We start from the raw sequence: 72089 nt of genomic DNA on the forward strand, positions 1-72089 counted from the left end.
GGCCAAGGCCAAAGAATGCTTCTGAGGTTAGAAGTTTCCTTGGGTTGGCAGGTTATTACAGGCAGTTCATGGAAGGGTTCTCGAAGATTGCTAGTGCTTTGACTGAGCTGACACGGAAGAGCTAGAAGTTTGTGTGGTCAGATAAGTGTGAGAATAGCTTCCAGGAATTGAAACAGAGGTTGATTACAGCTCCGGTTCTGAGTCTTTTGACAGATCAGGAGAAGTTTGTGATTTACTGCGATGCTTCTCATCAGGGTTTGGGCTGTGTTCTGATGCAATTAGAGAAGGTTATAGATTATGCTTCTCGTCAGTTGAAGGAGTACGAGAAGAGGTATCCTACTCATGACTTAGAGTTGGCAGCGGTGGTTTTTGCTTTGAAGATATGGAGGCATTATCTCTATGGAGAGAAGTGTGAGATCTATACAGACCACAAGAGCCTGAAGTACTTCTTTACCCAGAAAGACTTGAATATGAGGCAAAGGCGTTTACTGGAGTTAGTAAAAGATTATGATTGTGAAATTTTGTATCACCCAGGGAAAGCCAACATGGTAGCTGATGCTTTGAGCCGGAAGGGTCCAAGACAGATTCATGGTATGAGGCTGATAGCCAGAGAGTTAGCAGATGATATGACCAGAGCTGGTATAGAGTTGCTGGTGGGCCAGTTGGCTAACATTATGCTACAGTCTACATTGTTGGAGAGAATCAAAGAGGGTCAGTTGAGTGATCCACAGCTGATCAAGATCAGGGAGGATGTTCTGGCTGGAACATCCAGGGATTATACAGTGTCTGAGGTAGGCTTGCTGAGATACAAGGGACGGATATGTGTTCCGTTAGGCACTGCATTGAGGCAAGAGATTCTGGATGAATCTCATACTACACCTTACTCTTTGCATCCAGGCACCACGAAGATGTACCAGGATGTGAGATCATTGTATTGGTGGCCAGGGATGAAGAGAGATGTAGTAGAGTATGTGGCTAAGTGCTTGGCATGTCAGCAGGTCAAGGCTGAGCATCAGAGGCCGGCAGGGTCACTACAGCCTCTGGATATCCCAGAGTGGAAGTGGGAACACATCACAATGGATTTTGTGGTGGGCTTACCCAGGACTACTGGACAGCATGATTCCATTTGGGTGATAGTGGATCGCTACACCAAGTCAGCTCACTTTCTGCCAGTGAGGACTACATATACAGTTGATCAGTATGCAGATCTCTATGTGAGAGAGATCGTGCGGCTCCATGGTGCACCTAGGTCGATTGTGTCAGATCGGGACACCACTTTTACTTCCAAGTTCTGGGGGAGTTTGCAGAAAGCCATGGGGACACAGTTGAAATTCAGTACAACTTATCATCCTCAGACAGATGGGAAATCTGAGAGGACGATCCAGATTTTGGAAGACATGCTGAAAGCGTGTGTGCTGGATTTCGGTGGATCTTGGAGTAAGTATCTGCCTTTGATAGAATTATCCTACAACAACAGTTACCAATCTACCATTGGAGTAGCACCTTATGAGATGCTGTATGGTAGGAAGTGCAGATCTCCCATCCACTGGGATGAGACGGGAGAAAGGAGATACTTAGGTCCTGATGCAGTTCAGAGGACCAGTGAGGCTATAGAGAAGATTAGAGCTAGAATGCTTGCTTCTCAGAGTAGACAGAAGAGCTGTAACGCCCTACTTCCTTAGAGCCGTTACCAAGTGAGTTTTAAAAGAAAACTTTGTGCAACTAACTCGCTAACCGAGGTTTTTAAAACAAAAGTGTGACTAAGCAAAAGTTAAGGCTGTAATCTTTTGAAAATGGTTTACTTTATTGAAAACTTCAAGTATCTATTATTTGGGATCCCAAAATAAGGTTTGCAAAATGTTTTACAACTTAAAATAAATTTACAGTTGATTAACTATCAAATTACAGGTTAATACAGCCATTTAGAAAATGCCCCCAACCAAAGTAGTCGGGCAGGCCAAACATGTACGCGCCGCTTCATGCTCTCCATACTCATGGCTGGTAGAAGTTAACTTTGCCCTTACCTGCAACACAGAGCACCCGTGAGCCGAAGCCCAGCAAGAAAACTCAAACAACACATATCATATGCATATTATATGATCAACCTATCAGATAATCCACAGATAACCAAGTAGTCCATTAAACTAAACAAACACTTCATGTGCTAAGTGTTACTTCCGGCCCCGCTGCCGTTCTCGGCTCCTTTGCTGTTCTCGGCTCATTTGCCGTTCTCGGCTCCCTTGTCGTTCTCGGCTCATTTTCCATTCTCGGCACCTTTGCCGTCCTCGGCCCATTTGCCGTTCTCGGCACCTTTGCCGTTCTCGGCTCATTTGCCGTTCTCTCTACTATAATCACATATAGTATAATTCAAATAACATTCAAACATATAACAATTCAATCAAAACTATACCATAACATGTAATACAATTTAGGGTCGTGCCCTGCATTAACACTATGGGTCCATGCCCTGTCCTACGTGTGCTACAGTTTTCTTACCTGCATCCTGAGCTTCACAATGCACCAAAGTCATGAGCACGGTCCTCTATCTCGAGCCTCTCCAAAAACCTAGTCACAACACATATAAAACACCCTTTAATACTAACCAAACCAAAACCACTTCCCGGGACCATTCCCGCACTCTCAGGACCTCTAATTCCTTAAAACAATACATTGGAACCATCCCCCGGGTCCCCGGGCAAAAGCCCTAAAAACACAATTTTTGGCTATCAAAAATGGCCTAGGGCCGCGACACTCCCTTCAAGGGCCGCGGCGCCCAGCGGCTTGCCCTCCTCCTGATGCAACCTCGCGCCGCGGCGCCCAAGAACAGGGCTGCGACGCTCCTTCACAAACCCAGAAATCTGGGTTTTTCCCTTGCATTTCCTCAAGCCAAAACACTCCCAAATCATCCCAAACTCACACCTAAGCCCCAAAACCAATTCAAAACCCCAAATAGACCATTCAACAACCTATAAACATCATAACCCAGCTCAATTACACAATCACACTCAAAAATCCACCCTTTGAATTCAAACTTCAGAAACTTAAACCCATAAGCCAAAAACACTAACCCAAGCTTGAAAAACCTAAACCATGCCTCAAAATCTTAAACCACAACAGATATGAAAACCCAAGGATGTTTAAAACTCTTACCTCAATCAAGAATTCAACCTTGAGCCCTCTCCAAATCCAGCTTCAAGCCAAAACCTCTTGATTACCAAGCTAAATTCCCATACAAAACCAGCCACGATTCTCTTTCACTTTAATGCTTAATCTCTAAAAATCAAACTTGAAACTTAAGCAAAACAGGGGGTGAACTCTTACCTCTGAAAAATCTTGACCTATACTTGATTTAAGTTGCCCCAAGCCTCTTGATTCTCCTCCTAAATTGCCCAACTTCAGCTCCTTTCTTCCTCTCCTTCTCTTCTAGCTTTTTGTTTAATTTCTATCAAGAGCTATAATATGACTTAGTGCCAAACGTATACCCCTTTTTCCCCAGCTGAAACTTATCTAATCCCCCTGCCAAATGACCATTTTACCCCTTCATCAAAACCCTTTGCTAACTAAACTTCAAGGGCACTCTAGTCCTTTCTCCTATATTGCAATTCTACCATTTCTTTCACCTAAACTTGTTACTCTCAGCAGTAACTAATGGTTACTCAGGTTACTCAATCACCAATAACCATTAACCGCTAATTCTCTACTTAACCACAAAATTCCCAAAGTACCCTTAGGCTCCTCCCGAGCCGGGTATAAAATCCCGTTGTGACTTTTAAATTAACTTGCTCTCTAGGACCGTCTCGGCACGTGCATCACAATAATATCACCACACTCACGTGGTACAAATCACATAACACAATTATCACATATATGCCCTCAGCGGGCTAAAATTACCAATTTACCCCTATCATACAAACGGGGTTCACATGCATATTTATTTCACCTAATCATGCATTATAACCACATATTCATTAAATTCACATAAATTAATGCAGTATAACAATTATTGCCCTCCAGGCACACTAATCAAGGCTCCAAGCCTTACTAGCAAATTTAGGTCGTTACAACTATCCCCTCCTCATAAAAATTTCGTCCTCGAAATTTACCCAAACACATCAGTCAGTAAACCTGCATCTCTGACCATAAATTTCCAAGGTCCACCACCTTTACTTTATTTCTCGACAACACTCTTACAAGAGTAACAATCTTATCCCACGAGATCTTGTCTAATAGCCTTACTTTCGTTAGCTCCTTACTTGCACCGTAACCCTGCTGAAGCTTCAGGGTCTGCTTTGATTACCATAATCACCTCAATGTCATATTCCTGATTCCATAGATTCCCATAAGTCATCATCCCTACTAAGGTGAGATCAATTTATAGGCCCCTGGCTTAACCCTTGGTATAACTTAAGAATTTATGTTGAGTCAGGAGTCAGAACTCCTCTTTCTTTCTCTAAACAAAATACTAATCCTCGTCTGCTATTACTTAGAGAGATACAAATCTCTCAACCTGGAACTTTATTTTCCCAAAATTTAACAGTTTACAAGTTCTTTTATTCTTCCAGGTAAGCAGACACTCCTGCCTTAAGAATTCCAACAACCTCTTTGGCTTTCTCTCTGAACCAATGCCAAACTGTAGTATCCACTATCTTTCACCTCTTACCATGTCCCATGTCGTGTTACCTTAACAAGACGCCAGAATAGTCACCATCACTAACTCATCAAGGATTGCACATCTTTAAATATCTCAGGTACTCACATACTCAACGCTTAACTCCTTAAGATATCTGATAAGCTTTCAGACTGCTATTCCACTTGCAATCAACTGATAATTCCAGATTCCCACTCTGTTCTCTTTATTCTCAAGTTCCTCTCTAAAATTTAGAATACTATAGGGTCTCAGTTCAGTACCATCGACATTCTACCCTGACACCAGTTCACCTGAACCAACTACATTAACTCAATCAGCTGAGTTAAAACTTTTCATGTCCAAACACCTTGCTTAAAGTATGATGTGGTCTATTCCTACGATAGACCACCACATCACTTAACCCCTCAGTGTCCAAAAGAAAACACTAAGTTCTGTTACCCGCTCAACCCTCCCGGTACAACGTACCCTAGGAGGTAGAATGTATCCATTCAGAATTCTCATTCATATGCCAAATTCTAATTGGATCCTTCATTCGATCCTGGTATCCTAACTTGTACCACCTTGACAGGGTTCTTCCCTGTTTCAACCCAAGCCAACATTTTGAATTCCATAGATCAGTGATACTCACCAGTTTATCATTACATATTAACGCTATGCCAATCTCAGTCATTGCCTTGTCCACTCCATTACCATTTATGGCGTTATTCCTTGACTGACACACGCCTCCTAGTTAGGAGTTCCGCCTCCAATTAAATTTCCCCTCGTATAATCGAGGATTTCAAACACCGATCACCCATCTGGTACTTTTCACTAAATCTGGGTCTCAACGTTATCTTTCTTCCTAATACCCAACACTCAAGTACCTTATGCCATGCATAACTGTCAACCTAACGTTCCAAGTATATCAACCATGTTCCATTCTTTCACCTCCCACATGGTTCGATCCATCCTCGCGTCAATTTGAGCCTGGGCGTGCCCAACCTGTGATGCACCCCCATAGTTCCATATCCTCATCATGGATTAGGTCCTTTAGGCTATCCCTCTATACTTAACTATAACACACCCATATATCTGCATCACCAGGTACCAATCAACTCTTACCTTATCTTCTGAACTCCGATTTAACACCATTCATTCCGTCTTACTTCAAGTTTTACTGTTCTTCCCGTCTCTGATGTAGTTTTCTGTGGAGATACTTATGTGATAGATGACACGCTCGCCAGTCCTGTTATGCTTTCTATTCCTCAGACATTCTTCATTAGCTTCTTTGTGGCTTCAGATCAAATCTTCTCATACCTGTCCTTTCTTCTTGTAGCTCTACTTTGAGTACTCCTAACGAAACCCAAACTGACACTTCGTAGAACCTTACCTGCGACCCTGCCTCCTGGGTGCTAACGTCTTCAGCATAATAATCATTTGCTCTCCATTTCCATCTAGGAGAAATCCACATATACTGCTCATGAACTTGAAGGGGACTTGCCTATACCATTCTTGTATTCTCCAAGAACTTACCTGTGCTGCTGTAGCTTGAACCCATCTAGAACCTTTGTTACCAACTCCTCACACCTTACTTAGTACAAAATAAAAATTCCTGAAATGTCTCTTTTCTTGATTTCCAGATGTTAATAACCAGGCCATAGATCAACTCCTGGAGACATTGTCCCATTTTGTACCCAACATCAAACTTTATATTCTTAATCGACGATGTTAACAATCCCCGCAGTATAATGCTCTGGCTACTCCAAGGTCAAATTTCTTCGATTGCTTCAGTAATTCTTTCTGTCAACCAATACCATCTTTCTCAACATTCCTCATACCAATCCTATCTGTAGTCCGACCTTGAAGTACCCCCCAATCTTTCCTTATATACCCATATAATTTTCCCACTGGTCAACTCAGTTTCCACTCAGTCTCATTAACATACTCCAGATGATATTCTCTACAATCCATGATTATCTCTTAACTGATAAACTCTCTCACTATGACTCATGTTGAGGCTTCCTTAAGATGAACTCTGTTGTTATCACTATGAACTTATTCATTACTTGTGTCCTAATTCATCTGCCAGAAGTTTCTAATTCCTCCTCAATAAATATTACTATCTTCAGCCTCTCGCATAGCACCCTTGAGGGAAACTCTCTATGTCTAACTCCCTCTCGGAACATTCTCAACACCGAGTTCTTCCAGTTCGTTACATGACCAACGCATAAACCATTCAGTTAAATACTCATCCTCAAGGAATCAGCCTCGAACTTCGAATGTAGCGAGGCATTCTAGTTCTTCGTTCCCTCACCATGGGAAATCCATCCTAACATATCGAATCATTTCATATAGAAGCCGTGTCCTCACCCAACATCCTCTCAGGTGGCATCCTCTCCCTCTTGTGCATACCAAATAACCTCCCTGGTTCCTGTCACCATCTTGATAACTACCTTTTCAATCAGGCTTCTTTCCAATCACAAATTAGGTGCCCTAGCACTGTCTGGGGTCCTTCTACCTCAAAAATTGAGAATCTGTCCTTACTGAATTCTATCAATAGAAGCACTATCTTTCACATCCCTTGCTCCGCAACATTCATGCTCTTTACATCATTCATCATTCTTCGAACCACATGGCCCTCTCCGCTGTCCCCATACAGATGATGAGTACACTCATCGGAGTGGCACAAATACTTTAGACCATTCCAGAGTTTAAATCCTTAAATGGGTCATCATCATTTCCAACTGCATCCGTCCGTATCAATTTCCCGAAATGAATTACCCAATTTCCAAAGCCCATAAATTTACACTGTTGCTACTTTATCATTCCAAACCAAGCTTATAAGACCCCCATTCTCCACAGTTCAGATCATGTCTTTATAACCTCTTCTATCAATTCATCATCTGAGTTCTTTCCAGCCCATCATGCCAATGCCTCGACCCGAGTGCCATTTCTAGGCATTCCTCAAGCACAATACCTAACACAACCCATTAGTCATAGTCTCTCATCCTCTTATAACTAAGGGTGGAATTAACTTTGCCCATCCACTGATAAATTCTTTGTCAACCCGAACTTTCCTCAAAACCAGAGGATAACACCCTTTAAACCTTTCATATAATACCCTTATCTGTCCATACCCTCACAATAAACCGACACTGGTAACCTTACTGTTAAAGCACACAAAGACTCTATTTTCCCAGAGAAGTCTGCTGCTCTTCTGTTCCATCTCAACTATTAAACTCCACAGCTTACTCACACACTAGTGACCAACTGCTGCTGCTTTTCAGGGATAAATAGAGATCTCCAACTCCAACTATTATCTAGAATCCCCATTTCAACACAATGCCAAGATCACTTAACCAAACTAGGAACAACCAATTTGAGTTCACCAGTCACGACTGACCAAATTCCACAGCCCTGTGGTTCACACTCTGAACCAATCCACAACTAGATCCAAATAACCACAGTTATCATGCACAAAAAAAGCATATTAGGCCAAATCCACAATGCCATACATTTAGCTACCAAATTTTTATCACAACTAAGTATACTCACATTTCATCATGCTTCTTACAAGCCAATAAACAGATATTACATATGGATTCAATTTAGACAATTAACCACATACATTCAATATGCAAATCATTATCCCAATATTCACCCACATGCAATAATAATGTTATTCAGCACGCTTTAATCTCAACATGCAATAGTCAAGGGCCAAGCCCTAACAGTATCTCATGCATATGTCAACTCATTCATCATACTCCATATAAATAAGCAGGCATACAGGGCATTCAAACATATGTTCAAGCATATCAATCATTCATACCAACCAACCCTGAGTCGAGCTTGACACTGACAGCGAGCGTACATGTTCGGTCGATCTCCAGAACCAATAAACCTTGGCTCGCTCTGATACCAAGTTGTAACGCCCTACTTCCTTAGAGCCATTACCAAGTGAGTTTTAAAAGAAAACTTTGTGCAACTAACTCGCTAACCGAGGTTTTTAAAACAAAAGTGTGACTAAGCAAAAGTTAAGGCTGTAATCTTTTGAAAATGGTTTACTTTATTGAAAACTTCAAGTATCTATTATTTGGGATCCCAAAATAAGGTTTGCAAAATGTTTTACAACTTAAAATAAATTTACAGTTGATTGACTATCAAATTACAGGTTAATACAGCCATTTAGAAAATGCCCTCAACCAAAGTAGTCGGGCAGGCCAAACATGTACGCGCCGCTTCATGCTCTCCATACTCATGGCTGGTAGAAGTTAACTTTGCCCTTACCTGCAACACAGAGCACCCGTGAGCCAAAGCCCAGCAAGAAAACTCAAACAACACATATCATATGCATATTATATGATCAACCTATCAGATAATCCACAGATAACCAAGTAGTCCATTAACCTAAACAAACACTTCATGTGCTAAGTGTTACTTCCGGCCCCACTGCCGTTCTCGGCTTATTTGCCGTTCTTGGCTCTCTTGCCGTTCTCGGCTCATTTGCCATTCTCATCACCTTTGCCGTCCTCGGCCCATTTGCCGTTCTCGGCACCTTTGCCGTTCTCGGCTCATTTTCCGTTCTCTCTACTATAATCACATATAGTATAATTCAAATAACATTCAAACATATAACAATTCAATCAAAACTATACCATAACATGTAATACAATTTAGGGTCGTGCCCTGCATTAACACTATGGGTCCATGCCCTATCCTACGGGTGCTACAGTTTTCTTACCTGCATCCCGAGCTTCACAATGCACCAAAGTCACAAGCACGGTCCTCTATCTCGAGCCTCTCCAAAAACCTAGTCACAACACATATAAAACACCCTTTAATGCTAACCAAACCAAAACCATTTCCCGGGACCATTCCCGCACTCTCGGGACCTCTAATTCCTTAAAACAATACATTGGAACCATCCCTCGGGTCCCCGGGTAAAATCCCTAAAAACACAATTTTTGGCTGTCAAAAATGGCCTAGGGCCGCGGCACTCCCTTCAAGGGCCGCAGCGCCCAGCGGCTTGCCCTCCTCCTGATGCAACCTCGCGCCACGGCGCCCAAGAACAGGGCCGCGACACTCCTTCGCGAACCCAGAAATCTGGGTTTTTCCCTTGCATTTCCTCGAGCCAAAACACTCCCAAATCATCTCAAACTCACACCTACGCCCCAAAACCAATTCAAAACCCCAAATAGACCATTCAACAACCTATAAACATCATAACCCAGCTCAATTACACAATCACACCCAAAAATCCACCCTTTGAATTCAAAATTCAGAAACTTAAACCCATAAGCCAAAAACACTAACCCAAGCTTGAAAAACCTAAACCATGCCTCAAAATCTTAAACCACAACAGATATGAAAACCCAAGGATGTTTAAAACTCTTACCTCAATCAAGAATTCAACCTTGAGCCCTTTCCAAATCCAGCCTCAAGCCAAAACCTCTTGATTACCAAGCTAAATTCCCATACATGGTACAAATCACATAACACAATTATCACATATATGCCCTCAGCGGGCTAAAATTACCAATTTACCCCTATCATACAAACGGGGTTCATATGCATATTTATTTCACCTAATCATGCATTATAACCACATATTCATTAAATTCACATAAATTAATGCAGTATAACAATTATTGCCCTCCAGGCACACTAATCAAGGCTCCAAGCCTTACTAGCAAATTTAGGTCGTTACAAGAGCTATGCAGATCCCAAGCGCAGAAACGTGGAGTTCCAGGTAGGGGAGTATGTTTTCCTCAGAGTCTCACCGTGGAAAGGGGTGAGAAGGTTTGGGAAGAAAGGCAAGCTGAGTCCTAGATTTGTAGGTCCATTTGAGATCCTGGAGAGGATTGGTCAGTTGGCTTACAGATTGGCTTTGCCTCTGGCGTTGTCTGCCGTGCATAATGTATTTCATGTATCAGCTCTTCGGAGGTATGTATCTGATGTGGGCCATATTCTGAGTTATGAAGATCTGGAACTTGAGCCGGAACTCTCCTTTGAGGAGCAACCAGTTCAGATACTTGATAGAAAGGACAAGGTCCTCAGAAATAAGACAATACCTTTGGTTAAGGTATTGTGGAGGAACAGCAAGGTCGAGGAGGCGACCTGGGAGCTGGAGTCAGATATGTAGAGTCAGTATTCCGAGCTGTTCAGGTAAATTTCGAGGACGAAATTTCAGTAAGGAGGGGATAGTTGTAATGCCCCGAATTCTCTGTTGTGTTTAACAGTGTGAATAGTAGGTCGGGAGGGCCATACTTGCTTGATTATGTTATTAATTGATAAATGCATGTATATGTTGATTATATTATGATATGATGTGAAATTCATGCATGTGAGTCCATATTTCTAATTACAGGGGTGTGATGGTAATTTGGCCCGTTGAGGGTAAATTGTTTATTTGTTCACATGTTGTGATATATCTTGAGACCACATTATGATGTGGGTTTGTTCGAGCCATTCAGCATGAGACGATCATGGTATGTTTAATATCGGTTTGGTCATAACAGGCTTAGGCTCGAGGCTCGGGGTGAGTCTCGAGGTGCTTTTAATGATTAGAGTGTTGCCGGGCATTAAAGGGTAACGGGATGTGAATTATTGGAGTTTGAGAATATTGAGATTAGCAGGAATTGGGAAGCGTTAATTATGATTAACGGTGTAAGTGAAAAGTACCAATTTTACCCTTGAAATGGTTTTAGAGGCTTTTAGTGACCAAAGGGTATTTTGGTCATTTGGGTGGATTTGTATGACCTTTAAGTTGGCTTAGGATGGCTGTAAAAACCGTACAGAATAGAGCAAAAATAGAGTGAGAACTTTCTCCTTCCCGTGTGTCACGGGCTGACATTTTAACAACGGAAATGCCCGTGCGGCACCTTGACTCCTCTGAGCCAAGGTCAGCCTTCCAACCATTCGAATAACAATGGGCACATTTTTCGCGCGACCGTGTGCCTCTGCACACTTCCGTCTCTCGAACAACTCTCGCTGAGTCATGCTCTCAAGCATCTATGAGTGCAACCATGCATCAAGGCTATCTAGCCAAGACACTCACACTGTCCATAGGTTCTCACTATGGCAAGGCAAATCCCAACACCGATGCTCACCCAGACATTTGCAAGTCAAGGTAGCATATGTGGCTAAGAGCCAACACCAAGCTGACGTGCCAACACCTCCCATCATGTCCCATTCGATACTATCCGATTAGCTCGTGTCACAGACCAAGGACTCCCATACGTCCATGGTCCAATACTCAAGGCACCATACCATCGTGCATGTTGGCAGGCCCTTGAGACTGGCTGCCAGACTAGTAGCACACACTGGACCCCTGTCCTGCTCAAGCATAGTGCACCCTCTAATGCTTGCATGCTAACAAGTCCCACGAATGACTTCCCGTGCCATCTCGTGTAGAGATTCATGGCCATGGCGCGCCACGACATCTCTCAAAGGTTTGGGCCACGTTCCATGCAAGCGGCATCCCGGCAAGACAAGGGAACCGTACCCTTAAACCTCTGGCAGCACACTTCGACGCATTACCGGGGCGGCCCGGTAATGTCCATGAGTACTCCTACTCATGGAGACATATGAGTCCCCTCGTGGTCATCATATGCCCGCCCTACTAGTCCTCCTAACTAGTAGTAGCTCACTTGACGCACCTGCGCCAGGGGTGGTGAAGAGCTGACACCAGGTGCTCCCCCTACAAAGAGCCTTCTGAGCTTTTAGCCTTCTACCAGGAACATATATGATTTTCGCTTGGGAGACATATTTGGATTCCAGCTCGCCAATTCTCCGAATCTCCCAAATCCGATCATACCATTGCGTTCATTGACCCTTCAATATGGAACTTACCAAGTCCCGTCAATTTCCGGGCAATATTGAAGATATTTACGAAAATGCCACTGCCGTACAAACTAGGCATCAGCATGCTCACCAGCCTGCACCCTCGCGTGGGCATCTGACCGAGCGCCATCCTAGCTTGTAACATGCCATCAAGGCCGGCATGTTACACTCTCCCACACTTCAATTGTCGATGCCGTCATCGACAGACCGCTGGCTAATCTTCCTGCCTCGACTCCTAAGCTCACTCCATGCTTCTTCCGAATCTTGAGTCTGCACTAGTCCCTCTACCACTGTAGAACCACCAACTTGGTGATGATCTCCCACGTCCACCCTTGGACTCGATCAAGGACCCCATGCCACCGTCGCTATTCAGAATCCTCCCATGAAGTAGTGCCGCTGCACTCGAATACTCCTTGCATACATGAACTCCTCCGAGTCCATCACGATGTCCCTCCAGTCAACCAAGTAGCTCTTGTAACACTGACCCCAAAGCAAACACATCATTTGATTGAAGCTTCTCCGCCAACTGTCCAATGCATACTCTTATTGACGAGGACGAAATTAAGGTGCACCCCTCAGGGTGAGGTTCGCAAACCAACCGTTCCCAACGGCACCTACGAAACATCCTTCCATTGAAGGCATGTCTCTCTTCAACGTGGCACTCCTGCCAACTATATCCTTATGCAGTATCTAGTGCATCCTTGCACACAGACTTCGCGAAGTAGTCTCCGAGACTTTTGGCCCTCCGGCCTTACTGCATACCCAAGGCTTGATGTGAAATGGCCACTCCTGACCATAAGCATCACTGCTCCTCTGAGCTTCTACAATGTGGTCAATGATCTGACATCATTCGAAACCACTACACTGCCTTCTGGCTCGTGCTCATGCTGACTCTCAGCATCGTGCCTCAAGTTCTACCCCCAAATCAACCTTGCCTAACTCTAGACGGCATGTTGAATCTTGACCAACTTGACTGCACTCTACCTCACCCTTGAGGTCTGAAGTTGTCCCAATCCGCTATCTCCCTTTGGCATATGTTCTCTGAACCATTCGGCTTGTGTTCCCATAAACACGTGTCCCCATAAAACACTAAGCATGCCCCATAACATGCTGCAAAACCTGCCCAATCTTGGTCTCAGCCTATGCCCATGCATACTGTCTATCTACAGTTTCAATTGGTCACCTGACCTACTCGCATCAGTCATGCATGTCTTCGCACTGTACAACCCATCTGTTGTTGTGTTTCTCTCCAGATTCACATACCAAAACTGAACAAGTACCCTGACCCTTCGAACATATGAATTAGTGGGCTCCCCCACTTCAACTTGGGAATAACTTCTCTTCTCGAGGTGTACCTCTCAAGGTATAGCTCGCAAGCTAACCGCTTTCTCTCGTGCGGTCCCTCGTTCCATTTATCACTTTTGAAGATGATGTTGAACTAATGTCTCGGCCATTCTGACTCTTCGCTTATCGACATCTCTACGTTGCCTTAGTACCTGAGTCCTGTTGACTTTCACCTTAGGCAAACGTTGCACTGATGTTACCTTAGTACCTGAGTCCTGACGACTTTCACCCTAGGTAACTGGCTCTGTCTTTGTCTCTGAGTCTCCTTGACTTTACATTCTGAACAACTAACGATCTTCGTGATAACTCATCTCGATGCATTCGTAATGGAACATTGGTCTGCTATTTGTATGTTTGAACCGTGAAGGTCTCTCCCCCACTTCAACTGTTGGCGTCCTTGACAACTTGCCCACACGCAAGAACGTCTGACCGCCCCAAGTTTTCATGCACACAACAAATCTAGAAGTGCCCCCCGTAGGATGTGACTCTCGAGTCAACTACTTCGTGTAGCACCACTGTCGATTCCCCTATGCATGCACCGTCCACATAGCTATCCATCTGCTCTATACTAGCATCTCGCCCCTCCGGGCAGCTTCTCTCGGCTTCTATGGTCACTAAGTCCCAATAGCAAGGCCCTCCGGCCCACATTTAAACTCAAGCACCATCTCTGCCTCCTTAAGCCTTCTTGTAGTACTAAGTTTTCTTGACGCGGCCCTCCAGCGCTCTCGGAACTCTAGTACTATTCTGACCACTATGTGCGGTCTACTCGACCCTGCTGGCCTTTGATGCATATATTCCACAACATAGCATATCTTACAATGCCTTAGTGTTGCTCACACAAGCTAACATCTCTGTGAGCCAACACGTCCCACTCAATTGTCTCGGCGCCTCCCTTCTTGGGCAAAACAAGATTACATGTAGACACCTCCAAGTACGACTGCTCTCTGACGATCGCAGCCACGGCCACCTTGGTCTCCATGTGATGCCGTTTGGCACACAAGTAGCAACTGAAGCATTCCATGTTCATCTTTATCTAGTTCCCCAAAGCTATCCACTCTCGACTTCTGTCGTGACTGACAAGAGTCTGACAGCCACTATTATGCTCACCCACTCTTGCGTACAAGTTTCCTTTTCAACAACAGCGCTCCACGTGACTTACACTGTCACTCGGGCAAACCTGAACTAGTGAACCAATCATAAAACCTTGACCTCTCGATCAAATCTTGTCTCGTGTCAATGAGCTCCAACTCTTTTGTAGCACCTCTCCACAATTGTACGTGGTTGTTGTCTTTTCAAGCATCTCTGAACTTTGATTCGAAGCAACCATAACTTGTCCCCTCTTTAGGATGTCCAGTATTCCCACGAAGAAGAGCAACCAAGTCTCATCCCATCTCAGCCTACTGATCCTTTCTAGGTGACTAAAAGGCTCAACGACATCTGTCCAAGCATCCAGACCCTTATGGTCCTTCAACACCCCTACATCCTTTCTAGGATGGGCCAACCAGGTTCACCCCAACTTGAGATGAACCTGGCTTTGATACCAACTGTCACGGGCTGACATTTTGACAGCGGAAATGCCCGTGCAGCACCTTGACTCCTCTGAGCCAAGGTCAGCCTTCCAACCATTCGAATAACAATGGGCACATTTTTCGCGCGACCGTGTGCCTCTGCACACTTCCGTCTCTCGAACAACTCTCCCTGAGTCATGCTCTCAAGCATCTATGAGTGTAACCATGCATCAAGGCTATCTAGCCAAGACACTCATACTGTCCATAGGTTCTCACTATGGCAAGGAAAATCTCAACACCGATGCTCACCCAGACATTTGTAAGTCAAGGTAGCATATGTGGCTAAGAGCCAACACCAAGCTGACGTGCCAACACCTCCCATCATGTCCCATTTGATACTATCCGATTAGCTCGCGTCATAGACCAAGGACTCCCATACGTCCATGGTCCAATCCTCAAGGCACCATACCATCGTGCATGTTGGCAGGCCCTCGAGACTGGCTACCAGACTAGTAGCACACACTGGACCTCTGTCCTGCTCAAGCATAGTGCACCCTCCAATGCTTGCATGCTAACAAGTCCCACGAATGACTTCCCGTGCCTTCTCGTGTAGAGATTCATGGCCATGGCGCGCCACGACATCTCTCGAAGGTTTGGGCCACGTTCCATGCAAGCGGCATCCCGGCAAGCCAAGGGAACCGTACCCTTAAACCTCTGGCAGCACACTTCGACGCATTACTGGGGCGGCCCGGTAATGTCCATGAGTACTCCTACTCATGGAGACATATGAGTCCCCTCGTGGTCCTCATATGCCCGCCCTACTAGTCCTCCTAACTAGTAGTAGCTCACTTGACGCACCTGCGCCAGGGGTGGCGGAGAGCTGACACCAGGTGCTCCCCCTACAAAGAGCCTTCTGAGCTTTTAGCCTTGTACCAGGAACATATATGATTTTCGCTTGGGAGACATATTTGGCTTCCAGCTCGCCAATTCTCCGAATCTCCCAAATCCGATCATACCATTGCGTTCATTGACCCTTCAATATGGAACTTACCAAGTCCCGTCCATTTCCGGGCAATATTGAAGATATTTACGAAAATGCCACTGACGTACAAACTAGGCATCAGCATGCTCACCAGCCTGCACCCTCGCGTGCGCATCTGACCGAGCGCCATCCTAGCTTGTAACATGCCATCAAGGCCGGCATGTTACACCGTGCATCCATTTCTCTCTTTCCTTCTTTGGAGTTTTGAGCTCAAAGGGTGGAATCAAGCTAGGAGATCAAGGGGCTGAGGTTTTAGGCTTGGTTCAGCTATTGGAGAGGATTTAATTCCAGGTTTGAGGTAATCGCTAAAGGACCAAAAGGTTGATCGTTCTTAGGGTTGTTCTTTTATTCATTCTAGCTCGAACCAGAGGTAAGAAAACTGCACCCCAAGTGTGACATGCATGGGTATTCATGAGGCATGCTGGTTGTGTAAATATGGACTTGGATTGAATATAGAATGCTTAGCATATGTTGCTCACTTGTGCATGGTACTGACTCATTAGTCATATTTGGCAAAGGTGCTAGTATCAACTGTGAAGCTGTGACTTATTAGTCAGGTTCGGCAGTGGTACTGGGCACTGGTCACATTGAGCTGACTCATTAGTCAGGACGGCCTTAGCATGTTAACGCAAGCCAACAAGATTAGATCTAATCGAGTATCAGCATTGAATGACTCAAAGAGCATTAATGCCAGACCGACCCCGAGGGTCGATGAATGAAATAAGCGCTTGGAGGCTAGTGGCTTACCTAGCAGCCACTCTCCCACTTGAAACAGTGACATGCTTGACAGTCACTCAGTATGGTTTACCAGAACCTGTTGAAGGCTAGTGGCTTACCTAACAGCCACTCTTCCATTTGATTTAGTGACATGCTAGTCAGTCACTCAGTATGGTTTATCAGGACCTCATGTGGTGCTTACTCATTTGCTTGAAAGCTTTATGCTCAGTGTGATTATAATGATAATCATTTGATGATGTTTATGAACAGTGTTATGTTTCTTGCTGGGCTTTGGCTCATGGGTGCTATGTGGTGCAGGTAAAGGGAAAGAAAAGCTCACCTAGCCTTGAGTGGAGAGCTGAAGTGGTGATGTGTACATATGCGGCCACTTGACCACCACGGCCAAGGAGTTCTCAGAGGAACTAGGGGGTTTACCCTATATTTTGCCGCTTAGGTCGGCGGGAATGTAAATTTAAAACCGTAGTGATCATTTTGTACTGAGAACAGCTTTTAAATGTTTTGATTAGCTCTGCAGAGCAGTTTGTAATAAAAATCTCCATTTCCTTTTTATTGGTTTTATACCTTAACCTGTTAAGTACAATTAGAGCACGTTTTCGACGAAAGGACTCGGGTAGCGAGTCAAATTTCCGGGCCACTGTTCTCTGTAACTGTTCTGGGGCAGCCAGGGCGTTACATCTGAGGTTGGTTTTCTTCGGTATCAAGGGTGGATTTGTGTTCCGAATGATGAGGGGATCAAACGAGAGATACTGGATGAGTCTCATACGACGCCGTACTCACTTCATCCAAGTACCACGAAGATGTACCAGGATCTACGGACGTTATATTGGTGGCCCGGGATGAAGAAGGATGTGGTGGAGTACGTAGCCAGATGTTTAACCTGTCAGCAGGTGAAAGCTGAACATCAGCGACCAACAAGGTTGCTTCAGCCCTTGGGTATTCCCGAATGGAAATGGGAGGATATTACGATAGATTTTGTGGGAGGTTTACCCAGAACTTTAGGGCTTCATGACTCGGTGTGGGTGATAGTGGACAGATACACCAAGTCAGCCCATTTTCTTCCAGTGAAGTCGACATATACTGTGGATCAGTATATTGAGTTGTACGTGAGGGAGATCGTACGTCTCCATGGGGTTCCTAAGTCTATAGTGTCAAACTGAGATCCTATCTTTACTTCCAAGTTTTGGGGTGGTTTGCAGAAGGCTATGGGGACTCAGTTGTAGTTTAGCACAACCTTTCATCCTTAGACTGATGGACAGTCTGAGAGGACGATTCAGGTATTGGAAGATATGCTCAGAGCATGTGTGATCGACTTTGAGGGATCATGGAGTAAGTATCTCCCGTTGATTGAATTTTCATATAACAATAGTTACCAATCAACGATTGGAGTGGCTCCCTATGATATGTTATATGGGAGGAAGTGTAGATCACCCATTCATTGGGATGACATGGGTGAGAGGAAGTATTTGGGGTCGGATATGGTTCAGAGGACAAATGAATCTATGAGAAGATCCGAGCTAGGATGCTCGTCTCACAAAGCAGACAGAAAAGCTACGCTGATCCCAAGCGTAGGGAGGTAGAGTTCCAGGTTGGGGACCACGTGTTTCTCCGAGTTTCACCATTGCGAGGGGTGAGAAGATTTGGTAAGAAGGGAAAGCTAAGCCCTAGGTTCATCAGACCTTTTGAGGTCCTAGAAAGGATCTGTCTGGTGGCTTACAGGTTAGCCTTGCCACCATCATTGTCAGAAGTCCATAATGTATTCCATGTCTCTATGCTCCGAAAGTATGTCTCAGATGCGAAACATATGATGAGGTATGAAGACTAGGAATTGCAGACAGATTTAGCCTATGAGGAGCAACCGGTTCAGATCTTGGATCGGAAGGACAAGGTACTAAGGAATAAAACGACTCCTCTTGTTAAAGTGTTGTGGAGGAATAGTAGGGTCAAAGAGGCTACCTGGGAGCTTGAGACAGCGATGCGGGATCAGTATCCCGTGTTGTTCAGGTAAATTTTGAGGACGAAATTCTCATTAGGAGGGGATAGTTGTAACGACCCAAATTTGCTAATAAGGCTTAAGGGCCTTGATTAGTGCGTCGGGAGGACATAATTGGATTATATGTGACTTAATGATAAAAGCATGTTATATGATTATTTGAATATCCGTGATGCATGACTATGTGCATTACTATGCATGTAGGCCCTAACTAGGTTAGAAGGGCATATTCGTAATTTTGGCCCATTGAGGGCATAACTGTATATATTTGTGATAAATTGTTGAGACCACATTATTATGTGGATATATTCATGATCTGTGACTTGAGGCGATCCTAGTGAGCGGTTTAGTGAAAAATTCACGGCAGGGATTTATACCTGGCTCGGGGCGAGCCTGGGGGTATTTCTGGGAATTTAGAGAATATATTGGAGTCTATTTGAATATTGGGGAATATAATTGGTGATTAGTTAGGTGTCAGGAAGTAAGCGGTAAATATTAGAGACATTCGAGGAATTAGCGGGAATTGGGAAGAAAAGAAAAGAAAGAGCAAAGAAGGAAGGGAAAAGCAGGGGTTTTCTCTCAACGGTTTAGGCTTCTCATCGCCAATTCTTGAGGTTTCTTGGAGCTAAAACTCAGAGAGAGTTTTGGCAAGAGCTTGAGGCTAGGATCCTTGGTTTGGGCATGAGGAATTGGCAGGGGATACTCATCATTTGAGGTAAGGTCTTGAGGTTGTAACTCAGTTTCTAGTTCTTGGTATTGTTATGGATTTTGAGCTGAGTTTTGATGGGGAATTCTAGGGAGTTGAGGCTGAAGCTTTGAGGTGGTGAAGGCTAAGCTAGTGTGGAGGATAACCTATGTTGAGCTCATCCATCGAAGGTAAGAAACTCTCGTTTAAGTTCTGTGATTTCAGTTTATTTTTGTGGAGTTTTGAGCTCTAGGTTCAGCCATGGTGAATTTTGTGTTTTAGGGTGCATGTGATTGAATTTCTTGTGGTTGGGTCATTTGGGGTGAGTTGGAGATGTTGGTAGGCTTGGTTTTATGTTTTGTTGAAGTTTGGAAGAGTTTTGGTAAGGTTTGGCTCAGGGAAAATCGATGGAAGAAAACGCAGGGTTTGCTGTGCTGTGACTAGCGCTGTAGCGCTAGCCTTTGGGACTCTACAGCGGTAGGCTTTGTGGTCTGGGGCATTTTTGGCTCTGGTTGTAGCGCTGTAGCGCCCACTTTAGGGCGTTGTAGCGCTACCCTGTTCCCAAAAAAGGGTTTTAAGGTAATTTCTTAGGGTTTTTGCCCAGGGTCTTGGGGTTTGATTCCACCACCCCATTTGGTGGAATTAGGGCTTCCCGAGGGCTCGGGATTGGTCCCGAGGCTAGGTTTTGGAGTTGATTTTAATTCGTGGCTGTGCTAGGGATACGCTAGGTCTCAGACGGAATTGTGCTTGAGGATTGAATTGATCAAAGCTAGTGAATCTAAAGGTAAGAAAACTGCACCCGGTTATGTGTTTGTGATGGGACTAAGAGCTCCCTATATCTGTATAATGTAATAGATGGTATTATGCCATGGGACATGTGATAAACAACCTAAGGGTTCTGTAAATAATACTTGCGCATAGGGCGCGGCTCGGCCACTGGTAGCTGAGGACTGCTTAATATTCACTGAGCTCGGTTTAAGCGGGCCGGAGTCAGTGGGATGAATAGAGGGTGCGGCCTAAGGGCGTTAACCCTAGTTATTATATGTGAATTGAATATTGATATGAAGTGATGTACTTAGTATGCTGAATACTTGAATATCATGAATGTTTGGTCTGTTGAGTACATGTCTATATTGTATGAGTTATCTGGTTATTTGCTTGATGATTATGCTCTGTTATTGTGTTTTCTTGCTGGGCCTTGGCTCACGGGTGCTACGTGGTGCAGGTAAAGGCAAGGGCAAGTTGGACCAGTCCTGAGATGGAGAGCTTCGGGGCTGAATGTACATAGTCAGCTAATCGGCTGCCACGGCCGAGGAGTGGTACAGGACAAGAAAAGCTTAATTGTCTGTTTTGCCTTAGAGTGGCTAACAACTGTATTTCAATCTTAAATTTTTGCAGATTATCTTTTAATTTTACCACTTTTGGGATCCCATGTAAATAAATGTTTGTTTATAAGAAATGAAGCTTTTGAGACCAAAATCATTTAACCCTAGTTCAACTGTAGTTTCAGTAACACATTTCTAATTAAATGACTTGATTAGCAAGTCTTGCACCTTTATAAACACACAATGTAATGGTCTTGGCTATCTAGGGCGTTACAACTACGGCGCAACTGAAAGAATTGAAGATACAATTACAGGAGCTTCTTGATTTGGGGTTTATCAGGCCTAGCTACTCACCATGGGGTGCTCCGGTTTTGTTTGTGAAGAAAAAGGACAGGACTCTGAGGATGTTTATAGACTACAGGGAGTTGAACAAGTTGACCATCAAGAATAAGTATCCCTTACCAAGGATCGATGACTTGTTTGATCAGCTGCAGGGGAAGACGGTGTTCTTTAAGATTAAACTTCGATTGGGTTATCATGAGCTGAGGATCAAGGATGAGGATATACTGAAGACGGCTTTCCGAACGAGGTATGGGCATTATGAGGTTCTGGTCATGTCGTTTGGTTTTACCAAAGCCCCAGCATCAATCTTGGACCTAATGAATTGGGTGTTAAAGGACTTCTTGGATCAGTTTATGATTGTCTTCATTGACGATATCCTAGTATTCTCGAGTTCAGAGGCAGAGCTTGAACAACATCTCCGACAGGTCTTGCAGAGGTTGAGAGAGCATCAGTTGTATGCCAAATTTAAGAAGTGTGAGTTTTGGCTACCAGAAGTGACATTCCTTTGACATATTGTCAGTGAAGATGGGATTAAGGTGGAGGCAGTGAGAGATTGGCCAAGGCTAAGGAACACCTCAGAGGTTAGGAGCTTCCTCGGGTTAGCAGGCTATTACAAGCAATTTGTGGAAGGGTTCTCGAAGATTGCTACACCGATGACAAAATTGACACGGAAGAATAAGTTTTTCTGGTCAGACAAGAGTGAGAATAGCTTCAAGGAATTAAAGTGACGACTGATTACAGCACCTGTGTTGAGTCTTCCTTCAGAGGGAGGAAAGTTTGTAGAATATTGTGACACATCGAGGTTTGGTTTGGGATGCGTGTTGATGCAGAATGAGAAGGTTATAGTTTATGCATCATAGCAGCTAAAGGAGTATGTCAGCGGTACCCTACCCATGATCTGGAGTTGGCAACGGTGGTATTCGCACTGAAAGTGTGGCGACATTATATTTATGGAGAGAAGTGTGAGATATACAGTGATCACAAGAGTTTGAAGTATTTCTTCACCAAGAAGGATCTGAACATGAGGCAGAGGCACTGGATAGAGTTGGTGAAGGACTATGATTGTGATATCCTTTACCACCAAGGGAAAGCCAATGTAGTGGCAGATGTGTTAAGTGGGAGGGGCCCGAGACAGTTGCTTAGCTCTGCACAGATATCGAGAGAATTAACTAAAGAGATGTCTAGGTTAAGGATAGATTTAGTTGTGGAGCGGTTAGCCAACATTACTTTCCAATCCACTCTACTAGACTGGATTAAGGAGGGTCAAATGGTTGATTCACAGTTGCAGGAAGTTATAGGGAAGGTCTTAGCTGGAGTAGCTAAGGAATATTCTATTTCAGAGACTGGGTTGTTATGGTATAAGGGTTGGATCTGTGTCCCGACTGATATAGGGATAGGCGAGAGATACTCGATGAATCTGATACTACACCATACTCACTCCATCCAGGCACCACTAAGATGTATCAGAATCTACGGACGTTGTGTTGGTGACTTGGGATGAAGAAGAATGTAGTGGAGTACGTGGCCAAGTGTTTAACCTGTCAACAGGTGAAGGCTAAGCATCAGCGGCCAGCGGGATTGCTACATCCTTTGGGTATTCTTGAGTGGAAATGGGAGGACATTACAATGGACTTTGTGGAAGGTTTACCCAGGACAGTGGGGCTGCAAGACTCGGTGTGGGTGATAGTGGACAGATACACCAAGTCAGCTTACTTTCTGCCAGTGAAGTTGACTTATACTATGGATCAGTATGCGGAGCTTTATGTGAGGGAGATTGTACATCTCCATGGGGTTCCCAAGTCTACAATATCAGACAGGATCCTATCTTTACCTCCAAGTTTTGGGGTAGGTTACAAAAGGCTATGGGGACTCAGTTGAAGTTCAGTACAGCCGTTCATCCTCAGACTGATGGACAGTCTGAGAGGATGATTCTGGTGCTGGAGGACATGCTCAGAGCATGTGTGATAGACTTCGAGGGGTCTTGGAGTAAGTATTTTTTGTTGATTGAGTTTCTGTATAACAATAGTTATCAATCAACGATTGGACTAGCCCCATACGAGATGTTATATGGGAGAAGGTGTAGATCGCCCATCAATTGGGATGAGATGGGTGAAAGGAAGTATTTGGGATCGGATATGGTTTAGAAGACTAATGTAGCCATCGAGAAGATCCGAGCTCGAATGCTCGCTTCATAGAGCAGACAGAAAAGCTACGCTGATCCTAAGCGTAGGGACGTGGAGTTCCAGGTAGGGGACCACTTGTTTCTGCGAGTCTCATCACTTCGAGGGGTGAGAAGTTTTGAGAAGAAAGGAAAGCTGAGCCCTAGATTCATTGGACCTTTCGAGATTCTGGAGAGGGTCGGGAAGGTGGCCTACAGATTGTCTTTGCCATAATCGTTGCCAGGAGTTCATGACGTATTCCATATTTCTATGCTTCGGAAATACGTCTCAGATACATCTCATGTGTTGAAGTATGAGGACTTGGAACTATAAACAAATTTGTCTTATGAGGAGCAGTTCAGGTCTTAGATAGAAAAGACAAGGTTCTACGGAACAAAATGATGCCTCTAGTCAAAGTGTTATGGAGGAATAGCAGGGTCGAGGAAATGACCTAGGAGCTTGAGTCAGCGATGCGGGATTAGTATCTCAAATTATTCAGGTAAATTTTGAGAATGAAATTCTCAGTAGGAGGGGATAGTTGTAACAACCCAAAAATTGCTAATAAGTCTTAAGGGCCTTGATTAGAATGCCAGGAGGGCATAATTGGTATATATGTGATTAAATGATTCAATGCATGATTTTGTGGCATCCATGATTATATGATTATATGGATATGTGAAATGCATGTTTTTGAGTATTAAATATGCATGTGGGCTCTGTTTAACTGATAAGGGCATATTTGTAATTTTGGCCCATTGAGGGCATAAATATGATAAATTATTCAGACCACATTATTATGTGGATATATTTACTGCATATGGCTAGAGACGGTCCTAGTGAGCGGATTAGTGAAATAGTCACAGTGGGGATCAATACCTGGCTCGGGTGAAGCCTAGACGTATGTTTGGAGTTTAGAGGATATTTTGGGATTTATTAGATGTTGGAGAAATAATTGGTAGGTAATTGGATGATGAGATTAATTGGTAAATGTTAGGAACACTCGAAGAATTAGTGGGAACTGGGAGCAAAATGACTAAATTACCCTTTTAGTACCCTTGAAAAATTGATAAGTTTGCAGGGGCAAATGAGTCTTTTGGCTATTATAGATAAACATAGAAAAACACTTAAGTCTAAGGCAAAAAGAAGTAGAAGCCTTCAGTCTTTCCATTCTCTCCATCTCACAATTCTTCTCTCTCAAGGATCCTAGGGAGGATTTTTGACGTTCAAAGGAAACCTTGAGGAAATTGAAGTATTAGCCCAGGGATTTAGCTAGGGAGCTTGAAGGTTCAAGTTGAGATCAGTCAAAGTTTTTGCTTGGAAATTAGACTGCAATTGGAGGTAAAAGTTATAACTGAGTTCTTTGTTTCTGCTGAGTTTAGGTAAGGAGTTTGAGGTTTGCATGAGTGTGGAATTAGACTAGATATTGGGTAGTAAATAACTGATGATTTGGGTAGAAATTTCAGTATGTATTGCAGTGATTCTTGTGTCTGAATTTGGAGTGTTGATTCTTGTATGATTGTTGAGATTTATATGATGAAAATATGTGAATAAGGGTCCAAACTTGTAGCTAGCTTGGTGTTGAATTAAGGAGGTTTGTTAGGGAAATTCTGGGTTAAAATCTTGATGTTCTTGGCTAGGAAGAAGGAGGAGAAAACCCAGATTTTTCGGGTTCGAAGGGGGCGCGCTGCTACCCAGCCCTGGGGCATCGCAACTCGTGTGGCCATTTTGGCCTGGGTAGCTCTCTAACTTGGGGGCGCGCCGCGACACACTAAGCCAAGTTGCAACCCGCCTCCCCTTTGGCTTGTGACCTTGCTCTTAGATTTGGGGGCAAGTCGCAATCAACTAAGCCAAGTCGCGACCCGCCTCCCCTTTGGCTTGGGACCTTGCTATCGGACTTGGGGGAAGTCTCAACCCACTAAGACAAGTCACGACCCGCCTAAGGATTTTAGGCTTCGAATTATTTCTAGAACTGGTAAGGCTCGGGGGTTAAAACCTAGGCACTCAGGACAATTTCTACTACCTGGTTTAGTAGAAAATGAGGTCCCGGAGGCTGCTTTCTGTCTCGTAATTATTTATATATATTGGAAGTTAATAATTACCCATTGGACATTGTGAATAGGTTTATTGCCAAGGCTCAGGGCTGAGGATCGTACTCGGAACCATTTCTTTTTCTCTATTCAGAATTAAAGGAAAGAAAACTGCACCCTTATGTGGCTGTGTTGGGACTGAGTTTCCCTATATTTGAATACATATGTAGTATGATTTTGATATTCCATGTGAGCATGAAATAAACGTCCTAAGAGAGTTGTGGCTGATAATTTGCGCACAGGACGCGGCTTAGCCACTGAGAACTGGGGTCAGCTAGATAAACACAGGACTCGGCCTAAGCAAGCCGGAGTCAGTGGGTTAAACAGAGGGTGCGGCCTAACGGCGTCAACCCTGAGTATTATATGATGATTGTGATAAACTGTTGAATATAAATATGTTTTCTGTTCTTAATCTGATGCCTATAATTAGTTGAATATTTGCATCATTGACTATCCTCATTGATTATGTGTCTGCTATGCTGTTATGGTTTTCTTGTTGGGCCTTGGCTCACGGGTGCTACGTGGTGTAGGTAAAGGCAAGGGTAAAATGGATCAGCCATGAGTTGGAAAGCTCTGGGGGCGGGGTGTACATTGCCAGCTGCTCGTCCGCCACAGTCGAAGGACTGTAAAGGGACAAAATACCTAAAATGTGTATCTTGCCATTAGAGTGGCCTTTGATTGTATATGAATTTTGGAAGTTTGTAAATTTTTCTTTTAAACCCTGTTTTTGGGATTCCATGTACTAAACATTTATTTTAATGAAAATTGTCCGTTTATGACTAAAATCTTTTAACCCTCACTTGATTATGACTTTAGGATCACATATTTTTCAAATAACTTGATTAGCAATTCTTGCCTTAATTTAAACACAATGTAACAGTCTTGGTTATCAAGGGCGTTATAGCTTAAGTGTATTAAATGCTCTTGTAGGCCCGATTCTATTAAAAAAGAGCATTTTCATAATTTTGACCTGTTGAGGGTGTAACTGTAATTATATGTGCTAAATGCTTGAGTCCACATTGTATGTGGATTTACTTGAGCCATTCGCTAGGAGTCAATCCTTTTGAGCAATTTCGCAGAAAAGACACAACTGGAATAAATACACAACACATGGTGCACGTAGGGGAATTTTGGTAAATTAACGGGGTTTATTGGTATGAAAATTAATTTGGTGCATAGTTATGGTAAGTGGACTTGATTAGGAATATGTGGTGTAATTTGAAGTTAATGGGGGATTAGATTAAAATGACTATTTTACCCTAGGGATGCTTTGGAAATGAATTATAAGGTGAGTGCAAAATTGTCTTTTGTCCATTAAGTGGAAAATTAACCAAAGTTGAGAAAATTCTGGGGCATTCTCATTCATTCTCTCTTTCTCCTTCTTCCAAACTAGCCTAGCTAAGTAAAAAAACTCAAGGTGATTCAAGGTGAAGTTTCAATCCTTTCTTGACAAATTTGGTGGAAATTAAGCTTAAGAAGAAAGGATTGTAGCTACTAAGAGATCTTAGACACCATAGAGGATTCAAGAACTCAAAGAAAAGGTATGGTTTTTCCTTCCTTGCTCCTCTTTTTCCTTGTGATGTTCTTGACTGAATTTTTGAGTTATGATCTTCTAAAGTGCTTGTGTGAGTTTGTGGGTAATATAAACTGTTTAAGCTAATGATTTAAAGCTTGTATTAGGTCTGGGTTCTGGGTTTGGGCTGATGAATTAATGAATTGGAGAAAAGCTTGAGTTTTAAGAACTCAAAGCGTGATTCTTGGCATTTCTGGTTTTCTTAGTGTTTTGAGGTAGTTTGTGGGTTCTTTGGCTGTTAGGTAACTGTTTTGGTAGGAATATATGGCTTTGCTCCTTGCAAATAAACAATGAATAATGATAATAATGCAATATTTCAAACACTAGATGTTAATCAAGATTCAAATTAAGTATCAATGCAATTCTTAATAATCAAGTAAACAGGTTCATGATACGAATGTTAATCTTGAATATGAGAAACTAAATGATTAAATGCTGATAAGATAAACTTAGGTGCATTTAATCATCAATACCAACAATGAAAAACATAATAGTATTACAAAATACAAGATTAGGGTTAGAGAGATACAACCTATGTATTGAGCAACTTGAATCTTCAAACTTGTGGAACTTCTAAGGCTTATACACAATAATAATATTTTTGTCCAAAATCTCTATTCCAGGCCTTCTCAATTACTTGAAGCTTCAAATAAGTATAATGAGATTTGGGATTGAATAAGCCTTGAAACTCATGCAAGTCAAACAAAGCTTGATGAGTTTCTTGGAAAAAAATTTGATCTTTGGAAGCTAGAGAGAGAATGAGGTTAGAGAGAGATTTGGAAAGTGTGATCAAGGATTTTTAACTCTAATAACCCATATGTATAGTGTAGGCAATTAAACATAAACGTGTAATTCAAGACTAAGTCAAGGTCAAGTATTAAAAGATTTGCTCAACAAAATGATTATTTTTCATTAGAATATTGAGTTGGTACACAGGATCCCCAAAATGAGTTTACAAACTTGTAAAAGACAAATAGAATACAATTTAGCCGTCCTAAGTGGAAAATCAGGGTTTGACCCTAGTTCCTCCCACGCTATCCCGATCATTGCAATCGAGCAGGCCGCATATGTACACGCCACCCCTGAAGCTCTCCAACTCATGGCTGGTCCCGCTATCTCTTAACCTTACCTGCACCACGTAGCACCCATGAGCCAAGGCTCAGCAAGAAAACTTAAACCAGCATGCATAACTAGGGTTTTATATATTCCCAAATACAGGTATATTCATATTCATAACATATTCATATAAGGGTTTTAAGCCTCAATCACAACTCGGGTGCAGTTTTCTTACCTCAGGTCCCGAGCAGCTAGCATTTGACATCCCCAAGCATGATCCCTAATCTTGAGCCCTTGTGGTATAACCTAGTCACAATGCGATAGTGGATAACCATTAAAATCCTAAACCACTTAAAATCTTTAGATTCAAATACTAGCTTCCTGGACCTCGAATTCTACTAAATCGGGTAGTAGAATTCATCCCGGATGCTTAGTTTTATGTCCCTAAGGCTAATAACAAACTAGGATATGGTTGCCTAGGCAGGTCGCGACCTGGGCTCCACCTCATGCTTCAAGGGGGAGGTGGGCTGCGACTTGCCCCCCCCCCCCCCCCTAAAGGTCGCGGCGCGCCCTCAACTCAGCAAGCCCGCATGGCCTTCTGGGGCACGCGGGCCGCAGCGCCCATGAACTGGGTCGTGGCACACCCCCGTGAATCAAGAAACCCCTGGGTTTCATTGCATTTCTACCCAATCTAACTCATTAAAAATCCAACCCAACACACACAGAACAAAAATTCAACCACCATATCACAATAGCCCACTTAATTCACCATAATCTCCTTAAATTCTAACCCATAATCCTTCTCAAAACCCAGAATTCCTTAAAATCCCTTTGGAACTTAAAAGCTTACAAACTCCCACAAAAACAACATAATTTCAGCAGTTTGCATCTAGAATCTTACCTCAGTTGATAGCCTAATCTCCTCAGCAATCCTTTGACAAGTCGTTGCTTTAATTCTCCAAACCTTTCCAACCAAATTCCTAGCTTAAACCAAGCTTCTCTTCAAAGTTTTCCTTCAGTCTCAAAACATATGAGAGGGAGAGAGAGAGAACACGAGGGCAAGAGGGAGAGTGTAACGTCCCGAATTTCCTAATAAGGCTTAGAGCCTTGATTAGGGGCCCGGATGGAAAATAATGGAATTATGTGATTATATGATATTCATGTGCATTATTATGTGATTATGTGGTTGTATTATAATATGACTTGATATGCATGTTTAGGTGTATTCAAAATGCATGTGGGCCCATTTCTGTTTAGTTGGCCAATTTTAATAATTTGGCCCTGTTTTGGGTATATTTGGCATATATGTGATGTATATGTCGGACCACATTATTGGTTGAGTATGTTTGGGTTACTCGACACAAGACGATCCTAGGAAGAAAGCTAGTGGGAAAGTCACAACGGGATCCATACTTGACACGGAGTGAGTCAAGGTGTATTTTGGGTATGTAGCTCATTACTGGGATATTGGGTAATGGGAATAAATATATGATGATAAATTGGGTGTTAGTGAGATCATGAGGAAATTCTAGGAATTTTGGCTATTTTACCCCGAGGGGCGTTATTGGGACCCCGAGCATTAGAGTTTGCTTGAGGTTACTTAAGCTTGAAGTAACTTATTAAAATTATAAAAGAACGTTCAAAACGTTCTCTCTCTCTTCCATTCCCTTTTCGACACCCATTCGCATTTTCGAAGGAAACTCGGGTTTTAGGACTCGAATTCAAGCAAAGATCAGGAAATAGCGATTCTAGGGAAGATTAGAAGCTTATTAGCCAAAGGATTTAGTTGGGAAATGACTCAATCGGAGGTAATCCAAATTTTAAGTTTTCAAGTTTTAAAGCTTTGATTTAATTTTATGTTTTGATGAGTTTTTGGGTGGTTTGAGGCTTGTTTTTTTTAATGTTTTTGGATAATTGGGATATTTTGGGAACTTTGATTTTGGGATTTGGATATGTTTGGATAGGTTTTTGGAAGGTATTAAGTGGGAGAAAACGTAGGAAATGGCTAATTTCGTGGTCAAGTCGCGACCTGGTTCTAGCAAGTCGCGACTTGGATGAAGCCAGAACTAGGAGGAGGCTACCTGGGGGTCACGCCATGACTCAAGGGGGGCCAAGTCGTGGCCCTCACCCTAAAGCCCAGGCAGAGGCTCTCTATCAAGGGGGCAAGTCGCGACCCTTAGGGCCAAGTCGTGACTCGCCTGTGTAGTTTTGCAAAGATTTCATTTTTAGTCATGGGAACTTAACTCTAAAGGCTCCAGATCGATCCAACTCCCTAGCTGCATAGGATTTGACGTCCTAGAGGCTAATATTTAGTCCGGAATTATTTATTTACTCAATTTTGATGGAAATTTATATTATGGTTGTAACTAGGTTGTCGGTAGGGTCTTAGAATAGGATCATGCTTGAAGGTCGTTTATTGGTAACCTGTGCTTGGACCAAAGGTAATAAAACTGCACCAGTAAGGGATGCATGTGATGCATTCGATACATGTGATTATGTCATAGCATGAATGTAAAATATGGAATTGATTAGAGCTTGAGTCTCTTAAATGTGATGGATTATGATTACGTTTGTGATCATTGAGTAAGCATGTTGAATGCCTTATATTTGGATATTTGACATATGATATATGCCTAGTTGCATTGCTTACTTGTGAGTGGCACTAACTTATCAGTCAGAAACGGCAATGGTGTTTAGTACTGGTCGTGAAGCTCTGACTTATCAGTCATGATCGGCAATAGTAGTGAGCGTTGGGAAAATGGAATTTACTTATGAGTCAAGAGCGGCATTAGCGTATTAAACGCAGAGCCGAAAGGATTAGATCTAATCAACATGAGCATTAAATGCTTGACCGACCCATTGGTCAAAGAAAACTAAAGCGCTTGGCTAGTCTAAGGCTAGTTATTCAAAGTCAGGGCTAAAAGGCTCAGGTGACTGGAAAGTCACATGGCTTAGGGCGCAGGTCCCTAGAGATAAACATTAGTCATCTATTCAGGGCACAGGTCCCTAGAGATAGACTCATTAATCATCTATTCAGGGTGAAGGTCCCCAAAGATAGACTCATTAGTCATATATTTAGGGCACAAGTCCCCAGAGATAGACTCATTAGTCATCTATTCAGGGCACAGGTCCCCATAATCATTTATTTGAACTTGCCTACATGCACGAATAGGGTTATTACTGCTAGGCATGCTTATTATGATTTGGTGACATGTTATTGTCTGCTTATGAGCATATTTGAGTTTTCTTGCTGAGCCTTGGCTCACGGGTGCTATGTGGTGCAGATAAAGGTAAAAGAAAGCTAGACCATCCTTGAGTTGGAGAGCTTAGGTGACGATGTGTACATATGCGACTGCTCGACCACCACGACTGAGGGTTTAAAGAGGAACTAGGGTTAAACCCTATTTTGCCACTTAGGTCGAATGGTTGTAAATCTTTTATTGTAATTAACCTTTAAAATGTATTTTGGGATCCCAATGTATACAGTAACAGTTTTAGTGAAACGTTGTATCTTTGACCAAAACTTTTAACCCTAAACCATTAATCACATTTACTTACATGATTATGGCCAAATGACTCGTTTAGCGAGTTTAGTACTGTTTAAAATGCACAAAGTAACGATCCCTGGGAAGTAGGGCGTTACAGAGAAAGAGTTTGAGAGTATTCTAATATGTTCCACTAAATTCTAATATTTTCTAACTATATATCTTTAGTCAGAATGATCAAAATTCCCCTTATACTAACCCAGCTTCCTATTTTCCCTTAGGCGGAAAATGGTCATTAACCCCGACTCCCCCTAATTCCTCTAGTCATCCTACATATCCCCAACTACTTCAGTCGTGTCCAACAAAATACCCAATACTTACCCATTACTCGATAAATCTCAAATATATAATAAACTTCCCAAAATACCCCTAAGCTCACCCCGAGCCAGGTATTATACCTCTAATCTGTTCACTAAGATCGCCTCAAGCCGTATACTACAAATATATCCACATAATAATCTGGTTTCAATCAATTAACACATATAATCACATTTATGCCTTTAACGGCCAAAATTATAGATATGCCCTTATAAACAAGAACAGGCCCACAAGCATATTTAATACTCATAAACATGCATATAAATATATTCATGTCATCATATATATCATGCATGCCACATAGTCACGCATTTAATCAATTAATCACACGCATATCCAATTATGCCCTCTCGGCATGCTAATCAAGATGCTAAACCATATTAGCATTTTTGGCTCGTCACATCATCATTAGTCTAACTAGTAGGATTAGAGCATTTAAAACACATCATTTGGAGCATTTTAGGTAAATTGTACGACCCTAAAAGACCGCGCAGGTGATATGCCTAGATGCAGGCGATGCATCACCTCCTAGGGATTTTGAAGCCCTTCGCATTTTGGCGATGCTAAGCCACTTAGGGGGTGACGTAGCGCCACCCTCTGTAATGCCCCGACTAATTCTAAGACCTCTAACCATTAAAACTACTAATACATAGCTAATATTTTGGAATACAAGCATCAAATAATTAAACTTTATTACAAAAATCCAAAATAATAGCTATATCTTAGTAGTTTTAATGGTCTGAGGTCTTAGAATTAGTCAAGGCATTACAGTTGGTATCATAGCTAGGTTTCTGTAACTCTTCCAACTTAACGCATCTGCAACTACATTCGCTTTTCCTGGGTGGTATAGGATTTCACAATCATAATCCTTTACTTGTTCTAACCACCTACGTTGCCTCATGTTGAGCTCCTTTTGCGTAAATAAATATGTTAAGCTCTTGTGGTCCGCATAAATCTCACACCGTTCTCCATAAAGACAGTGGTGCCAGATTTTCAATGCGAAGACCACCGCTGCCAATTCCATATCATGTGTTGGATAGCGTTGCTCATATTCCTTCAGCTGCCTTGAGGCATAGGCTATCACCTTGTCATTTTGCATTCGTACACAACCCAAACCTTGCTTCGATGCATCACAATATACTACAAACTTGTCGTTGGGTGTCAGTACACAAAGTACTGGTGCTGAGCATAATTTTTCCTTGAGCAACTGTAAGCTTTCTTTACATCTATCTGTCCAGTTGAACCTTTGTTGTTTTTGGGTCAGGTTAGTAAGTGGTGTAGCTATCTTAGAAAAGTCTTCTACAAATCTCTGATAATAGCCTGCTAGCCCAAGAAAACTGCTAACTTCTGACGCATTCTTAGGTCTTGGCCAATCCTTCACAACCTCTACTTTAGTTGGGTCTACTGTGACTCCATTCTTGGATACTATATGGCCAAGGAACGCTACTTGCGATAGCCAAAATTCACATTTCTTGAACATGGCATAAAGTTGATGCTCCTTTAGTCACAGCATGGTCAGTCTTAAATGGTCCTCGTGCTCGACTTCGTCCTTGGATTACACCAAAATATCATCAATGAACACTACGATGAATTTGTCCAAGTAATCCTTGAAGAGCTAATTCATTAAGTCTATAAATGCGGCTGGAGCATTGGTAAGACTAAAAGACATTACTAGAAACTCGTAATGTCCATATCGTGTTCTAAAAGTTGTCTTTGGAATATCCTCTTCCTGTACCTTGAGCTGGTGATGACCAGACCATAGATCAATCTTTGAAAATACAGTCGCTCCTTGGAGTTGATCAAATAAATCGTCGATCAGGGGTAGTGGTTACTTGTTCTTATTTGTCACCTTGTTTAACTCGCAATAATTGATACACATCTGCATGCTTCCATCCTTCTTCTTCTTCAAAAATAGAACCGGTGCTCCCCATGGCGAATGGCTTGGTATGATGAAACCCAATTCTAAGAGTTCTTGGAGCTTCATTTTCAACAACTTGAGTTTTGTAGGTTCCATCCGGTATGGTGCCTTTGAGATAGGCTCAGTTCTTGGTACTAGTTTGATTATGAAGTCAATTTCCCGAGTAGGCAGTAACCCTGGTAAGTCATCAGGAAATTCCTTTATAATGCGGACGTCTCCAACCTTCAATGGTGTTTCCTGTTCCACATCTGTGATGCTTGCTAAGAATGTGTGACATCCTTTCTCTACCATCCTCTGAGATTTGAGAGATGAGATAAGCGGTGTCCGTAGTCCTGAAACCTTTCCCATAAAACATTGTTTTTGACTGTCAATAGTTTCGAATGTTACTTGCTAACGTCTATAGTCGATGGTTGCCCCATGCCTTGCTAGCCAATCCATGCCCAGTATTACATTAAAGTCCTTGATCTCTAGCTCTATCAGGTCTCCTTCTAGCTCCATGCCCTTGACTTTGATTAGTACTCCTCGTACTATTGGTGATGATAGAACTACTTCGCTCGAAGGAAGTTTCGTAAGAAACCTAGTTCTAAATCTTTCACAAGGTTTGTCTAATTTTTCTATCATTCCTAACGAGATATACAAGTGTGTTGCTCCCGGATCAAACAATATTGAACATGTATTATTGAGGATAGGAAGCTGACTTGTGACCACTTTGTTACTAGCTTCGACTTCTCCCTGGGTCAAGACAAAGACACTGGTTGGAACCATCTTATTGTCCTTCTTTTCTTCTGTTTTGAGATGCGAACACTCCTTTTTTCGATGACCTTCCTGGCCACAATTGAAACAACCCTTGGTGTTTTCAAGACACTCCCCGGGATATCTTTTTTGGCATTTAGAGCACTGAGGGTATTCCACATAACCCGACCTATTATTTCTGTTGTTTTCCCGTTCTCTTTTGTCACCCTCGACTTGCTTATTATCAGGATGCCTTCTTTTCTGCCCATTATTGTTGTGCTGGTGGTTGTTGTTGTTTCTACCATTTATAGTCTGATTCTTCTACTTGGTTTCAAACTTGCTTGCCACCTCCTTACTAACATTTGCTTGGAGCCTTTCCACCTCTGTAGTCGTTTCTAGAGCATCGGCATATGAAGTGGTTCAAGGGTTTGCCAGCTTGACTCAGAGCTCAATCTTAGGTCTGAGTCCCCTGGTGAACTTGGTAACCCTTAAGAAAATAGATCGACTAACTCTAGGGCAAACTTGGCTAGACGATCAAATTTTCTAGCGTACTTGACTACCGTCAAATTTCCCTGCTTTAGACTGGCAAACTCTTCCACCCTCATAGCAATAACATCTGAGTTGCGATACTTTTTGTGAAACAGCTCCACAAATTTTGTCCAAGTCATGGTGGCGAGATCATGAGTTTATAGTACTAAATCCCACTAGATTCTAGCATCCTTTTTTAGAAGAGAAGAAACACAGGATATACGATCCGCGTTGCCGAGGTTTATGTGTGCTAAAATAGGCTCTACATTCCTGAGCCATTCTTCCGCCTCAAAGGGGTCAGTTGTCCCTTCAAAGTTGCAGCATGCTGCTTACAGAAATGCTCATATATTGGCTCTACGTACTGAGTTGGATAAGGCGCATAGTTTGGGCCATTCCCCATACTGATATCGTAGTTGGTTGGGTGCTTGAGTCACTGGCTAAGGCTGCTGCTGAGGTTGCGGTTGAGGCAGGGGCTGAGGCTGCGGCTGTGGCTGTTGTCATTGTTGCTGCAGTAGTTCTTCCACTTTTTGTCGTAACCAGATAATCTTAGTCGTGTTGTCAACTAGTGGTGGTGTGTTTCTATTGGCAACAACAGTAGTAGCACGCGTTCCCCATCTTTGGACTAGAGAGGCTTTGTTAGTCTCGTTGGCGGTATTGGAGGCATTGTCATTTGTGCGTGTAGACCTTTGTTGCAACATCTTCGGCAAAGTTCTAACAGTCGAGAAAAACATGTTAGAACTTACCTAAGTAGGTTCTAAGGCAAAACTTATTCTAAGCTAACATAACTCGGACCTATCGGATATGATTTGTTATGAAAAATTATGTAAGCCTTCCTTTATAAATTAGGGTGTGTTTCTATACTTAGAAAATTACGCCTCCTTTATTATTTTCTAAGTTTGTTTCTAACCACCCTATATAACTTAATTCTCAGGCTCGAAACTCATCGATGTTCCCACTACTATGGCCCCCTAAACTCTCAATACAGAACCCGGTTCATTGATTTGTATATACCCTCACCGAACTCAGTCATTATTTATTGAATTTATTCTAAATTTATTATGATTGTAAAAACAATCAAACTCATACATGTCATTCAAAAATAACAACTTTATTCATTTGGAAAAAAAAATTCACTAATTACAATCACAAACTCAAAATAAATATAGAAACTATACTAATAATAATCTAGGGTCAAACTTCTAAAATTAGGATCTTCTACATCTCACCCTTCATCTAACATATCATCATTTATTTCCTCATAATCATCATTACTATGAGCCTCGAAACTACCTTGGGAAATATTCATTAAGATATTATGCTTTTGTTCATTAGTGAATTGAAATTCAAACTTAGAGGTAAACCTAAGTATAAGAAAATAATATCGCATGGCTACTGGTAAATCATCTTCATCATCCATAGTCTCCCATAATTCTTCTAATATTGAAACTACATAAGAAATATCCTTAAAAAGCCTAAGTACTAGGACATATTGTTCCATGGCTCTCATCATAATTTGCTTAGTGGTTTGAAGGTGAACTATCTACTTGTGAAATATGTAACGACCCAAATTCGCTAATAAGGCTTAAGGGCCTTGATTAGTGTGCCAGGAGGGCAGGTTGGGATTTATGTGTGATTTTATGAATTAAATGCATGATTATGATTTAAAGCATGTTATTTGGCTATTTGTTTAAACTGAGATGCATGGCTATGTTTACTAGTATGCATATAGGCCCGGATCGTGTTAGAAGGGCAAACTTGTAATTCTGGCCATGATGGGCATAACTGTATTGATATGTGATAATTGTATTCTGTGAATTGTACCGCGTGTGTGTGGTTTTATTATTGTGATGCACGTGCCGAGACGGTCCTAGAGAGCTAGTTAACTTAGATGTCACAACGGGATTTTGTACCCGGCTCGGGAGGAGCCTAGGGGTATCTCGGGAATTTTATGGCTAAGTTGAGATTTAGCGGGTAATGGTTATTGGAGATTTAGTAACCTGGGTAACCATTAGTTACTGCTGTGGGTAACAAGTTTTAAGGTAAAAAGTGGTAGAAATGAAATAGAAATGAAAAGACTTAAGTGTCCTTTGAGGTTTAGCTAAGGAGGATTAGTAGGAAAGGGTAAAATGGTCATTTGGCAAGGGTTATAGGCAATTCTCAGCTGGGTTTTTAGTGGGTCACGGTTTGGGCATTTGGGATATATGTTGGCTTTGCTAAAATGAAGAGGAGGAGAGTTAGGGCAAGGAAGAGAAGAAGAAGAAGAGGAAAATGGGCTGAAGTGGGAGCTTAGGAGGTGAATCAAGGGAGCTTGTTGGGTGGATTCTCCACTTGAGGTATGGATTTTATGAGCATTTAAGTTTGATTTCTGTTTTGAATTGTGAAATCTAGAGCTTGAGTTAGTGTGTTTGAGTTTTTGGTTTGAGATGCTGAAATTAGGAATCAAGGGGTGGATTCTTGAGTGTGTTGATGTTTTGATCTTGTATCTAGTGCCTATAGGTTGTTAAGTTGTTCATATGAAGCTTGGAATTGGTTTTAGGGGTTTGGGTATTGGTTTTGTATGATTTGGGATGGTTTAAGCTCGGAGAAAACGCAGGAGAAAACCCAGAATTCTGGGTCTGCGAAGGCGTGCCGCGACACAGGTTTTTCGTGCCGCGGCAAGGGAGCCTCTGTCTGATGGGTGCCGCGGCACAAGGATGTGGTGCCGCGGCACAAGGCAAATTTCAGGGCATCATTTTTAGGCAATTTTAGGCCTTTGCTCCGGGGGTTCGGGGGATGTCTCCGGGGTGTTGTTTTAAGGTTTTAGAGGCCCCGGGAGTGTGGGATTGGTCCCGGGAAGTGGTTTTGGGTTGATTAGTAATGAGGGATGTTTCTTGTGTGTTGTGACTAGGTCCTTTGTGAGGCTCGTGCTGGAGGACCGTGCTCGCAGCTTTAGTGCATCAGGAGGCTCGGAATACAGGTAAGAAAACTATAACACCCGAGGTTAGGGCATGGCCCCAGATTGTATTATGTGCAAATGTTTAACCTTAAATGAATCATGATGTGTGTGAATGGTTATTTCAAATGTACTATATGTGTGATTATGATGAAATGAGCGGCAAGGGCCGAGTACGGCGTAAGCCGGGGCGGCCGTGGGCCGAGTACGGCGTAAGCCGGGGCGGCCGTGGGCCGAAAGTAACACCTAGCACATGGGATGCTATAATCAGGGCGGGGCCCGGTGGATACATGTGTTATGATATATATTCAGGGTGGGACCCAAGGGATACATGAGTTATCCTCGCGGTGAGAACCGATACCCCAGGTCTTTGGTAAGGGTCCTGGGGCGGCATGGCCGTGTTTGCTTAGTCTAATGATTGACTTGTTTATTTGTGGATTATCTGTTATGATAAACTGTATACATTGCATATGTTATGTTCTGCATGAGTTTTCTGGCTGGGCTTCGGCTCACGGGTGCTCTGTGTTGCAGGTAAGGGCAATGACTGAATCAACCAACCATGAGTACGGAGAGCGTGAAGCGGCGCGTACATGTTTGGCCTGCCCGACTGCTTTGGTTGGGGGTTTATTTGAAAATGGCTGTAATAATCTACGATTTTATGATTTATCAACTGTGAACTTATTTCAAGATGTAAATAGTTTTCAAACCTTATTTTGGGATCCCAAATGTTTAATAATAGAAGTTTTAATGAAATGACGCATTTTCAAAGATTACAGCCTTAACTTTTAATTAGTCACACTTTTGTTTCAAAACCTCGGTTAGAGAGTCCATTGCACACTGTTTTGTCTTAAAAACTCACTTAGTAACGGCTCTAAGGAAGTAGGGCGTTACAAAATAGGATCAATCTTTGAGTGATTCTTTCTAGCACTCTATTGTATCCCTTGGTTCTCTAATCCTTTTCAATGCCTTAATGGCTCGGATATCATGATAGGTCAAAGCTCCATTCATTTTCAACTGAAAATATAATGACTAAAACGTTAGCTATTAATATAAACAAACTACCACATTGCCTTGTAAAACTCAGAGCCAAAGCCATCAGGCCCTGGACTCTTATTACCCGGAATGCTGAACAAAGCCTTTTTAACATCAGATTTTCTAAATTTCCTGATAAGCTTCAGCTGCATCTCAATATCCAAACAAGGACCAAAATCAATGCACTGAGAATTAATAGTACTTATTGCTGAACTGGTGCTTCCCATATAACCTCAGAAATGGTCCAGGAAATGGTGAACAACTTCATTGTAATCATCAATAACAACCCCCTGCTTATTCTGAAATGAAACAATTCTATTCTCCTCACTTCGTTTTTTAATGCAAGCATGAAAGTATAAGTTGTTGTCATCACCCTTCTGCAGCCAAGTGATTTTACTTCGTTGAATCAAAAAGCTTCTGTACAATGCATGGTGATATTGATATCTGGTTGCTGCAACTTTTTCAGCTTCCTGAACTGAGATATCCATTGGGGATGCTTGAGCTCTGTTTAGTGCCAATTGATATTCACCTTTAGCTTGATGATATCCCTTCTCTACATCTCCAATTTCGTCCCTGTTGAATGCTTTCAAAACATGCTTAAGCCGGAGCAGCTTTTCTATCACACCCTGTAATCCCCTCACTGCCATAGGTTATTCCTGAATTCTTTAACACTGGGAAGATCCCTGCTGAGCTTAATAAAACAGTCCTAGCTCTGGTTCCTAAAACTGATATGCCTTGCAGTGCGGTTGACTACAGGCCTATAGCGTGTTGTAACACATTATATAAATGCATTTCAAAAATGATATGTAGTAGGCTTTCAGAAGTTCTTCCTAATTTAGTTAGTCCGAATCAAGGTGCTTTTGTTAAAGGGAGATCGCTAGCTCATAATATTCTAATTTTTCAAGACTTGATCAAGAATTACAATAGGAGGAATGCTTCCCCGAGGTGTGCCTTGAAGATAGACTTAAGCAAAGCCTATGATACGGTTGACTAGTGCTTTTTGGAGGGGTTGTTGGCCAGTCTGAGATTTCCTACTAGGTTCATTGATTGGGTGATGGTGTGTCTCCGAGGCACTTCTTATGTACTTATGATGAATGGGAGATTGCAGGGGGGATTTCAAGGTGTTAAGGGTCTTCGTCAAGGAGACCCTATCTCCCCATTATTGTTTGTCCTGGTAATGGAATACCTCACCCGGTTACTTCAACTAGGAGCTACACATCATGATTTTAAGCTTCATCCTCTGTGTAAAAGCCTCAAGATAATCAACCTCTGCTTTGTTGATGATTTAATTATCTTCTGTAAAGTTAATAGAGGCTCCATTCAGTGTGTTAAATAGATTTTTGAGGACTTATGCAGTAATACAGGGTTGAAGGCTAATCACAGCAAATCACATGTTTACTTTGGAGGAGTTTCGAATACAGACAAGGTTAGTTTGCTTCAGGTTTTGCATTTTGAAGAGGGAACTTTTCCTCTTAAATATCTTGGGGTTCTTATGAGGCCAACAAAATGGAAAGCGGTAGATTGTGATGTGATACTAAAAAAAATTAAGCTAAGGCTTCACACATGGGCTAGCAGGCATCTTTCATATGCAGGGAGGACCTAACTCATTACTTCTGTCCTATTGGGTCTGCGAAACTATTGGATGAATATCTTCTTGCTCCCACAAAGTATAGTCAAGGAGGTTGATAAACTTTGCATGTGGTTTCTGTGGGGTAACAATGGTACCCGAAGCAACTTCCATCTTGCTTCCTGGTCCAAAGTCTGCTTGCCAAAAGCTCTTGAGGGTTTGGGTTTTGGTGAAGGAGAAAAATGGAACAAGGCTATGCTTGCTAAATATATTTGGGCCATTAGTCACCAACCAGAGACTTTGTGGGTGAAGTGGATAAATACTGTCTATTTAAGAGGCCAATTTTTCTGGCATTATCAACTTAAGGCCAATTCTAGTTGGTATTGGCGTAAACTATGCCATATTCGAGATGTCTTTACTCAAAAGGACATAGACGATGCTGTCAGTCAAGGGACATTCAAGATTGGTATGTTCTATAAAAGAATTATCCACCAAGATCAAGTCAAGTATCATCATTTTTTGTGGAATAGGATGAGTGTGCCAATGCATCATTTTATAACTTGGCAAGCGGTGAATGACAATTTTCTAACTCGGGACCACTTGCAAAGGGTGCTTCTGCATCTTGACAGCAACCTTTGCCCAATTTGTGGTCAAACTGAAGAGAATCATGATCATTTATTTTTTAATTGTAATTTCTCTCAGCAGGTGGTGCACCATATACAAGCTTGGGTAGGCTGTAATTAGCCTCTTCGGTTCAATAATTGGACTCGATGGATTGAAGATATGAGAAATGGTGTAAAGGCAGCGACTGTGGCAGCAGTGTTTTCAACTACAATATATTATATTTGGCAAAATAGGAATTCTTGTATTTTTAATAGATGCTCATATAGAGTGAATGTTATTGTAGACATGATAAAAAGAGATATAGTGTATAGAGTTAGTTTCTATACTCAAAAGAAAATGAGAGACTCTTTGTGAGGAAAATATGTTCCTTGTAATGTTGTTGGAGCCTTCTCCTTGAGGGAGGCTGTTTGTTTGTAATGGGGTTTGTGATTAATGAAATCATTCTTTCTTGATAAAAAAAAAACATAAACAAACTATTCATAACATAAACACTTACATTGACGGTTAGATCCGGAGCTTTTGCGTGTGTACCAAGGAGAATTTCATGCATATGAACCGTGGGCTCTGATACCAACTGTAATGCCACGACTAATTCTAAGACCTCAGATCACTGTTACATTAGGATGAGGTAGGAGAAAGATAACTTCTTGGACCCGAAGCTGTTAGAGAGGCTCAAGATGCAGTAGAGCTAATTAGAAAGCGTATGCTCGCTGCTTAGGGTGGACAAAAGAGTTATGTGGATGCCAAGCGACGAGATGTGGAATTCAAAGTCGAAGATCAAGTCTTTTTAAGAATATCTCCTACGAAAAGAGTGAAGCAGTTTGGGATGAAAGGAAAACTTAGTCCCCGGTTTATAGGTCCTTTTGAGATATTGGACAAGGTGGGAACAGTAGCATATAGATTAGCCCTACCACCAGCTCTAGCAGATAGCCACAATGTGTTTCACATCTCGATGCTGCGTAGATATGTGTCAGACCCATCTTGTGTTCTCAAGTATGATACGTTAGCACTTTAGAAAAACCTGAGTTACGAGGAACGACCAGTTAGCATCGTAGAGAAGGGGATGAAGGAATTACGGTCCAAGAGTATTCCAATAGTCAAGGTCTTATGGAGTAATAGTACAAAACAGGAAGCAACGTGGGAGTTGGAGGAAGGCATCTGAGCACGGTATCCAGAATTGTTTGGTAAGTAAATTTTGGGGATGAAATTCTTTTAAGTGGGGTAGAATTGTAGCGTCTCAGAATTTTACTTAGCTAGTTAGCAGTAGCAGCAGCAGTGGCAGCAGCAGTACCAGTAGCAGCAGCAGCAGCAGTGGCAGTAGCAGCAATAGCAGTAGTAGCAGCAGTAGTAGAAGTAGCAGTAGCAGGAGCAGAAGCAGGAGCAAGAGCAGGAGCAGGAGTAGTAGCAGTAGCAGTAGTAGAAGTAGTAGTAGTAGTAGTAGTAGTAGTAGGAGTAGTATACTTGCACCCAATTGGTTTTGAACCTTGTGAAAGTTCTACCAATTCCCATGTGTAGTTTTACACAATTGAGTCTATCTCATCATTTATTGCCTCCTTCCAAAAAAAACATAGTCTCACGAAGATATTGCTTCATGGTAGGTTTTGGGATCATCCTCAACTTGAAGAATCATAGGAAATTTCCATGTGACTTCTTCAAGTCTACCGTAGAGTATCTCTACTTGAGAACACTTCTCAATTGATCCTAACTCTTTAAGCGTTTGGCTTCTCTGAGGCAATATCGGTTGCTCATCAACCTTTTGATCTTTCTCTTTAAGAGATTCTCCAACACTTGTGGGTTCTCAAAGAACTCCACTTCTCTTTATTCAATTATCACATTAGACTCCAAGTATAATAGCCTATAGGCCTTGATATTTGAGGCATAGCCAACAAATGCACACTTTACGACCATTGGACCCAACTTGGTCCTTTTAGGCTCTGTTCTCTTGCAATAAGCAAGGCACCCCCACACTATAAGATAGCCTACATTAGGCTTCTTTCCTCACCACAACTCACACGAAGACACATTGTTCTTTTTCATAGGGATTTGATTTAATATATGACATGCAGCAAGCAAAGCTTCACCCCACAAATTATAACACAGTTTAGCATGTAAAAGCATAAAGTTAATCATCTCAAGATAAGTACTCTTCTTTCTTTTAGCGATTCCATCTTGTTGTGGAGTGTATGGTGTAGTGCATTCATGTATAATGCCATGTTGTTCACAAAACACATTGAAATCATTTAAAAAATATTCACCACCTCTATCACTTCTAAGAGTCTTTATTTTCCTTTCCAATTGATTTTCTACTTCATTTTTATAGATTGTAAATGCATTAAATGCCTCATCTTTACTCTTAAGTAAACAAAAATAACTATACCTATAGCAATCATCTATAAAAGTCATGAAGTATCTATTTCCTCCTCTAGTCAACATGTCATTCAATTCACATAAATCACTGTGTATTAAACCTAGCAAGTTTGAACATCTATCAACACTTGAAAAAAGGTTTCTTTACCATTTTAGATTGAACACATAATTCACATTTATCTTGCTCATTCACATCACAATTAATTAATCCACATTTAACAACTCTTTTAATTGTGCTATAACCTGTATGAGCAAGTCTATTATACGACAAATTAATAGAATTAGAATTAATCACATTTCAAGATTTAGATGTCATATCATTATTATCACTATGAAGAGCACAAAGTTTGATCATTCCATCACATGTATAACCCTTCCCCACAAAATTTCCCAATTTATTCAGAGTGAGTTTACTAAATTCAAACTCCATTTTGATACCGAATTTATTCAATAGACTTCCACTCATAATTTTTCTAGTCATATCAGGAACATAGAAAACATTAATTAGGATCACTTTCTTTCCATTAGTGAAGGACACATCAATGCAGCCCCTTACAAGTACAATGGATCTCTTTTCATTTCCCATTTGGACTTCAAGTCCCACATTTGCACTTTCAAAGGTTTTGAAAAGAGTTTTATCATAGGTTGCATGAATGGTGGCACAAGTACCATATCAGCTTCCTTGCACCTTTCCTTGGGTTGCATTAACTTCACTCAAGGTTGCAATGATCTCAACATCAAATGCATTGGCCTTGGTATCTTTACTTAGGTGTACAATGTTCTCAACATCAAATGCATTGACCTTAGTATCTTCACTTTCTTCTACAATGATCTTATCATCAATTGCATTGACATGTTCACCTTCTCTCGAGGTTGCATTAGTCTCATCACTACATGCATAAACCATGTCAATTCTCTTTAGAGTTATCATACATTCCTCATCAAATTCATTAAATTCAATAAAGGTCACAAAGATCTCATCATCAATTTTATTGACCCAATCTTATTATGGTTAATTTTACAATTACCATATCTCACATGATGATCAATAACTTTACAAACAAAACAAGTACAACAAGAACCCTTGAATTGTTTATTAACATTCATCATTGTACTCTTAATATAAACAATGATCTCAAACTCTCAAAAGTATTGCAGCAAAAACATTTCAATCAAATTCTTGAAACATTTGGAAATAAGGAATTTGATGATATCAATCTCCTTTAGCATTTAATCCCATTGAGTTGTCTCTTCCTTTGTTGATGAAGACTTTGTATCCATATCTACATTCATGTAGAACATTTCCAAATAGAACTTTCTTTAATCTTTCATGGTTATGTGTCCAACACAAACCAAATCTTGAAACAAGGATTTGAAGGTTGTAGAAGATGAACCAATTTCTGTCATTGGGTATTATGCAAAACACAAAATGAAAGTAATTAGAAATAGAGATTTTGATTGTTGGGAATATATGACTTTACTCTTTGTAAATCAACAATGAATAATGATAATAATGCAATATTCCAAACCCTAGATGTCAATCAAGATTCAAATTGAAATTATGAATGCAATTCTTGATAATCAAATAAACATGTTCACGATATGAATGTTAATCTTGAATATAAGAAACTAAATGATTAAATGATGATAAGATGAACTTAGATATATTTAATCATCAATACCAACAATGAAAAACATAATAGAATTACAAAATAAAAGGTTAAGGTTAGAGAGATACAACCATTGTATTGAGCAACTTGAATCATCAAACTTGTGGAACTTCTAAGGCTTATACACAATAATGGTATTGTTGTCCAAAATCTCTATTCCAAGCCTTCCCAAATGCTAGAAGCTTCAACTAAGTAGAATGAGATTTGGGACTAAACAAGCCTTGAAACTCATGCCAGTCAAGAAAAGCTTGATGAGTTTCTTGGAGAAAACTTTGATCTTAGGAAGCTAGAGAGAGAAGGAGGTTTGAAAGAGAGTTGGAAAGTGTGATCAAGGCTTTTCAAATCTAATAGCCCATACATATAGTGTAGGCATCATCATTAGTCTAACCAATAGGATTAGAGCATTTAAAACACATCATTTTGAGCATTTTATGTCAAATGTATGGCCCTAAGAGACCGCCCATGGGATGTATTGCCTGCTAGGGATTTTGAAGCCCTTCACATTTTGGCGATGTTGTGCCACTTATGGGGCAACGTATCGCCACCCTCTCTAACTTTGGGCACCTCCAATAATCCTAAAATTGGTCCAAATGCTACCAAAGTTTTTGGGAATGTTTGGATACCTCATTGTATCACTTTAGACCCATAAAAGTCACTTTTAGATGTTGGTATTAAATGATCAAATCAAAGGTACGCAGCAGAATATATGGACTCATTTTAATAAATATAAATACCAGCCAAGATCTTACACATATATAAATATTAAATCACATACAAATAGATCAGGGATTACCTCTTGTAGCCTATCAAGTGTCATTGAGTCTTTTTGTATAAATCAACGATCTTCCTATCCAGTATTTTGAGATCTCACACCCTGATCTTCCAGACCAATCCTCAAACACACAAGGACGTGTGTGGGCACGTAGAATTCAAAAGGTTGATTTATGTGACTCCCTAGATGTACTCAACACATGAGATCTAGTGAGTTTTGACAAAGAGAAGGTTTATAATAGTTTTCAGGTTTAGAGAAAACTATCTCTTTAGAGAGAGAGAGTCTGATTATCCATCCTTTTTTAATATCACGTATATCAAATTTATAAAGATATTTAATCTAATTAAATAATCTTTATTTAATTAAAATATAATTCAAATTAAAACTGATTAGATATTTCCATTTAATTATCTATCAAATCATATTTAAAAAGAATAATTAAATAACTAACTAAACATATTTATTTGAAATTCAAAATTCAAATCCCAGGGATAAAAATCCCTCATGCTAAGCACCACACACTGCATTGCACAGTGTGTGTCACCCAGTCCTATTAGAGTTGCCCCAATTTTCTCATTTGTTTATTTAATCAACATATAAGACAAGATATTTATTCAAACATAAATATCAATTAATTCAAAATTAACTTTATCTTAAAATATCAATTTGAAATTCAATAAATAAATATCATATTATACATAAGATATTTATTATTTTCTCTCTTTATATTAATCCAAACAAGATTAATATTAATTTTAACCTATAGTTTTTCAAAATAAAAACGATATAGTTAAATAATTAATTAATTCACAATTAATCAATTACCCATAATTATCAAATAATTTTTCCCTTGCCCTGGAAAATTAATTCCTTTGCAATTTAGTCTTTTCTCTTAACAAATCTTTCTTTTGATATCCTTACCCTTGACAGTGTAGGAAAGAGGTGATCTGGGGACCATGGATCTATAATACGAAGCTCCAATAAACCAAATTATTAATTAAACTCTTTAATCTAATAATCTTATTTATTAATTCAATTATTACTCAACTATAAATATGGAATTGCACTCTAAGTATTTATAGAGTTTTCTCTAGTAGTCCATTGATATAATCAATATATATAGTTCTATCCTCCATTATTGGTTCGTTAATTGGAGCTGGTCAAAATTACCATTTTACCCTTCTAAATTACCTCTTGATCCTTAAGTACCATTAATTCACTAGTGATTAATTAATCTATAATCTAATTATAGATTTGAGCTCAAAATTATTCAGTTCCAGAATCAACGCTTAAGGGAATTAATATTCGAACTGTTAGGAAAGCATGGATTCCATTATGTAATTCATGTTCCCAGCCATCAATGATATTGAATCTCCAAAATAGAAGTCATTAGCATCACTATTCTAAGAGACCTTAATGAGTGAATCAAAAGATCCAATAAACATAGATAGGAGTTCATGAATACTCAGGATTTAGACTGATCTACAAATGATCATCTATTATGATATGAATTAAATGTTTACATCAAACGACAAGTTTATAAAGATAATTAATTCTCACGGTCCTGTCATAAATAATCTCTATTATATACAACACATTTACTAAGATGTCTATCAACATCAGTAATCAGAATCTAGATTACTTCCATCTCGCATGCTTAGCAAACCATACTAGTAACCATTCATTAAAGATTCCTTACTTTAATATGTTAGTGACTATTTTATTCATTATATATAATCTTAATTCTCTCGTACTAATACAAGAACATATTCTCATGAATGAATAGGGAATTTTCTTGATATTATTATATAATTAATTCAAATTATAATTATAACATTCAAATATAATAAAATTGTACTTTTATTCAAAACCAATAAAATGTCATTACATGCTTTTAGGGCATTAATCCTAACACTAGATGCCTTCTACACAATCTCATGTTTTCACTTCACTTTAAGTGAAAACCGTTAAGTGTTTTACACCTCAACGTGTAAACATCTTAACCATTATATTTAACCAATCTCAACATGTTTTGGGGTCAAATTTTCATCAAAATCTGTTTGGGATACTCATTTGGTGTTTTATTGGGGGCTTAGGTCAGTTTGGGGCAAGTTAAGGTCGAAAAAGTTGCAAAAAATGAAACTCAGAATGTTGGGTTCATGACGTAGCGTCCCTACGGTATGCAGGGGAGAGTTGGGGGAGCCTCTGACTTTTTGGGCACCCCTGCGCTATGCAGGGGGGAGTTTGGGCTCCCTTGCCCTTTTTTTGGGCACCCTTGCCCTATAACAATTTGAGCTTGTGTTTTTTTTAAGGCTTGGGAAGAGCTTGGAGGCTCAGGGGACGTTTCCACCACTCCGTTGGTGGAATTGGAGGTCCCGAGAGAAAGTGGTTGGTCCCAGATTCAAAATTTAGATTTAGTTCTTAATGGGTGTACTATTTATGGTTGTGACTAGGTCACCACAAGGCTCGGGAGAAATGATCGTGCTCGTGGTCACCTCGTTTCATTTCTCAGGACTTGAGGTAAGAAAATTAGTATATGCACATAAATCTAATTGGTTCGTATGCTTATTAGCCTTGACTTTCCTGTGAATATATGGTATAATTGATATTCGGCCAACGTGTTGAGCATGGAGTCAGATGGCCATTGCATTGAGTGTGGGGTTAGTCAGCAAAGCGTGTGGAACGCGGGTCATGATGGCGAGTTCAGTTTGAGGGTGCAGTCCCTACTCTCCTGGCATGAACCGTGAGTTAGGTGCCTGAGTACGCATCTTGCTTGATTGGGCCGCTCGGCAGGACTGTTTTCCTGGGTCGTGTAATTTATGATATGACTAAAATGAGTATATTTGTATACTGCAAAACGTGTTTATAAATTATATGATTGGATTAAATATAATTGATATTGTGAAGCAAGTGTTTATTACTTTTGAATATTTGGATTATTGTTATTCCTTGTGAGGTTTTCTTGCTAGGCCTCGGCTCACGGGTGCTCTATGGTGCAGGTAAGGGCAAAGAAAAGTTGGATCAGCCCTTAGTTGGAGGGCTTCGAGGGCGTTGTGTACATATGTGGCCTGCTCGACCGCCACAGCCGAGATTAATTGTTGGTACTAGGTTTGAACCCTGATTTTTCCACCTAGGGCGGCCCTTTGTATTTATTTTGTATATGTATCAGGTTAAAAACTCTCTTTGGGGTCCCATGTACAAAGTTAAACTTTTTTAATTAAATGATTACTGTTTGACCAAAATATTCCATACCTAAATCCTTGAGTTAGGTTTAATTACACATTTTAAGTCCAAATGACTCATTTAGAAAGTTAAGCACTATTATAAAACACGCAGTGTAACGGTCCTGGATTAGTAGGGCGTTACAACATGGCCATAAAAAGTGCTAAGCGTGAGAGTGGGAAAATGAATGGTCAAGTGGAGTTGTGATAGGTGTTACCGCTCTTATCAGTAAGGAGTACTTGGTTCAATCTTTAAGACACTAATGACTTCGATAAGACTTTATAATACTTTCACTGAGGTAAAGTTCAAATCTATAGATACTTTATTTTATGCACCAAAATTGTTAAGCTAAGAAGAGAGGAATATATTTAACCGAGTGGGGAAATATTGAGATTGGTTAAATTTAATAGTTAAGATGTTTACACGTTGAGGTGCAAAACACTTAACAGTTTTCACTATTTTTTTTTTTTTTGAATAAACAGTTTTCATTTAACTTGAAGTGAAAACATGAGATTGTGTAGTAGGTGTCCAAAAGTGACTTTTGTGGGTCTAAAGTGATATGATGAAATATTAAAACATTCCCAAAATGTTTGGAGGTATTTGAAGACATTTTGGGGTCATGCTCGGGGCGTTATATTAGAGGCATCTGCGTTGCGTCGCCTGTGGGAGGCGACGCATCGCCTAAAAGAGCCTAGGAGGAAAAAAAAAACCCTAGGAGACGATGCATCGCCACCTAGCAGGCAGCACATCGCATGGGCCGTCCGTACGGGACCATACAGTTACGTAATTAAACTTCAAATGATGTGTCCTAAAGCTCTAATCCTATTGGTTAGACTTAATAACAGTGTCTACTATAATTAAGGGTTATTAGAGTTGAAAAGTCTTGACCACACTTTTCAACTCTCTCTCTCTCTCTCTAACCTCTCTCTCTCTCTAATCTCTCTCTCTCTCTCTCTTTAGCTTTGAAATAATATAAGTTTTCTCCAAGAAACTCATCAAGCATTGCTTGACTTACATGTGTTTCAAGGCTTGTTAAATCACAAATCTCATTCTACTTGGTTAAAAGCTTCATACAATAAGAAAAGGCTTGGAATAGAGATTTTGGACAACAATATTCTTATTGTGGATAAGCCTTAGAAGTTCCCCAAGTTTGAGATTTAATTTGCTCAATACAAAAGGTTGTATCTCTAGAACACTAATCTTGTATTTTGTCATTCTATTGTGTTTATGTTGTTAGTAATTATGATTAAATGTTTTAAGTTCATATTATAATCATTTAATCACTTAATCATTTTTTTTTTCAAGATTTGCATTCATATCATGAACATGGTTATTTAATTATCAAGATTAGCATCTAGGGTTTGTAATGTTGAACTTTTCCTATTATGTATTGTTGATTAAGAAAGTGTAAAGGCTTAAACTCCCAACAACTTGTTCTACAATGAACCACATTAAATAAAAAACAAGTATGCCTACAATATGGTGAGAAACTAAACCTAAACTATTAGGATCTTTAATATACTAATAAAAATACAAAGATCTTAAATGTAAAACGTTTATAGTCTTAGTGAATATAATTGAAACAACTAAGAGTAATAAACACCAAATAATAATAATTAATATTTATATATAAAAATATTTTATTCTCATATAATTTTTTACTATTTTTTAGGGAAATTGTGCATTTTTGACAATCTGAAAAATAAGAATAATAAAAGAATGAATATTGAAAAAGAAATCAAGAAAGTGTCATTTTTTAGACCTAAAACATAGAAATTAGCATTTTTGTAACCTCAAATCCCAAAGAATTCAGCCCAAACACCAATCATGCCCATACGGCCCAAGCGATGCCAATGCCCCAGCTCGCGACATGTGTGTCGCACACACATGCATTTTCCCTTCTCTGCGCCTGGGCCCCACTCTGTCAGCTCCCCTCTCCACTCTTTTTCTCTCGCGCGTGTAGTGCACACATGCAGCTAGTGCAAGAGTGCATTGCACTCTCCCTCACATGACTGAGCTTCAAATGAAAACAAGGAAAATGACAGTATTGTAATGGCACTTTTAACGCTAGTAGGGAAGAATTTTCCTATTGTTTATTACAAACTTTCAAAATATTTTTCTCTTTATAAATATATTTATTAATTTTTTATTTAGGGTATTTGTTAAAAATAAAAACTAACAAAACTAAAAAAAAAATAGAAAACATTAACCAAACACCTCTTGTTTTTTTAAACTACAAAAATTATTTCTTTTTTTTATTTCTGAAAACACAACTTTGAAAACAAAAAATAATGTCCAAGCCCAAACATTCTAGGTTCTACACTTCTTACTTCCATTAGTAATAAAACAATGTTTTCCAAAATAAAAAAATTACCAAAACATATGGTTCTTACAGTGTTATTGTTTGCTTAGATTACATATTATTACTTCAATCCGTAACCAATTCTTCTTAGCAAGAAAAATGTATCTCAATATAATCCATGCCCAAGCCTTAGAAAATTTCAGGTAAATTCAGTTGTTATGTGACTTAGATGTTCTGTAAATTAGAGAGGAGAAAGATCGATTGCATTATAATTATGTACCCTGCATTATTAGTAATATTTATTCCTTTTAAGGACAAGTGATGATCAAAATCCAACGAAGTTGTTCAAAGGCATCCTTGACCATTACATAACTTTCACATTGCGCTCTTCTTTGTTCCTTCCAAAAATATTTAAGTATGTCATCGAGTTTATAGATCTAAACAATTGCTAAGAGACTTCCTTCAAATCGTATCTAATTTGGTCACTGTCACGGGTATTAATTTTAGTAAGCAGTCAACCGGAGACTCTTTATGAAAAAAGATAATTAGATAAAATATTATTACTTGTGAAATTTTTATTTGATTGAACTTATTTTTATTAAGGAGAGTCGTACTTGACTAGTAGTCCTTCAGTCAATATAGTATTTGGCAACAATGGAGACCTTACATGAGGTATGAGTATGACAGACAATAAAGCATGTTTATCCTTGTCTTCTTTGTGTGATCACCAAGTTCTCTACAAAAAAAATAATATGTTTTGTCTCTATAAAATTTCACTTTTATATAGTCAATTTTGGCAGTCACATGCTACTCCTAATAAAAAAATGACAATTTTTTTTTTAAAGAAAGAATAGAAAATAAAAAAACTCTACCACCTACCTTGTGAATTGACATTTAGAGATTGTACAATAGTATCCCTAATTTAAAATAGGGGCTGTTAAAATAACGACTTTTTTTATTTAAAAAAAAGAATAGGGATTTTATTTTATACTTATTGATAGGAACATTTTTTTTTAATTTTTGACACACATATATAAATTTTATTGTAGGGGCCTCAAAAAGAGCCCCACGAGTGGGGCTCTTCTGTACTCCCGACATGTGAATAGTTTTCGGCGTGATTTTTTTTATAACCATGTATTTTGTAGTTATTTAGAACATCCTGCAAATTTTCAAAAAAATCTGAATAATTTACAATGCCAAAAACTAGGTTCAAATATGTGGTTTTACATGCGAATAAAAAAATTAGTTACGTGTACAACAACCTGTTTTGAACATAATTTTGAGATATATATACAATCTGTACGCCCTGATTTTCCCACGGGCTGATTAGCAGGACGAGCCTCGAACTAATCAGGTTTAGTCCGAGGTGCCCACAGGACGAAGATCCTATTTCCAGGACGGATCTTCTCAGCTCGAGAGGGGGCATCAGAAGGTCACGCCAGGAGAACAGCTCGTAATACGATCTGTTCGTGTCACGAGGAGCCCAGGAAGCTCTGAGCCTTTATGAAGTCAACGCACGCAAGATAAACGTGCATATATCCGACATCACGTGTCTGATATCCCCCTGACTTCTCGGACACGCAGCAGGAACGTGCGTGTCAGACACCCACGGATGGGTTGGGTCGTGCGGCCCATTATCTCCTTCCATGCTGATTAGACCACACTTATGTGTCAGGTTTAGGAATTAATCATGAATGCCACAGAGTTGATATGACAAATGGTAAGGTCACGGGATGACCTCCCTACCAACTTCCAGGTGCCTTCTCCTATAAATATGGAGACCCTGGGAGTTGATAGGGGTTGGGGGAAAAATAGTCTTTGAAGAACTATATACTTTGTAAACCAAATACCCAGAGAGGATGAATAATATTGACTAGTGGAGTAGAAGGATTTTAACCTTCGAACCACTTAAAAACGTGTCTTGAGTCACCTAGTTCATTATATAAGATTTCATATCTGTGACGGTTCTACCTTGAGTGCTAATCTCTTTCTCTTCTCCTCTTAATTACCTGTTGCCGAAGAACCGCGTCAACAGTTTGGTGCTTTCATTGAGAGCAAGTTCGATTAGTACTACCGCAAACATCCAACTATGGTGACCACTCGATCCAGGCATGGCAACGAGACAGAACAGCATGATGGGCAGGAGGCCCACCAGGTTGCCATCCCTGATGAGCAAGCTCCTGAAGTCCAGCAGAGGCCAGGAAAGCAGTCGGCGGGCCAAGACGACACTGGTAGTTCAGCGCCCCGGCCGCCTAATCCGAATCCATGTTATTATCCTGCGGTGGAGATGGAGAATGTTCATCTGAGGAGCCAGTTAGCAGCAGCTAGTCAGCAAATCCAGGATATTCTGAGCCGACTACCCCCTCTCACAACCAACGGTAACGTTGGAGAGAAGCAAGGCGAGGCTCCTAAGTCTCGCCGGAGTAATCGGTCCAGGCATAGCCGTTCGGGTAGGCTTCCTGCAGCCAACTCCACCCCTTCATCACACCATCAGGAGGCAAACTTCAAGGAAATGCCTCGGACCGGACAGCAGCAGTACAGCCGTTCGGTTAGGACGTCAACCCCTAGCTCTCAGCCTTCCTCGAGGACGCCCAGAAGAGATCGAGGAAATTCCCGAAGAAGGGCCGAGGAAGGCCAGAGACGCCAGCCCGTCCCCGAAGAACGTCCAGTTCCTCGTCCAGCTCGCCCAGCGCGGGACCAGCAAGCTGGCAGGGCCGAGAGGCCCCCACCAAATTTAGTCCGTCCGGACGGCACTAGGATTGCCTCCCCGATCAGGCATCCTCCTTCTCCCATCAGATACCCGTCTCCTCAGCCCGTCCGAGACATCCCGACCTACGGAAATAGTAGGAGAGACCCGCCGTCAGCCGGACCCTCCTGGCGCAGCAGGGTGCCGGAGGAAGGATCAGGTCGTAACCGCCAAAGACGCACCCCGAGCCTGTCCAGCAGGAGTCACTGGACCGGTAGTGGACGGAGTGATCTCTCGGGAGGAGACCTGCGCCAGCGACTAAGTTCAGCACAAAGTCACCATACTACCCAGGGAGGCGACCTTCGAGATCGCCTCAATTCTCACAGAGAGGATCGAGTTAGGGATGGTAGCCAGGCCCACTCAGTGGGGGTCCGATCCGAAGTACGTAACGGTGGAAATGTCCCAAATAACCTATCTCAAGATAGGAGGGGCAACAACCCACCTAATATGTACAACGGGTCCGGAGCTGTTGAACAGCCCCGGAATAACCCAGGATCTCAGGACAAAACCCTAGAGCGCCTAACTCAGATGGAGGAGCTGATAAAGAAGCTCCTATCAGAAAAAGAAAAAGACGAATATGATTCAGGGGACGAGATGGAGCTCTTCGCCCCCAATATAGCAGCAACGGCATACCCTTCTGGCTTTCGTATGCCCCACTTGTCAAAGTTCAACGGGGATGGAGACCCGTCTGACCACTTAGAAATGTTCAACACCCTAATGATGGCCCATAACATCGGCCCGGAGCTACGTTGCTTGATCTTTCCCTCCACCCTGACTGGACCTGCCAGGCAATGGTTCAAGCAGAGTAAAAGGCAGTCAATCAGCTCCTGGATGACCTTCTCGGCGGACTTCAAGAGGGCATTCCGTGCCTCTCAGGCCGCCCGAGTCCAGGCCGATTCTTTAGCTAACATGAGGCAGCAGCCCGATGAGACGTTGAAAGCCTACTTGAGCAGATTTGCAAATGTCGCTGCTCGAGCAAGGGATGCTGACGATAGCTCCAAACTCATGGCCATGAGGACCGGGATCCTAGTCGGCGGAGACCTGTGGCAAGATATTCAAAGGAGGGGAGTCAGCTCGGTTAGCGAATTCCTTAACAGAGCCCAAGAGTGGATAAACTTGGAAGAAGCCGAAGCTTCGGCCGCCGGGACCAGCCAGGTCCCCGAGAAGACCGCTGGGACGGGGACGGAGATCGTAGTGGCGACTCCCGACGTCGCGCAGAATAACCAGCCCGGTGGTAGCAAAAGAAAAGGACATGGTGAAAACAACCAGCACAGCCAGAAGAAGAATAAGTCTGTGGATAAGTTCAAGCCCGTGTTCACAACCTATGTCGAGCTCACCCAGACCAGGGAAAATATTTTCCTGGCCAACGCTACTCGGGTCCCCTGGAAGAGGCCGGAGCCATTGAAGCACCCTAAGGGAAAGAGAGACGCTTCCAAATTCTGTCGTTTTCATAACGACGTCGGGCACAATACCGACGACTGCAGGCACCTCAAAGATGAAATCGAGACTCTCATCCGAGCAGGTCCATTGGCGCAATACTCGCGGAACAGGGTCCCGGCAAGTCGACCCATTCCGGAGGTCCCAGCCAGTCAGCCCGGGCGTCGGGCAGATCAGGGACGTCCTTCCCCCCGTGGTCGAGGGAGAGATATCCACCATCTCTGGAGGACCACACATGGCTGGCACGAGTAGGGGTTCCCAGAAGAGGTATGTGAATGAATTAAAGGCCCACAATGGAGCGGAGTTCGCCCCGGAACAGAGTCAATCAAAACAGCAGCGATTAGAGAAACAACCGATAACTTTCACGGAGGAAGACGCAGGCCATGTCCAATTCCCTCATAACGATCCCTTGGTCGTAGCAGTCCAGCTCGCCAACCGGAAAGTAAGGAGAGTGTTGGTGGACAATGGGAGCTCGGTGAACCTCCTGTTCCGATCCACCTTAGAAAAAATGGGTCTGACTGTTGCCGAGCTGAAGGCAACCTTGATGATGCTATATGGTTTTTCAGGAGAAGGATCAGCAGCGATAGGGACAATCGAGCTGGTGATCACCCTAGGAGAGGAGTCCCGAACAGTGTCCAAACTACTCGAATTCGTGGTCATTGACTGCTCCGCTGCCTACAATGCCATTTTGGGCCGACCTACGCTCATAGCCTTCGAGGCTATCACCTCCATCCGGCACCTCGCCATGAAGTTCCCTACTTCAACAGGGGTCTGTACTATCAAGGGCGATCAGCTCGCTGCCAGGGAATGCTACAGCATTTCCATGAAGGGAAAATCTAAACCCGGGCAGGTGACGATGGCCATTCAGGATGAAGAGGAATCTCAGGGACCCAAGGCGGCTCCTGAGATTGAAAAACCTCAGATTTCCGAAGACAAAAAGCTCGCCCTAAGTGAGGATATTGACCCCCGTGTAGGCGAGGACAGGTCCGAGCTACAAGCTATTGAGGAGCTCGAGGAGGTGAGCATCGATAAACAAAACCCATCACGGACGGTTAAGCTCGGAAAGAACCTCTGCGATAAAAGAAAGGCGGAGCTGACTACGTTTCTGCAGAAGAACCTAGACGTATTCGCATGGTCGCACGAGGACATGATAGGAATCAACCCGAGCACCATCATGCACACGCTCCACTTGGATAAAAGCGTCCCTGCCAAGTCTCAAAAACAGAGGCGTCTGGGAACAACCCGAGCCGAAGCCCTCGAAGAAGAAGTGGCCTGGCTCAAAAAGTGTGGCTTTATTCGTGAAGCCAAATGTCCAATTTGGGTCGCCAATCCCGTGCTAGTTCCAAAGCCCAACGGGAAGTGGCGGACCTGTATTGACTTCTCCGACCTGAATAAAGCCTGCCCTAAGGATTGCTTTCCATTACCAAGGATCGATCAATTGGTGGATGCCACGGCGGGGCACGAGCTCATGTCCTTCATGGACGTGTACTCAGGCTACAATCAGATCGCGATGAATCCGGCAGACCAGGAACATACCAGCTTCATGACCCCGACTAATGTCTATTGCTATAAGGTCATGCCGTTCGGCCTGAAGAATGCCGAAGCGACCTACCAAAGGTTAGTAAACAGAATGTTCGCGGACCAGATCGGAAAAAACATGGAAGTGTACGTCGATGACATGCTTGTCAAGTCAAAGACTGCCGACAACCACGTTGCCGACCTGGAAGAATGTTTTAACATACTGCGAGAATATGGCATGAGGCTCAATCCTCAGAAATGCACTTTCGGTGTCGCATCGGGGAAATTCTTGGGTTTCATAGTCAATACCCGAGGAATCGAGGCAAACCCCGACAAGATCAGGTCACTACTCGAGCTTCCTTCCCCCAGGTCGTGGAAAGATGTCCAAGGCCTCACAGGAAGAGTGGCAGCACTGAACCGGTTCATTTCCAAGTCGACCGATAAGTGTTTGCCCTTCTACAACCTGCTCCGGGGAAACAAGAAATTCGAATGGACAGTAGAGTGCGAAAGCGCATTCCTCGACCTAAAAGCACATTTGGCTGAGCCGCCTGTGCTATCAAAACCCACGGTAGGAGAACCTCTTTTCCTCTACATGGCAGTCACTGAGGACGCAGCTAGTGCCGTTCTGGTGTGAGAAGAGGACCAGGCTCAGAAACCGGTCTATTACATCAGCAAGAGACTCCTCGGAGCTGAATCAAGATATCCAATGATGGAAAAACTGGCGTTCTGCCTAATCACGGCCTCGCGAAAGCTCAGGCCATACTTCCAGTCCCACTCTATACACATCATGACTGATCAGCCTTTAAGGCAGGTTTTGCAAAAGCCTGATGCATCGGGACGCTTGCTAAAGTGGGCGGTCGAACTCAGTCAGTTCGAGATTTTCTATACTCCCCAAACTACCATAAAAAGTCAGGCCTTGGCCGACTTCGTGGCGGAATGCACGGGATTCCAGGAGATTCCATCAGGAGACTCACCTCAGGTCGCCTCCCCACACTCGTCGTGGAAGATCTTCGTTGATGGCTCATCTAACGAGAACGGCTCCGGGGCCGGAATCATTCTGATATCCCCAGAGGGACATAGATTCCACTCGGCGCTAAGGTTCGGGTTCAAGGCGTCTAACAACAAGGCAGAGTACGAGGCTTTGTTGGCTGGACTTAGGATAGCTGGTGAGCTAAAGGTGAGCTCTGTCCAATGCTTTAGCGATTCCCAGCTCGTGGTGAATCAGGTTCTAGGCGAATATCAGGCGCGGGGACCAAAGATGGCCGCCTATTTGGCAAAGGTAAAGTCCGAGCTGTCTGCGTTTGGGCGAGGGTCAATCGAACAGATACCTCGGGAGCAGAACGCCAACGTAGATGCTCTCGCCAAGCTCGCCGCCTCGGGAGAGACAGAAACCCTGGGGTTGGTGCCAGTTGAGTTCTTGGAGAAACCTAGCATAGACGGGGATCGGGCAGAAATTGAAATGATTGACATCAGGCTGACCTGGATGACTCCCATTATTGAGTATCTCGTCAAGGGCAAATTACTCGAAGGGCGCAATGATGCACGGCGAGTCCTTTATCAAGCTCCGAGATATACGCTAGTCGAAGGGGTGTTGTACTGACGTGGGCATTCCCTACCTCTCCTCCGGTGCCTTCTTCCAAGTGAAGCGAAGGCCATCCTGCAAGAAGTTCATGAAGGATTCTGCGGAGACCACGCTAGGGGGCAAAGCCTGGCCTTGAAGGTCCTCAGGCAAGGTTATTACTGGCCGACTTTGTCCAAAGACTCGATCTCATATGTAAAAAGGTGCGACAAGTGTCAGCGATTCGCTGCGGTTGCCCGAGCTCCTCCGGTCGAGCTAAAAATGATTTTGTCTCCCTGGCCATTTGCCGTTTGGGGGATAGATCTAGTAGGCGCCCTGCCTACCGGAAAGGGCGGGGTCCGTTACGCCGTAGTAGCCATTGACTACTTCACCAAGTGGGCCGAAGCAGAGCCGTTGGAGACAATAACATCGAAAAAGGTGTTAGACTTCGTGGTTAAAAGCATCATATGTCGATTTGGCCTACCTAAGAAAATCGTCTCCGATAACGGCACTCAATTTGACAGCGATCTGTTCACCGAATTTTGCGAAAGGCACGGAATTGTGAAAAAGCTTCTCACCTGTGGCCTATCCCCAGGCGAACGGCCAGGTCGAGGCTGTCAACAAAACTCTGAAGGCGAGCCTCAAGAAGAGGCTAGATGAGGCAAAGGGGATCTGGCCAGAACAGCTCCCCCAAGTCCTGTGGGCATACCGGACCTCACATCGGACTCCCACGGGTCACACGCCTTTCTCCCTAACCTTTGGGAGTGAAGCAGTCCTCCCTGTGGAGGTTAAAGTTCTGTCACATAGGGTCCAGTCCTACGACCAAGACAGGAACCACGAGCTCCTATGCCATTCCCTAGACTTAGTGGACGAAAGGCGAGAAGATTCACAACTCCAGCTCGCCCATTATTAACAGAAGATCACTCGCTACTTCAACACTAAGGTCAAAAGACGTGCCTTTAGCGTCCGCGATTTGGTCTTAAGGAGAGTTTTCCTAGCCGGGAAAGATCCCAAAGATGGGGTCTTGGGACCAAACTGGGAAGGACCATACCAGGTCATCGAAGTCGTCAAAGAGGGAACTTATAAGTTAGCTCGACTTGGTGGAGGGACGGTCCCGCGGACTTGGAATGCCATCCACCTAAAGAAATACTATCAATGATCCACTTGTAAGGCCTAGGAGGTCACCTTCCATGTATAAATAAAAATCAAATGTTTCTCTTTATTTGCAAGTGTGATTTTAAAGTAACCACGAAAGACCCTTTCCCAGTTACTTGGGGGGCATATGGTACCTGGATATAACCAGGTCTCCTTAACGACTTAGGTGTTAATTTTTATCTATGGATAAGAGTTATCACAAACTAAGTCCTATCCTGGTTTTAACCAGGTCATAAAACTTAGAAGTTAACTAAAATTTATTGACCGTGGTTCTTCTTTAAAAGAGCCCGGGATATGGATAAAAGTTGACGCGAACTAAGTTTTCAAAATAAGTTCCTGGTTTTAACCAGGTCATAAAACTTAGAAGTTAACTAAAATTTATTGACCGTGGTTCTTCTTTAAAAGAGCCCGGGATATGGATAAAAGTTGACGCGAACTAAGTTTTCAAAATAAGTTCCTGGTTTTAACCAGGTCATAAAACTTAGAAGTTAACTAAAATTTATTGACCGTGGTTCTTCTTTAAAAGAGCCCGAGATATGGGTAAAATTTGATGCGAACTAAGTTTTCAAAATAAGTTCCTGGTTTTAACCAGGTCATAAAACTTAGAAGTTAACTAAAATTTATTGACCGCGGTTCTTCTTTAAAAGAGCCCGGGATATGGATAAAAGTTGATGCGAACTAAGTTTTCAAAATAAGTTCCTGGTTTTAACCAGGTCATAAAACTTAGGGGTTAACTTTAACTTTGATCGTGGCTCTTCTTTAAAAGCCCGAGATATAAATAACGGTTAACCCGAACTAAGTTCATAAAAATAAAGAGATGAATTGTAGCAAAAAGCGTAAAAAAAAAAAATATGTTAAAGTTGCTGAGCAAATTGTCTCAAGGTGGAAACACCTCATGAAAAAATTACAATGGAAAATAAAATAGTTCAAAATGCCCAAAGAGAAGCATCCTAAGCCCCATCAGTTGGCCCTTTGGAGGTCGCGGTCTCATCCTGCTCCGCCGCGACAGAGGCCTCTCCAGTCTCCGAGGGAGGTACCTCTTTATTTAGGCGGGCTTGGAGCTTCGGCAGCAAAAACGCCCAGAGGTCCGGCGGCATGAAAGAAAAGTCTGCATCCGGGTTGTGGGACCAGCAGTGATAGAACAGGTCTTGCAGGGACTGCTCCGAGACGGCCCGCTCGGCTTCCACGGCGGCCTGGGCCTCGGTCTTCGCTACCTCGAGATCTGTCTGCGATGCGGCCAGGGAGTTTTTAAGCTCTCGGTTCTTGGAGCGGATCTTCTCTAGCTCGGATTTAGAGGCCTCCAACGCGTCTTTCACCTCCTGAAGGGTGGTCTGGCGCTCAGCCTCCATACCCTCGAGCTGGGCCTTGGTCCTAGCGATGCCTCTGTATGCGGCAGCAATGCCCTGCAAGAAAGGAAGGATAAATTAACTAACCGGAAGAAAAAAGGCGGCGTGTGAGTGTTAAAGCTTTAAAAGAATGGGGCAGTTTACCGTTAGGGTCATGTCCATCGAAGACTCTATAACTCGGACCGGGCTCGTTGTTTCGATGGCCCGGAGCTCCTTCTCCATGAGCTTGTAGAAATGGCTGACGGCATAGCTCGCCGACTCATACACCGTCCCCTGGAATGCTTCTGGCATCTTCTCCAGATCCTGGGGATCGACCGGGATGCGCACATCCGGGGCTACCGCGGTCGGATTCCCGTCCTGGGCAGCTAATGGAGATCGTTGGGGTGGCGGGGGCATGGGTCCTGTCCTGACGACAGGAAGGATTGCCCCTGCGACCTGGGATGGAGGGGCTTTCTCCTTCTCCTTAGCCGGGGATTTGGTGGAGGTCCCAGCCGAGCTCTTGGACTCTCGAAGCCTTTTCAACCTTGGCCCCGCTGGGGGGTTCCCACCGAAGACCACGCCCCGCAGATTACCTCCGGGCTGAGACATCTCTTCTGCCAAAAAAAAAAAAACAACATGGTTATCATAAGGTAGCAATCATGCAGAAATAGAGGCAAAAGGTTTAAAAGCAACAAGTAAGTGAATACTAAGGGAGCCCTACCCCCCGAGCTGGAAGAGCCTAAGACGATTATCTCACGAACTGGCGCAGGTTCTAGGTCCGGTTCTGACTCGGGGCTGGACTCTTCTACATACTGCCTAATCCCCGGAGCATAGATGCCCCTCTGGAGCACCAGCCACGTGCGTAAGTTGGTCCCATACTCCTAAAAAAGGATCGACCTAAAAGCTAGGGTGTTATCTACTACTACGGTCCCCCTAGGCCGACTCTCTTGGTGATCCAGCACGAGCCGGTCAACACAATGGAGCAAGAGGGTATCCAGGTCCGGATTCCTCTGGTGACGATGGACGAGCTGCCTAGGATTGAACCTAACCAGCCGGGGGTCTGCAGTGGCCCTATCTACATTCTTAAATAAGTAAGGATTACCTTGGCCGGAGGGACTCGCGGCTGCTCCGGATTGGACCCTCTCCTCGTCCATCATCTGGGCGACCTCCAAGGTCCTCTTCCTACTCCTCACGAGAGGAACTTCGTCATCCTCTTCCTCACCTTCGTCGTCTGCGATCTCCTCCGCGACGATCGGTCTGTTGTCGCGAGCTGGGGGCGGCCCCCGGGGCCTCTTCAAATTCAAAGTCTGATTTGGGAAAATCATCTTGCAGAATACCATCGTCTCGTCAGTCACGAGCACGCGGTAGTCTTTCTCACTGGGGGGCAAGCTCTCCAGTGTGTCGTATTGACCCCCGAGGGTCGCGGACTTTTCGGTCCTTGCGTAGATGGCTGCAAGATTGGTTGAAGTCAGAAGTGGGATAAGGAGGGAGCTAAAATAAGATAACCCTTAAAAGGCAGGCTAAGGTCAAGGATCACTTACGAGGACGGTTAAAGTAATGATGATCGCAGTTGCGGAACCCAGTTGACATGAAAAACTGGTCCATGAAGTCATTCGGGTGGCTCGGCAGCTCGATGACCGCCGCTATATTAGGGAAACGGGTTAAGTAATAGAACCCGTCGCCTCGCCCCCGCTGGTCCGGGCTGGCTTTGAGGCAAAAGAAGTATAGAATATCAGCAGGAGTGGGGACCTCCCACTCGTGCTTTTGAAATAAATACCTCAACCCCGCCAGCAGACGGTAAGAGTTGGGAGGGAGCTGAAATGGGGCCAACCCCACATAATTCAGGAAGTCGGCGAAGTACTGGTCCAGGGGGAGGAAGGCCCCTGCCTTGAAGTGTTCACCGCTCCAGGCCGCGAACGATTCATCGAGCGGTGTGCAGCTCCGCTCGCCCTCTGCGGCAAGTTGGGCAATCACTGAGGCTTTCCCCAAGGGAATGTTGTGGGTGATGAAGAGTTTGGTGACCTTTGCCTGCTCGGTTATCTTCGAGACGATTCTCTCCACCTCGAAAAACGCGTTAGGGGCCACCTCGGCCTGTTTCTCCACGACCGGGCCAAAGTGGGGAATCGGCGAGCTGGGCATCACCGCTTTCCTTTATCTTGTTGGGAGGCCGAACTTCCCACGTTCTTCCGGGACAGGTTCTTCTTCGGGGCCATCTGGTCGCCTATCGAACAAAAGAAAACACTTTAGAAAAGGCGACCCAAGCAGAAGGATGAAGCAAGTATTAGTTACACGAGCTGGGGTAAGCCCAGCCCGTGGAGAGTGGAACAACGCGGTTCAATGAACACGCGCCTATGCCCTCAACAGATCCCAGATTACTCGAAATTCGTGTGCCAGGGGGCTCAGAGTAAAAATTTTCCTTGGGGGGAAAGTTTCAACGGGAAAAACGTTGCAAAACCGCTTTTGAGGCGTATTCCCTAAGCTACCCGGTTTTGCACCCAAAATTCCTAAAGGTCCTACCCAGAAATTGTCCCTGAAGAAACACCTTGAAACCCATATTCTAAAACGATTTCCTGCAACAGGCGTGCCCTAATCTAAGAAGGGCTGTCAACCTCCATGTCCACGCAACCCAGAAAACCCCTGCATGTGGCTACAGTGAAATTTTTTACCTAAGCTACAGTGGCATGCTTTCAAAATAAACTGGGTCAGAAAACTTACAGTGTATGGCTGGATGGTGAGCGAGATTGCTGCGCTGGTAGGAGCTTCGTTGGTACAGTGGCTTTCAAGGCTTTGAAGAAACTCATACGCTTAGGCTACGTGAACGGAGAAGATGAAAACAGCAGAGATGAGGGTTTCGTCCTTCGGAAAGTCAGAGAAGGAAGAAGGAAATTTGAGAAATTTTTTAATGATAAGATGGCCCGTGCGTAGGCTGGCCACCCCCTTTTTATACAAAGGGGGGGGGGGGGGGATCACGTGTAAAAGGCTCTTGGAAGACCCTCCACTCGAAATGTGAAACGACGGCTGGTCAGTAGGCTAGGCCATTTAATGCGGTTCTCGTAGAGTGTACCGTCGCCACCCACGACGTTCCACGTATCAGACGCCTGCGAAGAGAATGGAATGCGAAGGGTTGTGGGGGAAGCCTAAAAGCCCCTACTGTGATCTCCTATATATGACGTCATATACCACGAGCAGGAGCTTGGGGGGCAGATGTACGCCCTGATTTTCCTACGGGCTTATTAGCAGGACGAGCCTCGAACTAATCAGGTTTAGTCCGAGGTGCCCACAGGACGAAGATCCTATTTCCAGGACGGATCTTCTCAGCTCGAGAGGGGGCATCAGAAGGTCACGCCAGGAGAACAGATCGTAATACGAGATGTTCGTGTCACGAGGAGCCCGGGAAGCTCTGAGCCTTTATGAAGTCAACGCACGCAAGATAAACGTGCATATATCCGACATCACGTGTCTGATATCCCCCTGACTTCTCGGACACGCAGCAGGAACGTGCGTGTCAGACACCCACGAATGGGTTGGGCCGTGCGGCCCATTATCTCCTTCCATGCTGATTAGACCACACTTATGTGTCAGGTTTAGGAATTAATCATGAATGCCAAAGAGTTGATATGACAAATGGTAAGGTCACGGGATGACCTCCCTACCAACTTCCAGGTGCCTTCTCCTATAAATATGGAGACCCTGGGAGTTGATAGGGGTTGGGGGAAAAATAGTCTTTGAAGAACTATATACTTTGTAAACCAAATACCCAGAGAGGATGAATAATATTGACTAGTGGAGTAGAAGGATTTTAACCTTCGAACCACTTAAAAACGTGTCTTGAGTCACCTAGTTCATTATATAAGATTTCATATCTGTGACGGTTCTACCTTGAGTGCTAATCTCTTTCTCTTCTCCTCTTAATTACCTGTTGCCGAAGAACCGCGTCAACACAATCATTCACCCTTAAATTTGAATTCCAATGGCATTACAATCATTTACTCATCTTTCTTTATACATATTCACTTATAAATCATTTTGGGATATTGTTTCTATATTGTTGTTAATTAATATCATTGTGTTGACTGCCTTTTTCGATATCAACCTTAATAAGAGAGATTAAAGAAATAAATTGTAAGAACACAAGGAGTTTTACGTGGTTCAAGTTATAAAAGAACCCTAGTCCACGAGTCTCTGGTATTAAGAGGATTGTAAGCTTGTGATTGCAAGCTCCAATGGTGTATTCTCAGGCAACATTTAGATTGCTCTAAGTACAAGTAGTTTTCTCTCTAAAAACCTAACCCTTTACAATGAAACCCCCAGCCCTATTTATAGAGGCTGGGGTCATTAATATTAATCATAACTAATTAATACACATTCTTCTCATTATTGGGGGATTAATACACTTCAATGCATTGGGTTGCATTGAATAGAGATTGCGACCCAAGCGAGATTTGCGGGGCTCACTGTAGAAAGGTAACCACTTTACGAGAAACATGCCCCTGGAGCTGTCAGGGCATATTGTACGTACTTTTGTGTCATGCGGCACAGTGGGAGTGCGAGGTTTTGAGTCATACCATCAATAACACTGTAGGCGGATGACCCAAAAAAGGTTGTCAGTTCTTCCTCTGAGGCATCTAATTCACATTGACTAACACCCGTCTTATACTTAAGATCCCGAAGACTAGGTCCTCAGCCTGGATCATAACTGAGAACAAGGAAAACTGCAGACTACTAAGCATCCCTAGGATATAACCTTTGGAAGACATTCATAGCTCTTGGGGCATGGGCTAGGAGAGATGTCGATGCCATCTCACTGTCCGAGGGGAAACGGCCTCCAACTGTGGGACTGACTTCCCGGGGACATATCCTTTGGGTGTTGCCTCACAAAAAAGAGGCACATGTCTTACTCGGGTGATCACGTGTCCTTGGGTGAAAACACAAACAACATTTTCTCCCCAAGTCTCTACTCATCCTCAGACAGTGGAGACTTAAAACCGATGAAAGCTTCAAAAGGTCCTCGGATAGGAAACGCTTGGACTTCCACTGATGTCACTACGAAATTTCTTGCCACGTGTCGTATCCCCATTGTTGGGCCCATCAATCTATACAATTAATGAAAGGTCAATTCCACAGCCCGAAACATCTTTTCTGTACCCTTGGCGTCCTTTCATTTTATACTCGAGATTTTTCCTTTTCCAATGCCAATGATCATGATCCGTACCGCTCTAATTTTAGGCCCTTTGATCATCCTCGAGTACCCAAGTCCTAGATAATCTAACAATTGGGGTGAACTTACTTCACCCCCAAGCACTGGGTCTATAAAAGGTCAATAGTTAAATTCCCAACGTTACTTTAGATCATTTCAAATTTTTTGTGCCTTCAAACTCTCTCAACATTTCTTGAATCCTTTTCTAGCATTGCCTCCTTTCCAATTCCTCCTGTCTTTTCTGGACGACTCGCGTGAGGCGTCGTACTTCCAGGTGAATGGCCAATTGTTCTTCGAAGTTCACACTCGGTTCAACACAATCCGACGCTTCATTTCAAGTAAGTAACCCCAACTGTGATTTCCTGTTTTCATGCGTACTTTAGAGTTTAGGATGCATGCTTAGGAGTTGTTTTTTTTAGCCTTTCTAAGGTTGTTTTTGCCTTATTTAAGATCATAAATGGCCCATTTAACCGTTTTGTAGTGTTCTGGGGTGTTTTTCCTTAGTCTGCATCCTCGGCCAGATTCCAATGATGTTCATCATCTCTGATGGTGTTCATCTTTTCTGGTGGTGTCTCTGGTGTCAATGTAACAACCCAAAATTGCTAATAAGGCTTAAGGGCCTTGATTAGCGTGCTAGGAGGGCATATTTGGTATATATGATTAAATGATTCAATGCATGATGTTGTGGCATGCATGATTATACGATTATATGGATATTTGAAATGCATGTTTATGACTACTGGATATGCATGTGGTCTTATAAGGGCATATTTGTAATTTTGGTCGTTGAGGGCATAAATGTGATTATATGTGATAAATTGTCAAGACCACATAATTATGTGATATAATAGCATCATATGGGTCGAGACGGTCCTAGTGAGCGAATTGGCGAAATAGTCATAGCGGGGATAAATACCCGGCTCGGGAGGGGCCTAGGGGTATTTGTTTTGGAACTTAGGGAATATATTGGGGATTATTAGCTACTGAATAATTAATTGGATAACGGGATTAATGGGAAAATATTAGGAACACTCGAGGAATTAGCGGGAACCGAGAGCAAAATGACTAAATTACCCTTTTAGCACCCTTAAAGGATCTATTATAATAAGGTGGGGTAAAAGAGTCTTTTGGCCATTAAGGATTAACTCAGTAAATAATTAGAACAAAACAGAAAGAAGTAGAACCTCCTGCTCTTTTTTTTCTCAAACTCTCCCTCACGTACTCCCTCTCTATCACTCTTCCTTATTGAACCTTGAACCTAAGGATACAAAGGGGGCATGAGTTTAGGCCTTGAGTTGGTGCTAATTGAAGGAAAGGCTGAGTTGAGGCTTGGAGGTCAGAAATTCAATTTAGAAACTTGGGGATTCAAGCTTGGGATTTGATCTGGAAATCAGAGAAGGTTTAGTCATAACTAAGGTAAGAACTCTAGCTTTCATTTCTGAATTTTTGCTGGGTTGTCTAGGTAAAATTCTGGATTCTTGAGTATGAATTGAATGATGAATTGAACTGAGTTTTTGGGTGATAATAGCTGATGTATTGGGATAGTAATTTTGATATTGTTGCTAAGGTTTTGGGGATTAGAAATATGTGATTCAATCTTGAATTCGTAACTGGTTTGGTGTTGAATTGAGGAGATTTGTTGGGAAAATTCTAGGTTTAATCTTGGTGTTCTTGGCTGGGTGATGCATGTGAAAAACCCAGATTTTTTGGGTTTGAAGGGGGGGCACCGCGACCCAGCCCTGGGGTGCTGCGGCGCATGTGGCCATTTTGGCCTGGGCGTGGCCTCTGACTTGGGGGCACGCCACGACCCACTAGACCAAGTCGCGGCCCGCCTCCCCCTTTGGCTTGGGTGCTTGCTCTCTGACTTAGGGGCAAGTCGCGACCCACTAAGCCAAGTCACGACCTGCCTAAGGATTTTAGCCTTAGAATTGTTTCAATAATTGGTCAGGCTCGGGGGTTCGAACCTAGGCGCTCAGGACAATTTCTACTACCATGCTTAGTAGAAATTAGAGTCCCGGAGGCTAGTTTATGTCTCCTAGGTATTTTATTTTGATTGGAAGTTGATGGATACCATTGGCCCTTGTGACTAGGTTTATCGCCAAGGCTCGAGCCTAAGGATCATGCTCGGAATCATTTCGTTCACTCCGCTCGGACATAAAGGTAAGAAAACTCCACCATTTTGTGTGGCTGTGTTGGGACTGAGATCCCCTATGATTGAATACAAATGTTGTATGATTATGATATGCCATGAGATCATAAAATAAACGGCCTAAGAGTGTCGGGGCTGATATTTGCACACAGGACACGGCTCGGCCACTTAGAGTTGAGGTCAGCTAGATAATCACTGAACTCAGCCTAAGAAAGCTAGGGTCAGTAGGTTAAATAGAGGGTGCGGCCTAAGGGCGTCGACCTTGAGTATTGTAGGATGATTATGATAAACCAATGAGTATTGATATGTTTACCATTGATAATCTTATGCTTATAGCTTGTTAAATATTGGGATGAATGTCTTGTGAATCATTGATTGTCCTCTCTGAAAAGGTAACTGTTATGACATGCTAAATAATTGGTTAACTATTTTATGGATCATTTGATTGTCATCATTGTTTATGCTATGTTATATGGTTTTCTTGCTGGGCCTCGGCTCACGGGTGCTACGTAGTGCAGGTAAAGGCAAGGGTAAGATGGATCAACCATGAGTTGGAGAGCTCTGAGGGTGAGGTGTACATTGTCAGGTGATCGTCCGCCACGGCCGAGAGATTGTGTAGGGACAGAAAACCTAAAATGTGTATTTTTCCATTAGAGTGGCCTTTGCTTGCATTTGACTTTTGGAAGTTTGTAAATTTGTCCTTTAACCCTATTTTTTTTTGGATCCCATGTAAACATTTATTTAAATGAAAAATTATCTGTTTATGTCCAAAATCTTTTAACCCTAACTTGTTTATGACTTTAGGAGCATGTTTTCAACTAAACGACTTGATTAGCAAGTCTTGCACTACTTTAAACACACAGTGTAACAGTCTTGGTTACCTAGGGTGTTACAACTTGGTATCGGAGCGGTCTAGGTTCAAGGATTCTTCAAGACTGGATGTACATGTACATTTGCCGCTAAAGACAAGCTCAACTCAGGGTTTGGTAATTATATATATGTGTATATGTTTAAGTGTTTAAATGAAATATGAATGTGTTAATCCATATGATTAGTAAGGAGCATGAGATACTGATAGGGCCTGGCCCTTGACTGTTGTGTGATGATAATGAGGCATGCTTATTAGCATTGTTGTTTCATGTAGCTGAATATTTGAATAATTGTGTGTATATTGATTGCTTGTGAGTGGTTGAGTTCCACGGATGGATCATGGAAAGATTTTTACCCTGTCATCATAGTCTAACCACCGAGTTATTGATTGCAGATAAACTTAGATAGCTATGCATTCAAGGAGATCTATACGACTCATCGGCACTGGGTCTAAGGCTAGAGATGATGACCAAGGCCAGAACCCTCCACTAATCCCTGAGAACTGGTAGTAGATACTTGCCGACATGCCAGCTCGATTATAGAGTCAGGAAGAGCAGATTTTATTACTGAGATAGCAAGCTCCATTAGAGAGTGATGCACCTATTATGCTACTGTTTTGGTGCCAACTGTATAGGCACCTGAGGTTTGGAACAGGTGGGAGTCATTGTATGAGCGATTTAGGAGACCGCATCCTCCTATCTTTGAGGGAGGACCAGATCCACTGAAGGTCGAACAATGGATGTAACGCCCTAGGTAGCCAAGACCGTTACACTGTGTATTTATAAAGGTGCAAGACTTTCTAACCAAGTTATTTAGTTATAACTGTGTCACTAAAACCATTACAGAACTAGGATTAAAAGGGTTTTGGTCATAAAAGATACATCTCATATAAATAAACATTTTATATATGGGATCCCAAAAGAAATAATGTTTGAAGGACAGTTTACAAAATTTTCCAGAGTATATACATCAGTTGGCCACTCTAAGGAAAAACAGACATTTAAGGTCCTCTTGTTCCTATCCCTCCCTCAACCGTGGCGGCCGAGTAGCTAATCATGTACATTCTACCTCTAAAGCTCTCCAAATCAGGGCTGATCAAGCTTACCCTTGCCTTTACCTGCACCACGTAGCACCTGTGAGTCAAGGCCCAACAAGAAAACCATAATATCATAGCATAAACAATGACAATAACCAAATAATTCTTTAAGCATGATCATATATTCAACAGACCATGACATTCACAAGATCAGTAAACATAACAAGCAAATCCACAAACTAATACTCAGATATTCAGCATATCATATTTTTCAATTAACAACAACAACCAAATCATACAATAACCAGGTTCGACGCTTTAGGTCGCACCCTCTATTTACACCACTGACTCCAGCCCTCTTAAACCGAGCTCGGTGAATATTAAGCTGTCCTCAGCTACCAGTGGCTGAATCGCGCCCTGTGTGCCAATATAAACTCTGGCACTCTTAGGCCATTTTCTTTACATTCACATGGCATAATACCATCTTACATAATGCATACAAGAATAGGGAGCCCTTAGTCCCGTTATAAACTCACAACCGGGTGCAGTTTTCTTACCTTTGATTCCAAGTGTTCTGATTACGAGAGATGACCCCTTGAGCATGATCCGTTTCCCAAGCCCTAGCTTACACCTAGTCACAACCAAGATAAGGGATCCCATCAATAATAATTGTATAAAGGTTTCTGGACCAAGTTCTAGCCTCCGGAACATCGAATTCCACCAAACACGGTAGTGGAATCGATCACGAGCACCCTAGGTTAGGTTCCCGTGCCTAAAACCTCCTTAAGGCCATAAATTCCCTTAAGAGTCGTGGCCCAAGCTCTCTATGCCGTGGCCCGCCCCTATCCAGAGGCCCAGCCTCACCAAATAACAGACATGGGCCGCAGCCCAACATTCCCCATGTCGCGGCCCGCCCCTCTTCCTTAACTCCCATCTGCTCCAGAGGGCCGCGACACACCAAGAATTGAGTTGCGGCCTGAACCCTTCGAACCCAAAAAACTCACCATTTTCATCAACTAAACCTCAACAAAACTAACCCAAAACCACCCCAATAACACAATTCAACTATCATAAACATCCTAACATAATCCCAGCAGCAAAACCCAACAAAAAACCTAGCTTAGAAACTCATCAAAATCCCACATCAATCCTTGAAACTCATAAGCTCATAAACCCCTTAGAATAGCTAGAAATTCCAAAATTCTGATGCTAAACTTTAAATTAAAGCTTACCTTCACTGAAGAACCA

This window comes from Humulus lupulus, chromosome 4, assembly GCF_963169125.1.
Source record: "Humulus lupulus chromosome 4, drHumLupu1.1, whole genome shotgun sequence".
Taxonomy (NCBI): Eukaryota; Viridiplantae; Streptophyta; class Magnoliopsida; order Rosales; family Cannabaceae; genus Humulus; species Humulus lupulus.